The sequence below is a fragment of the Catharus ustulatus genome (assembly GCF_009819885.2).
Source record: "Catharus ustulatus isolate bCatUst1 chromosome Z unlocalized genomic scaffold, bCatUst1.pri.v2 scaffold_29_arrow_ctg1, whole genome shotgun sequence".
Lineage (NCBI taxonomy): Eukaryota > Metazoa > Chordata > Aves > Passeriformes > Turdidae > Catharus > Catharus ustulatus.
This window is the reverse complement of record NW_024879446.1, coordinates 3,005,375-3,076,599: the sequence shown is the minus strand read 5'-3', so window position 1 is coordinate 3,076,599 and position 71,225 is coordinate 3,005,375. Positions and strand designations below refer to the sequence as shown.

Here is a 71,225-nt window from a genome sequence, read left to right as displayed (position 1 = left end):
GACAGTGCTGCTCCACCCCCGCAGGACCCTCTCTTCTGATTGCAGCCTTCCTGCCAAAGCTGTCAGAATGCCTAAGGCACAGCATGCTTTGGCCTGGTCCTGCACATTCACATCACAGCTTTTACACCTTTAGTAGAAGACTAAACCTTAATACACAATAGAGAATATTAAAAATGCACCAAATACCTGAGCAGGTATTTGGTATACCCTGCAGCACCTCTCTCAGAAGGCCCCGGAAATGCTGCTTGGCTGGTGCTGGTGGAGTTCTGAGAGGGATCTGATTTACTGTAAGGCTTGTCAAACATTTCTGGTTACCAGGCCTAAATATCAACTGTCATAGCTCTTTTGTTACAGGTTAAACAGATCTTCAGTGTCAGGACTCAAGGAAACAGCATGAAGCAGATTTGAGAGAACTTTAGGCTAGATATCAGGAAAGTGTCCTTGATCCAGAGGGTACTGGATCACTGGAACAGGCTCTCCTGGCCAGTGGTCACTGCAGCAAGGCTTCAAGAAGCATTTGCACAACACTCTTGGGCACAAGGTGTCATTTTTGTGGTGGCCAGTGCAGGGCCAGGGAGTTGGACTCCATGAGCCTGATGGGTTGCTGCTGATCCAGCATATTCTAAATAGCTAGGCTTCATGTCCCAGGGTGTTTTTATGAAAAGTCTCTTTTCTTTCCTTTCCAGACTGAACTTACCTAGCAAGTATTAGCTTCCAATTCTCTCTATCAATTTCACTGTAGCCAGGCCAATTGATCTGAAGGGCTTGAAACAGATGTTCCTTCAGACTGAAGGAATTATCCTTTACATTCAGGTTGGCTACCTACAGGTACTCATTTAAGCAAACAAAAGTTCATTATGGTTGCTATATGCAAACTACAGAAATCTGATTGGTCTCGAACAGCTGTTTGTAAGCACCCAGCTGGAACTGAACAATGTCCTTCGGTACAGAGATACATTATTCCTCTATCACATGAGTTTTCAGCTGAATCAAAGTTTCACCAATCAGAAACAACCAAGTATCTCTATTCATATCTAACAAGAGTTCCTTTCAAAATAACATTTAGTGCTACAATGTGTAAGCAGAGGTTGTCAGCCTCAAAGTCCCTCTTCATATAGCACAGCCAGGGTTCATTCCAGCAAAGTCCTGCCATGAGAAGGCTGTGCACATGCCTTGCTGTGTTCCTTTGACAAGATAAGAGGTTCATAACTTCCTCAAGATAAATACAAAGTCTACTCAAAAAGATGAAATGGGGTAGTAAAACCTCAGGGCCATTGATATCAAAGTGCTGGTTTAGACTTCATCACCTGACACCTGCTCAGAGTTCTATAGAAAAGCCCACAGGAAAAGCCCACAGCCCATCAATCTCACCCCTTCAACATACTGAATAAGTCATGAACACACCACCACCATCTGTCAAAACTTTGACTTTTATGTTCTCCTTGAAAACATGATAAACACTGCTAATTCAGGTCTCTCTTGATGTTTGTTTTGGTTGTGGGTTGGGGGAGTTTTAGAAATTTTCCCCATTATTATGTTAAGCTGGCTGGAGCAGCTCCCCTTTTAACTGTTAAGTACTCAAGACAAAAGGATGGCTGGGCTAGCCCGATGGCTCGATTATGGAAGGTGGAGTGCTGCTTTGTCCTTCGGCGGGTGGGGGGACACTGGCAGCTCGCTGGCTGAACTCGGGGAGAGAGGTTGCTTGTCTCCGTGGTGGCATCAGGCCCCTGGACTCTGACTGCTAAAGCTTCCTACTACTGAGAACAGCACTGAGAACTGGGATGCCCACGGTGAGCAAGTTCTTCCCTCACCCTTCCCCCACCTGGGACGGTGCTGCTGCCTCACCCCCCTGCTTCTGCAGCAGCCGCGACTGAGAGGCTGCCCTGCCCTGCTCCATCGGGACTGTGTGCGGAGAAGGGCATCTGTGACTGGAAAAAGGGACTGAGACTGAGTTTCGTTCTGTTCTGTCACTGGTTTTTTTTTTTTTTCCTCATAGCTGATGCTGTTTTTGTTTGTCTTGTAAACATATCAGTAAAGAACTGTTATTCCAAACCCATACCTTTTGCCTGAGAGTTCCTGAATTTCCAAATTATAGTAAACTGGGAGGGAGGGATTTTCATTATCCATTGTTTTTTGAAAAAAACTCTCACCTTTTCCTTTTCCTGGCAATACTGTCCCTTTAAACCAGGACAGTTTTTCCAGTTAAAAAAAAAAAAAAAAGGCAAATAACAAAGTTACCCAAAATTAGGAATTCACTTCTGACAGCAGAACTAAGGTTGTGTCGGAAGGGAAGCAAGTACCTTTGTATCAGATCTCAGCAAACTCAGGCTGCCCATTCTAGATTTAAGCAAAAAAAACCCCCTCACATAGCCCTTTCAGAATGTAAACCAGTACTTTGAAGAAGTTCACACCTCATACAGGAAATTGCCTCCAAGGAAATCTCCTTAAAGTTTGCAATGGAACAGGAGAAAGTGTTTTCATCCTTTACCTTCTAAGGAGGTGATCTCTTAAATTTTATAATCAAAATGAAATCTAAATTTATTACTTTAGTTGGGATGGCAGAATATGGCTCATTAAATTGTGAATTTGTTTCTTCAGGGAGAAAAAGCCTTTCACTGCTCTAGGCAAGCAAACAACACAGGTCCGGGGAATGAGTTCCTAAATGTCAATGTGAGATGAACTGAACCTGTATCCATATTGCATTTGACTCTCTTGACTAGGTTCCAAAACACTTTTTTCCTATCTGAAGAGGAAATATTCCTACTTGATGTATTAATGCTTGCATAATTCAGCAACAGTCTATGCAGATGGCGAATATTTAAAAAGCAAAAAAGGAGGAGCTACTGCTTCATTCAATGGGTGTGCATCTTATGAATGGTTGTGAGAAAGAAATTCCAGTGGAACTGAACTCAAAGGAGTATTGGAAAAGCCTCTAATTTAAACAGCTGAGGAAGTAGTAAAGTTATGAATGTCCAGCAGAATAGAATGCTGGAAGACTTCCTGGCAAAGCTCCCCAATCTCACCTGCTCAAGGACTTTTCCAAGGCAATCCTTTTCCTTTTGCCTGACTCTCTGCAGGTGGGCAAGTAACTCTGGCTCGTTGTAATCCCTCAGAGAAAATAAATGAATCACCCTGTCCTTGTAGGGTTGGCCATAAACAACCACTCCAGTCAATGTCTGCAAGTCTCACAGACATCATCCCCTTCTTCTCAGGCACAGAACCTCAGTTGTTTCCTTGGACTCATCAGAACTCTGCTTTTTCTCCTAAAGTGAAGGAAAAACAGAATGAAATGTTCAAATTGGAGATTTGGGAAGGCATGAAAGTTGACTCAAAAGTATGTACCGGGAGTCTTGAACCTCTATTTCTTTGGCATTTACAGATCTGTAAGAATCCAGACAGCAAAGAATTGAAAAGAAATAGTCATTAAAAGCTGGTAAAGGAGGTTTTTGTGAAAAATTCTTTATATGCATGGTGATTTTATATGATTTGCCCTGTTTGCAAGCTCAAGCTTGAGCTATGTCAAGAATGACACAGACAGTGGGATTAAGTGCACCCTCAGCAAGTTTGCCAGTGCCAGAGGCATGGGATGCCATCCAGAGGGACCAGGACAAGCTCGGGAAGTGGGGGCCTGGAAACCTCATCAGATTCAACAAGGACAAATGCAAAGTTCTGAATCTTTGGGTTTGGGACAGCCCCCGGAACGAGCCGAGGCTGGAGCATGAAGGTGGGGAGGACTTGAGGGTGTTGATGGTTGGATATGAGGTTGGATATGAGTAAAAAACCATACAGATATCCAGTAAAAAATGAAATGGAAGCATGTCTAAAAGTGGTCCATCAGTTTAGTACCCTTTGCACTTTGATTGTGTGACTCCTTTTCTGCCTGGGTCCTGAGCTCTTCTGCTCATCTCTTTGGCTTTGCTCATGGCAAGTCTTTTATCAGAATTCAAAGGATGGGATTTTTTCACCCAACCTAATTCTGTTTTCTCACCTTTGGACTTGGGAGTCTTCCCCTGCAGCCTGGCAGGCACTGTGATTCCAGAAGGAGTCTGAATTGTATCTTTTTGGTACCTCAGGGGTGGAGGTGGAAATGGAGCTGACTCTTGGAGGCAGGTTCAAAGTTGAATGGGATGTGGAAGGCAGGACCAAGGATGCGTGGCCACCAGCTGCTGGCTGGACTGGTCACTGGTCTGTTGGTCAATCCTCTGCTTCTTGCTCATCCCAGGACTGATAAAATCAGAAGCCAGAGGCCGTTTCTGCAAAGATGATCAGAATTAGTTTTGCTCTCTTTGTGAAAAAGCTGCATTTCTGAACAGGCAGTGGTTGGTAACACACCTTTCTTCTGTAAAACAACCTATCAAACAAGGAGGTGCTGCAGCTAAATATGTTCCCTATTTCATTCCTACTTTCTCATCTGACTATTCAGCAGGTCCTACTCTAACTCTGTAGCTAAAAGGCTTTGGGAGAAACACACTGCCTTCAGCAACTCAGTCAGAGGCTTGCCCAAAATGGGGAGCTGAGGTTAGCTTTATCTGGCTCCCTGTTTCTGCTTAGGCACACCAGGAGGACACTCAGCTCTTGCTGTTACACACCCACTCCATTCACCAGAGCAGCCCCAGAAGCTGCCGGTGCTGATCACAGCATGTCCAGAGCAGGGATGAGAACAGCAGAGAGTAGCCCCAGCCTGGCTGCAGGTGTCATTGCTGCTGTTCTCCAGAGCAAACCCTGGATCCCCCTGAGCCTCTTCCCCATGGAGCACCCACTGCTCCCATCCATGCACATCAGCAGCTCAGATCAGGAGAGCCAGACCCGGCTCTGTGCCAGCCTGCTGACAGAAATCCTGTGGGCAGGGAGGCAGGTGGAAAGAGGTTGTTGGGGCCTGCAGCATTTCCTGCTCTGGCTGGAACAGAGCCAGGGAAAAACAGAGCTCTGTCCACCCTGCTCTATTTAAAGAGACTTCTTTAAAGAGTATAAAAGATACCTTTTCTGCAGTGTTTGCCAAGTTTCTTTCTAGAGGTTTGCCTTGCTCTCTCGTAGTGGTAAGAAAACAGGCCCCGTCTTGATTTTAACCCTGACAAGTCAGGGGTATTCCCTGGTGATTCAGAGTCCCCTCCTCACACATGGGATACCCTGGATCAAAAGGGGCCTAAATGCTGCCTAAGGCAGAGAAACAAGATTCCTACAAATGCATCACTACTGTAATTTATCTTTCTTGTAGACTTGCCTAAGATTTCTATTCAAACAGTAGCACTGGGATGTCCCTGCATGTTTTAGCTACTAAAGCTGCCAGATCATCAAGAGCCCTGCAGAGCCACAGCCAGGTACCAAAACCATGTACACATCTTGTCCTTAGCAGAGCTTCCTATGCACCATGAGAAACAAGTCATGTGTGCAAGCTCGTTGCAGGCTTTGAAAAGCATACAGTGTGTTACAGAAGTACCTTGAAAAGCAAGCAGGAATACCATTAGAAGGACACGCTTCAGGTTTTTATGATATAAAGACAACACTACCACTTCATATCACAGCTTTGACACCAAAAGCAAGTGGGATAAAACATAATACATGCTAGGGAATGTTTTAAAAATTCACAAAATACCAGAGTAATTCTCAGTGGATTATCTCTTTCAGAAGGTCCCAGAGATGATGCTTGGCTGGTGTTGGTGGCATTCTGAGATGGAGCTGTTTTTCTCTAAGGAGGGTCCAACATTTCAGGTTGCAAGGCAAAAATATCAACAGTCATAGTTCTTTCCTCACAGGAAAAGCAGACTGTCGTTTCACAGAGGGTTTTCTAAAATGGCGGTTGTCCTGACTGAACTTATTGGAAAAGGATCACCTCCAACATCTGCATTTCACTTTCACTGTAGCCAGGCCAATCTTCCTGGATGTCTTTAAAGAAATGCTCCTTCAGACTGAAAGATTCTCACTTGCATCCAGGTTGGCTACCTACGGGCAGACATTTAAAACAGAAATGTTCATTACACCTAAATGCAGATTACAGATGTAAAACTGGTAGTACAAAGCTAAAACAAAGCTGAAGAGAAAATCATGCACCAGTTTTCCAGGACTTTTGTTTGATGTGAAGAACAAAGCAGTTGTCATATAAGAGGCAACAATATTAAACAAGTGTAGTCCATCTGGACTGTAGAAATTTGGATGCAAGCATGGAGGCAACGTGGACTCTCCCTGCACTAGGTTTCCGGGTTGTTTGGTCTTTATGGCAGCTCTGAGAGTCAAGGTACGCTATGCTAGAAATCTCAGCCTGCACCATTTGAAATACATGGAGAGGCCAGGATTTTCCTTTCTGTTTCCTTTTCTTTTGAGCAAGACCTGAAGAACACCCTCTCCATGGGCAAATCCATATTTTTCCCCCATCAGGAGGACACATGCTGCCCTCTTGCTTCCCCCAGCTACATTGCCATGGCAGAGCACAGCCTGGCCTGGAACAGGGCATGTTTTCATCATCCCATGAAGCACCACAGGATGTTGGCATTTGTGTCCTCAAACAGAACTGCTTCTCTTTCTCAAATGCCTTCTAGAGGAAACTACAGCTTCCTATGGTACAGTTGTAGGTGATAACCTACCTAGAGCTACGCTTCAAGAGCTTAAAAGTAACAAAGATACCCAGAATCAGGAATTCACTTCTTAGAACTAAGGTTATGTTGGGAAAGAAGGAAAGCTGCGCATATAAGAGCTCTGCAAGTTTACATTACCAGTTTTTCATGTATAGCAAAAAAAGACACCACCTCCCTATAAAGTTAAGAAAAATGTAAATAATAATAGTTTTCAGGATGCAGTGCTGTTCACACAGCCCTTTCAGAATGCAAACCAGTACCTTGAGGCAGTTCACACTGCAAACAAGAAACTATACCTTCAAAATCTCCTTAAACATTGACAAGAATAAAGGGAAAGGAGAAAATTTTTCACCTTTTGAACTCTAAGGATCTGAGTATTGGAATCTTATAAACAGCTTGAAGTAAAAATGGGCTGCATGCATTGGGATGGCAGACCATTGCTTTCATTAAATTGTGAATGTCTTCAGGGTGAAAAAACCCTGCCACAGCTCTGGGCAAACACAACAACAAACCTCACAGGTTCAAGGAATGAGTTCTTAAAAGTCACTGTGGGATCAACTGAAACTGTATCCATGTTGAATTTTTCCTCCTGGACTAGGTTCCAAAACACTTTTTCCTAGCTAAAGAGGAAGTATTCCTATTTGAAATGTTAACCCTTGCATAACTCAGCAACAGCTTATGTGCACAGGGAATATTTAAAAAGGAAGGAAAGAGTCACTGCATCCTTCAATCAATGTGAATTGTATGATAAAGAAATACCAGTGGACCTAAAGGAAAACTGGAAAAGTTACTGAATAATAAGAAGTGCCAAAGAAGGTGATGACTTAATCCACACAACAGCAAAGAAACCCTGTGCTCAAAGTTGGCTACCATCTCTATCATGTAGCATTTGCATGGAACATCCTTCCCTGGAAGGCAATCTCCACAGATCCCAGCAGAAGTCAATTGCCTTTGAGAGGTCACCTACTCCATTCTAATGAAATACTGGCCTATGCAGTTACCAAAATTGTCTCCTCAGATATTTTTCTTAGGAAATCTTAAGTACCACAACAAACTGTTTCACTCAATTGAGAGTTTCACCCTCTGAAGTTACTCCATGAAGCAGTTAAAGAGTGCAAGGAAAAGAGACAGGTTGAAATAAGGCATGAGAAGCTACAACATTACAAAGGGTTTATCTTTGCCAGCTAGTCTAGCAAAACAACAACGTCCCAAAACTTTTGAAGGTCTTTTTTCTGTCCTCACATGGACTTGCACCTAGGGGGAAACTGGGTAAAATTTATGGAAAAACTTAAGCAAGGAGCATCTCTTAAGCCTCTCATTAGTTTCTAATTGAAACCCTTAAGTAAGACAGCTATGAGTTACACTGCCAGCACCAACTCCGGGATCTCACCCCCTGAAGAATCTTTCCAAGGGATTCCTTGTCCTTTTCCACAACTCCCTCTCTCTGCAAGTGGGCAAGGAGCTCTGGCTTCTTGTAATTCTTCAGAGCCAGTGAATGAATCACCCTGTCCCTGATTGGGTGTTGAGAAAAAGTGGTGCAAAGTCTTGGGAAGAATTTTACAGGGCATTGTTTACTTCCTCTCAGGCACAAGATCTGGAGCGCTCTGTGGGGCTTTCCTGAGCACTGGGATTTTAACTTTGGGAAAGGAAAACTGAAAAAGAATTGTCAAATGGAGACCTGGGACAAAGCAAGAAAGTTGATTCAAAAGGATATTGCAAGACTGTTAAATTCTATCTGTTCAGCATTTATAGATCAGTAAGGATCCAAACAGAAAAACAGGAAGAAACAGTCATTAAAAAAATTGGTAATGGAGTGATACTGGAGGGGAAGTTTTTGTGAAAATTCTTTATATGCATGGTGATTTTATATGATTTCCCCAGTTTGTAAGTTCAAGCAGTGAGCTATGTCAAGAATGACATGGACAGTGGGATTAAGTGCACCCTCAGCATGTTTGCCAGCACCAGAGGCATGAGATGCCATCCAGAGGTGTAAGAGCCAGATAGAGAGATGGAGGCTTCAGACGGCTTTCACGATGCTGCTTGCTGCAGAGACGAAGTTTACAATAGTTGAGGGTCGTGGGTGAGCCTAAGCTGATGGCTATAAGCAAGCTGTGTGTCCTGAAGCTCTGTCCCATTCACTTTACAAAGCATTATATTTCTTTCTTTGCTATGCATGTTATTACGCAACAACCAATCAATACCTTTACTATTACCTACAGCCTGTCCTACCTACTAACATTACCATATTCAAATTACTATTTTCCAATCACAAAAGGTTAATATGTTACAGTTTAAGTTAGAAGTTGTTTTTCAATTTTCTTGCAGTGGAAAATTCTGAGATCTTTCCTCTGCTTGCAACCTTGGTTTTCTTGTTTGCCTGTGAAAATCTTTTTGCTTGGTAAAAACATCTTTTGTTTGAGATGGATTTATCCTTTGTTCAGAGTCATAAAAGCCCCTTCCAACTCACTTGCCCTTTGCCTTCTGTCATGGGTTACAATACAGAGTGTGATAAAAGGTATCTATTCTATCACCATCTGTTGAGGGTGAGGGCAATGATCCTTATCTCCATGGGAGATATTCTGCTAATGTGCCATCCATTGAAACCAGGTAGGGCGTTGTTTTTTATCTTTTCTCAACCCATCCTTCCTCCACAGAGTCATTTTCTGCTAATGGCCCATTGAGTCCCACTGTGTGACTGATAAAATTATTTCATCCCATTGGAAGTTGCTCCAGCCAGGGGGAAGAGCCCAACATTTCTTACCAAGATAAAAACAGAGGTTTTGGGACACTAAGGGAGCCCCTTTCTCCACTGGACTCCAGAGAGAAATGGGATTTCTCCACATCACCACTGGACCTCCGGAGGGAAACTGCACCTTCTGCAGGAGCACTGCTTCAACTGAATCACATCTGTCACTACAAGGGGACTGCAGCCACCATTGAATGGGACTGCTACCAACACCCTGCCTGACGGGGTGTCAGGTTGTACTCTGACTTTGTCAGGGCTTGGGGTTTGTTTCTTTGTAGTACTGTATTTTTATTTTAATTTCCCTAGTAAATAACTGTTATTCCTAATTCCCATATCTTTGCCTGAGTGCCCCTTGAGTTAAAAATTATGATAATTTGGAGGGAGGGGGTTTACATTCTCCATTTCAAAGAGAAGCTCCTGCCTTTCTTAGCAGACACCTGTCCTCCAAATTAGGACACCTGCTTAGTTACCCAGTGAGATTGGCTCAGCAATTCTCTTCTATATCAAGACTTGCTATCATTTCTATACTTTCTTCAGATTCTACATTCAAAGATCTTTCTGTTATATATGCATATCTGTAAGACCTTTCTGTCAAATCCTTATCCTTCCCAACACAGAGGGACTTGAAGAACCTTGGGAAGTAGGGTCTTGTAACCTCATCAGATTTAACAAGGACAAATGCAAAGTGCTGCATCTTTGGGGCTGGGAAGTGCCAAGGCAGGCTGGGGGATGAAGGCAGGAAGGACTTGGGGGTTCTGGTGGATGAGAGGCTGGGCATGAGCTGGCAACGTGTGCTGGTAGAAAGGCAACCGTGTCCTGGGCTGCATCAGGAGAAGTGTGGCCAACAGGTTGAGGGAGGGGATATGACACACCAGGAACTCATGCTTGGTAGCTGATGGAGATCACATGAATATTGGTGAGAAATCTGGGAACTTTGAATCCTCCACCATATACACAGAGACTGACCTTTCTTGACACACTCCTTCAACCTTTCAAAGTAGGTCAAATTTTTAAGGCCTTTCTCTACTTCCTGCTCCGTGGGCCATACCTCTCTGATATTTACCTGCAATCCTAATTCACAAACATCACACAGTTAAATTATTTAGAACACTTAAGGCTTGCCAGTTGTTGAGTGAAGGCACTAATGTTTTGAGAAGTTAAATCCAATGTAGATACAGAACATCCCACAGCATTCAAGCAAAACACCTTCTAAAGGCATACCCCTGCATGACTTCTAAAATATATCACCTGAAACCATAACCAAGCATTAACATGAAAATTAGGAAAGAGTTCTTCACCCAGAGGGTGGCCAGGCATTGGGACAGGCTGCCCACAAGTCTTCTCATGGCACCAAGTCCACCAGAGCTCACAAAGCATTTGGGCAAGGCCCCAGGAACATGGTGGGATTCTTGGGGAGAGAGGTAGCCTTGCATATCCTTGTGGATCCCTTCCAACTCAGCATATTCTCTGATTCTGTGACAAAGCCCAATCCCTAACTGGTACTGCATGGAACATGTTTCAAGGGCATCTTCTACCCTACCAGCAACCAGACCTGTCTCACCTGAGTTTCTCAGTGCCAGCCCAAAGCAAAAGTGGCCCCAGCTTCCATAATTGTCTCACTACTGCCAGTCCTCAGACCCCAGTCACTGGATGTTAAATATTCCCTTACGATCTATGTCCGAGAATCAAACAAATCATCATTTTCATGTGAAACAGAATAATCTCAGTGAGAAATTCCAAAGGTTAGTGTTGTCTCCCCAAATAGCCACTATGCTGCTGCCTTAAAATGCTCTGCATTCAGCTAAGGCAGAGAAAGAGCTGCATTTGCAGTGGCAGGGATGTCCCTGCAGGCAGTGACTGCAGCACAGCCAGCTGAGAGCCCCTTTTTCTCAGCTGTGCCTGGTTCAGCTCACGGCTGCAGACAGCACCACTGACTGCCTGTGAGGGGAATATCCATCTCATGTCTGCCTGGAGCCAGGCCTTGGGGAAACACTACTCAGAACAGATTAATGACAAATGGCACCACCTAAGCACATTGTGCTTTGTGGGAAATGATGGAACCCATGGGGAAGATGACATCATTACTTTCCTTTCACTTTCCTTAGAAGAACCCGAAACAATATTGTGGCAAACAGTTACTTATTAATGACCAAGACACAAGGAGGCAAAGTTTTCCATCCTGACCTTAGGAAATTCTACATGGGACTTCCTCAAGGTCATGTTTTTGCCTATTTCCAATTACAGTAATTTCACGATTACCAGCTGCACCTGATTATAAGCCGCAGCTCCGGGTGTCAGCAACCTTTAGGTCTTTGTCCATATATAAGCCGCACCAGATTATAAACCGCACTTTCATTTGCAGCAAGGATCTGCGTGCAATTTTCACAAAGTTGCCAATTAGTAACAGAATCGTGTGATCACAGGATTTACTGGCTTGGACCCGCTCAGGGTGACCACCAGGGAGTGGCCCCGGCCCCACTTGCCGCTGCCACTGGGAAGTAGGGGTGCAGTGTCCCTGGCTGGTGCTGCTGGAAAGCGGGGGTGCAGCAAGCCCAGCCACTGACGCTGGAAAGCCGGGGTAAGACATGCCCAGCCGCTGCCACCGCCGCACTTCCCGGGGCCAGGCAGTGCTACTGCGCCCCCCGGGGCCGTGGAACGCTCCCACTGCCGCCGTGCTCCCCAGGGCCGGGCAGCGCCGCCACACCCCCCGGGGCTGAGCAGCACTGCTGCTGTGCCGTCACTGCCCCACCGCCCGGGGCCAGGAGGGCTCTGGCTCGGCTCAGGGCTGCTGCAGGTTTGGACTTCTGGGTTGGGAAATTTCCAAAATTTGTTCATATATTGGCTGCTCCTGAGTGTAAGCTGCACTTCCGGGTTAGGAGCAAAATTTTAGTCAAAATAGCGTGGCTTATAATCGTGAAATTACTGTAAGTTTAAAGGATAAGCACAGTGCCTAAGTACTCCAATGTCCAGTTGCAAAACCAACACATTAGTTACCAAGGCAGCAAACTTGAGTCCATTGGAAGGTCCAAACCTGGACCTCAGTGTTAAAATTCCAACCCATCAAGCAGTAAGGGAACAAGGACTAGCAGGCTTTCCCTTTCTAAGAGGAAAACAGACCAATGGCTGAATGCAGCAATGAGGGATTGCAGGGTGGACCTGAGGGCAAACCACCTACAGCTGAGATCTCTGAACACACCCCTTGTCCCAAGAATATGCTGCAAGAATGAATTACCAAGTTGAAAATCATACAGATGTTGAACAGAATATGAAAAGCAACCATACCTCCAAGTGGGTTATACAATCTGGCAATGTGCAACGCCTCGCTGGCATTTGGCTAAAAGGAAAAAAGCAATGTTCTGTAAAACCTTCATCCAATACTCCATTCCTGGTGATTCACCAGGCCTTTAATTTTAAACAAGAGCTCTATTTGAAAAGTTTCCCCATCCCAGCACTAAAAACAGCTATTCTGACACAATTCTCCCTCTGAAGGCAGCCGGCTACAAAAGTGTCCTGAGACAGCGACAGCCACTTGGCCTTGAAGTAGCAAGTCATCCTTTCCCAATTGCTGGAATTTATAGGCACAGACTTCCCTTGAAATCAAGTGCCTGAGTACAATTGAACTGGCCAGAGCTTGGCTGACAAACCAGGAGAGAGTGGTTCCCAAAAAGATCACAAAGCTGGGGCAGCACCCAAGGCAGGGATTTATTTGGTACTAAGGAAGCACATGCTGGAGTGAGCTCCAAGAAGAATTTGAACTGCAAAAGGTGAATTTTGACTTTAGCAGGAGCCAAAACCTTTTCTCTTTTCCTCAGCTCTACAAACAATTATTTTCACAGATGTGAGGTAGAAAGAATTTATCCCAGGATAGTCAGATGTGACAAAATTAGGGTTCCTTGGCTGAGCTCCTCATTTAGTAGAGAATGAGCCACTTTCCACTGGAGCTCAAAAATCACTACAATGTCTATCAGCATAAACCTATTTTTAAAGAAAAACAACCTACTGCCATCCAACTGCTTCATTCTGAAGGTAAAATTGGCTGACAGTGAAGCTAAAAATCTGTTCATCTTAAATCTGCCTGAACTTTTATTGAAATAGGATTATCACTTGCAAAGATTTTTAAAACAATATTCAACAGTCTTTTAGAAATCCATAAATATTTTGCTTGAAAGACTGTTCACCCTTCATCCATGTCACTGTCATTTGCACTAAGTGCTGCCTCAGCACAATTCCACTAATATTTCTGTTTCAATCATTAGTACTGGCACAGCTTAGGACAAGGACTGGACATGAAGGGGAACAGGGAGTCACCTGAACTTCACAACCTTTTACTTCAGCTCAACGAATGAGTTTGCTCTAAGAGCATCCGTGCATTTCATAGAAGAATAGGAACAAATCACATAAGGTACCAAACACATCAGCTTGGACTACTTATGCAGCTTTTCATTGCTTGTTTAGCCTACATTTTCTCCTGGTTAATTAATTTAATTAACTTTCTAATTAATTGTTTAATTAATCATAAACAGTATATTAATCATAAGCAGTGTATTCATCTGTCCTGGTTTAGGGCAAATTTAGGAGGAAACTTCTGAATAGGATCCCTTCCCCCAACTGGTTTGGGAAAGAATATTTCCTCAGAGAGAAGTGGAAAAAATCCTGTTTATCAAACGGCAAAGCACTCCTCAGCACAAAAAATGAACAATACTAAACAACAAAACCTCTTGCGGCTCCCATGAGATGACAAGTTCAGAAGGGTCTCTTTTGTGGGTTGCAGTCAGCTCACTCAGGCTGTTCTCAGCCCCTCCGGAGCTGGGAAATGCCGCGGCCCAGGCCAGGCACGGTGTACCACAGATGCCAGCACCTGCTGCTCTTCTGGGTTTTTCAGTCCAGAGCAGGTTTGAACAACTTCAAGAAAAAGGGGAAAAACACAGTCCAGGGGACTCCTTTGCCTCAACTAGCCAGAAAATCTAGTTAAAAGCAAAGGCGAGCTCTCTCCTGCTATCCACTGCAGACAACACAGTCTGTGACAAGGATGCAGGGCAGCAGGTGACATCTCTAATAACAAGCTCTGCACCTCTTTCTCTTCCGGCTTCACTCCTGGAACCAGTCTTAAAGCCGCAGAACTCAATATTCAACACCAACAGATGATTTGGGGATATAAGCATTATAAAGCCACCCCAAGACATCGTCTTAAGCGCTGTAATTTTCCATCTTAGAAAGTAGGTAGCTAGGTGTCTTTTGGCAATCCATTGTCAGAGTTGGATTGTTAGATCTCTAAAAGTTTTCATTTTTCTAAACTAACCCTGGTAACCTTCAATTAACAAAGCCTGAGGGTTTAAAAAGTTGGACATCTGGAATCTAGACTTCATAGCCCTCCAAGAACATGTTGGAGTGACAGTAAGACAAAGAAGAAATTAACAAAGACATTCAGCCTCAGAGCTCAAAACAACTTGTCTGGGAAAAAGATAATAAAGAGACTGAAAAATGTGAACTTATTAGCATGAGAAAGAAGACATCAATATCCTATAAAAGTGGAATACTAATTAATTGATCAAGAGAATTATGTCATTTAGAACCAATGGACAGGAATCTCTTTGTTTACTAAAAATACATCAGTAAGTGGAAAAGCTTTGAAACTGGCATGTATGTGGCTGGAGTTCTCCATTATGCACCAGAGTTGGGAATAAAGTAATGCCTACTCTCAACACTAAAAAAAATTACTGTTTGGGGGTTTCATTTATCCTTGCATTTCTGATGACCCTGGTATAAACAAGGAACAATGAGAAGTCCACTCATTGTGACCAAGAACCATTTCCCAGACCATGACTTGACTGAATATCACAGACTGGGGAAGCTCCCACTTCCACTGGCAGCTCCTCAGAGTCATCCCTGGGAGTCGCTTCCCCCGGGGCGGCCGCCTCAGAGGGGCCGTGGGGCACCAGTGGGGCCCAGCCCTGCCCAGCTGGTCCCGCAGGGTCAGCAGCACCTGGCACCAACACCATGGCCAAGCCCCCGGCCAGTGCCAGCCCACAGAGCCCGACAGCCGCCCCTCACCTGCTGCTCCTGGCACCTCTGGGTCACCCTGAGGGGCATCGCAGCGGCCGTGGGGGCCCTGCGGGATGCAGTGCGGTTTGGGGCCCTGCGGAACACAGTGGATCGTGCCCAGGCCCGCAGCTCCGCCATCCCGCTCTGCCTCGGCTGCTCCCACTGCCACTGATCCTGCAGCAAAGTCTGGAAAATGAACAGTATTTGTTAGGAAAATACGCTGTTTTTTGTTTGAGACTTTCAAGGCTCATTAACAAAATCCGAGATTTTTCTATGCAACAAGAAGCAGCCAACAAGCTCTAAGTGATGGCCAGGCCCTGGAAAGGCAGGTTCCTTGTTGGCTCAATTGCCTTATTAATGTGGAGGGCTTGATAGACTTCAGGGGCCTCAGACCTAGGGGAGGTTAGCAAGGCTTGGGAAGACAAATGCACCTCGGATGGTGGACACAAAGAATTCAGAATGTCCAAGGACATTCAGCAGAACCTTCAAGACAAGGCACAAACTAATAAAGACAATGCAGCAACTGTGCTGAATCAGCTCTGGCTGTCTCCAAGGCAAAGGTGCAGCTTAACACCTCTCACCAGGGCAGCAAGATGCAGCCTCCCAATTCTGGTCAATCCTGCCATGGGCCGTGCAGTCTGTGAGGCTTTGAGCATGTACATGCTCACCCAAATATCATCTCTTTGAAAAAACCTCCCCAGACATTTCCTCATTGCAGTCTCCAAAAAGAATACAAGCCAGCAGCATGTCCAGGCCTCCACGGACTCTGCAGGAGGAGTTGAAATGGAAGAGTCAGCACTGCCCCTGAACACAATTACAGGCTGATAGTTGTGCTGACTGCAGGTAGCCATTGAAGTTGTTGACATATCTGGAAAAATATTTTATAGTCAGCTTATGATAGTTTTATTTCCATTTTCTCCATACCCAAACTTACTCCTGATTTCAGTCAGCTGGTACCAAAAAACTCTTGTCCAGTCATTACAGGGAGAGGGAATAAAAGCATGTCATTGAAAATGTGTTGAATATGGCCATCCAAAGCTCCTTTTCCATATTGCAAAATCTTGTCTTTGTCTTCAAGACCACGTCCATATCTGCTCATGTCTGGTCTCCTGGCTGCCACGCTCACAAAGGCAGTGTAGTCTGGGGAACAGAAAGGAAGGAAGCAATTTGTCGAACATCAGAGCTCAGATCTGTAAGATAATTATGTCCATTGTAGGGAATGGTTGGATGGTATTGATTATGGACCCCCAATTACGGAGTATTGGAAAAGCCTTTGTATGAACCATCAAAGGAAGGCTAGGGGAAGCCTTTGTGTTGCAAGTCATATAAACGGGGCAAAGGTATTGTTTCTTTGGACAGCCTTGGTGAATAAATACATGCTGGGTCTCAATATTGGCCGGTGTCATTATTAGGGGAGTTACTAAAAAAACTTCTTCAGTTGTTGAAATTGTTGAAGAACTTTTGGTTCTTTTTTTTGGTTCAGAGCCCAGTGGAAAACAACTAAACAAGGAAAGTGAGGGATGGCCAGCATGCCTCAGAACAGGAGCTACTCCTGTCTTGATTGATAGAATAGGCTTGAAAATTGACAGTGAGAGGATGTCCCCCCTCTAGCACAGAAAGTTTCTCTGCTGTGTCCATCAGCCGGTGCATCACTCCAGACATTGTCCCCCGCCCTGGGAATAAATGAGATAGCCCAGGCTGGACAGATGTGAGTTACCTCTGGAGCCAAGGAGGTGACACTCCCATCAGCTGACAACAATCATCCCTTGCCTAGAGAGAGATATAGAGCGATTAACCATGCAGCCCTGACTGAAAAGACACTACTTTACAACTATTTAAGCTACACAAATTTTCACAGAGGTAGAAGTCTCCTATAGTCTCACTGGAAATGTGTCAAGGTCCTCCCTGAAGCTTGGATGCATCTTCATGGTTACTTTTCTGGAAACTGAGAGCAAAGATTTTATGTATGTCCCATCAGAAATTGGATGGTAAGATAGCTTGAATCCTAAGCTATAGTATTTCTTCACTAGCTGTGTTAAAGATAACTTATTATAGTGCACTAAACTGTTTATCTACTAGTAGTGTTTCTTTTTCTTATTCTGTGTAGTAAGTAATCTGTTAGGACTCATGTCTGCTAAATTTGTGTCTTTTAAACAAATAATTCATTCTGTAATAAACCTAATTGGCCTAATTATTAAGAATTCACAAGTGATAGGGTTTTGAGTTGCTGGCCACCTCAATAAAGCTACTCTCTACTTCCAGAGGCTTGGACGGAGGCAGAGATTTGTCCAAGCTCTCCCCTCTCCATTCATAGCACCTGCACATTGTTATGTCTTGTTGAGAGCAAAAAGGAGGTCACTGGTTATCCCTGAGCAGAATGTCAAAATACCAGGTAGAGCAAGAAGACATGGTACTGCTCCTTGAGCCCTGCTATGCTCCTCAATTCTATCTACAAGGATCTCCAATCAAATATTGACAGCTTTAGGAACCCCCTGTTCCCCACTAAAGTAGCAGTAACGCACTGCAAAGCTCACCAGTACAGACAAACACCCAGCAACATCAGAAACTGAGCAGCAGACAAAACTGCTGGAGGGGCAGGACAAAGCATCTTCTTGTCAATTCTATCCGAAGCTGAAAACTTTCCCAATCAGTCACAGAATACCCTGATGCAGACAATCAATTAGCTAAATCCTTAAATGTCTGATTTAATCCTGAAGAATGGTGAATAGCAACAAATCAACAAGTTGGAGTGCCTCAAGCAACAATGAGATAAATTGTAGAAGATAAACATAAAGAAACTCGTTCAGGTATTGAAGATAGGATAGACAATTTGAGAAGGCAGATACTTAGCGTTAGGTTGACAGGGCTTGCGATGAGGGTAGTCAGCAAATGTAAACTCTGCTTAGAGAACAATGCACAGTTTTACAAAAGACTGCCCTTAGGGATCACAAAAAAGCGAAATAGTGCAGGAGATCAATGCAAAGAGAATTTTCTGAGTTACCTCAACAAGAAGGATACAGGTATTTATTAGGTTTAGTAGACACAGTTTCTACATGACCAGAGGCTTTTCCTTTTTCCTTTTCACATCAACAAAGCTAAAGAAGTACCTCAAATAATAATAAAAGAAAAAATACTCAGGTTTGGGATCCCATTTGGAATGTCATCAGATAGAGATTCTCACTTCATAGTTGAAACTGTACAAAATCTATGCCAAACACAGTAAAATGGGACCTACTTAGCCCATAGGCATTTTACCCCAGCAGCAAAGGTGAGAGAACAAATCAGAGTCTAAAACCAGAAATGAGTAAAATTTGCCAGGAAAGCACATGGAAGCAGCCACAAGCACTTCCCCTTGCACTATTGAGGATCAGAATTCAAGTGGCTTCTAAAGAAAAAGTGAGTCCATAGGACATTCCCAAGTGACAATCCTTTCTAGAGAAAATCATGTGATAGGAAATGATAATTTAAGTCCGTGTGTATAATTTCTGGGAAAAGCGCTCTCATCTTTGGGAAAAGTGCTCTCATCTTTGTACAGCTTTCTGGTGTGAGCATCCCTGGTAACTTTGGATACTCAAGTGCATCGTCATCAGCCTGGGGACTGTGTCTAAGTCAGAAAGCAGAGCAAAAAGGCACGTAAAGAAAAATGGAAAGGACCATTTCAAGTACTCCTAATCATTCCTGCAGCTAGAAATGGGGATGTGATCAGTGCATTGATACAACTTCCCCAAGGGAAGCCAGCCCAGATAGCTGAGGAACTAGAGCAGAAAATAGAGTCAACTGAGAATTTGAGCCTTAAACTTGTTAAAGCATGAAAATATTACCTTGTTTATGCTGTGTAGAATTATTTAGAAGAAATACCATAAAATAAAAATAAACCATGAAGGATAAACTGTGAAATAACTTATCAAATTTGAAAATCAAGCTTGTGGAAAACATGAAGGTTATAAATTGCTGGATTTGTTAGAAGCATGCTGATGGATCTGATACCCAGCAATCTAGAATATCATCAATCCAAAAAAGCAATTAAGAATGGGAGAAGACTAGTCCCACTCTTGCTGGGACTGGCTTTCCTCATGGCTACCAGACCTTTAAAGGCTTAAAAAATAATTTATAACCTGTGTTGGAATTGTTGAGGTTTGCTTTTTTTTGTGTAATAGTTCAATGTATTCCAACTTCCATGAGATATTTTGCAAATATTTATAATAAAAAACATTATTATCATAGATAAGAAAATGAGTTTTAGAAGTGAGACTTGCAAGATAAATCTTGAAAGTCTCTGCGTGGCGGATTGTTGCATATAGCTTAGGAAGAATCAGTGGTCAGTGGAACACCAAGAGCTCTGAAACCACCTCTGTCCCAAGTCAAGCCAGAGCAACGCAGTTTGTTCAAGAACATACTGTGCAGCTCAGATAACCAAGATGAAAATGACTACTATATGGAAGACCACAATGATATGTCAACCAAAGTCCAAAAGCTCAACGACCACCCAGGGTCTCTAAAGATCCCAAACTAGACCCTCAGAGACCAACTGTGCAGCCTCAAGCAATTTACGCATATTTAAGGATTTCTGAGAAATAGAATGCACACTCCACTGTGACCCCACAGCTGTGGTGGCTCTGTCGCAATGTGCTCCGCCCCAGCCCCGGTATAAAAAGCAGGGCAGGCAGGCACCCAGCGCTCCCCAAAAGCACCATGCCCTGTCCCGGTGGGAGAGGACACCACAGCAGGATCCAAGCCGGAGCAGGAGCCGCAGGCGCTCCCCGCTTGAGGCCGTGCGGAGGAGCCGCTGGGCCCGGTCCTGCCGCCACAGGTATCGCCGGCACCACGGCCGCTGCCACCACTGCTGAGCCGGGCCTGGGCCCGCCCCTCACAGCTAGAGCCTGGAGAGTGTGGCCATGGCACAGCCGGGCTCTACCAGTAAAGTACAGCGATCTCACCTGAGTGTGCCTGTCCCCGCCGTGCCCTGCGCCAGCAGCTGCTGCTGCTCCGTGTCCGCTGCTGTCCAGGTCTCTCTGCTCCCCCAGGCATTCCCTGCTCGGGACGTGACCCTGCTCTCCACGCTGACTGCTCCACTGTGGGTCAGGCCTCTCAGAAACAGGGCCCTACTGCAGGAGAGAGCGCCTGGAGACCAGGCCCCTCCAAAACTCTCTTTGTCTTTGCTGCACTCATGCCAAGAGTGACACGCGGGTCACCTTCCTGCCACTCCAGTATGTCCGGAACTGTACTTAAGTGCTACTTCTGTTCAAAGTTTTCAGGACATAAAAAAGGGAGCTGGGGCAGAGGGGAGAACGTCAATACGCGAGAGGTTGTCTGAAGTTCCTTTTGCCAGTGTTATAAATTTTACGTGAATCAGCATAAGTCAATTAAAGGTAATTTATTATAATTAGAGCAAGCAATAACAAGTGAGCATCAGCAGTGGGTGTAACTGGAAAAAGTCTGCTTTTCGCGCCAACCAACAACCCCCAACCCCCCCCTCCAGTCCTTTTATCCGCGTTTCAGTTCCTGGATACGCAGTCACCACCAACGCTTTGTACGCATGTGTATTCTGTTGCTAGGTAATGTTCCTCCTGGTGGTTGGGGGGGTCATATTCCTCCGTCTTGTTGTCTTGGTAGTCCTACAATGACTTTACCATATTTGGTTAGGGATGTTTACTTTGCATTTCTCTACTCCCTGTTTGATAAGCCTGGGGCCCCACTTGTCCTTGACGAAGTCTCTTCTCAGGCGAAATATGATAACATTGTTTCAAGTTAACAATATGTTGATGAACAAACCAAGTTTCTAAGGCTATATGGTTAAGCTGCTTAAAGCTTATACTATGTTGATGAACAAAGCTTTTACTCTTACTACACCAGGGCAGATGCCATGGGGGTCTCTCATCCAGAGCAAGAGCTAGGACCCCCAGGGCAGATCCTCTGCCCTGGATCCGACCAGGACGGGGATAATTTCTGCAGTAGCTAGGAGGAGCATGACCAGGACCTTGGGGTAATTCTATACCACCCCCACATGGCAGGGAAAGCGGAAGGGATTTGTTTTACCTTGGCTGGTGTGTTGTTAAGCCATGGAGCATGCCAAGTTCTGTGTGGTGAACGATCATGTGGGACTCGTTTGTCTTGCACACTCTGCTTTTAGTGGTGTTATTACCGTTTGTGTCCTTACTTCACTGCTGTTTCTAGTAAACTGTTCTCATCTCAACCCATGATCTTTATTTATTTGTGCTTTCCTCTCCAACCTGCCACAGGGAAAATGGTGGGGAAGTCAGTGAATGGCACCTGGTCTGAGGTGTTTCAGTGTGAGCACTAAACTGGGGAATACCATTCCTACACCACAACAATGTGGGAAACTCAATGTGATTACAGTAATTTCACGATTATAAGCCGCACTGAATATAAGCCGCACTGAATATAAGCCGCATTTCCGGGTGTCAGCAACTTTTCATTCTTTGTCCATTTATAAGCCACACCTGATTATAAGCTGCACGTTACAATACAGAGTGTGATAAAAGGTATCTATTGTGATCCTTACCTCCGTGGCAGATATTCTGCTAATGGACCATCCATTGAAGCCAGGCGGGGCATTGTTCTTTATCTTTTCACAACCCATCCTTCCTCCACAGAGTCATTTTCTGCTTATGGCCATTGAGTCCCACTGTGTGACTGATAAAATTACTTCATCCCGTTGGAAGTTGCTCCAGTCAGGGGGAAGAGCCCAACATTTCTTACCAAGATAAAAACAGAGGTTTTGGGACACTAAGGGAACCCCTTTCTCCACTGGACTCCAGAGGAAAACCAGATTTCTCCACATCACCACTGGACCTCTGGAGGGAAACTGCACCTTCTACAGGACCACTGTTCCAACTGAATCACGACTGTCACTGCAGGATGACTGCAGCCACCATTTAATGGGACTGCTACCAACACCCTGCTTGACGGGGTGTCAGGTTGCACTCTGACTTTGTCAGGGTTTGGAGTTTGTTTCTTTGTAGTACTGCATTTCTATTTTAATTTCTCTAGTAAAGAACTGTTATTCCTAATTCCCATATTTTTGCCTGAAATTCCCTTGATTTCAAAATTATAATAATTTGGAGGGGGTTTACATTCTCGATTTCAAAGAGAAGTTCCTGCCTTTGTCAGCAGACACCTGTCCTCCAAACTAAAACAGCAACTTTTCATTCTTTGTCCATATATAAGCTACATCTGATTATAAGCCGCACTTTGGGTTCAGACCAAAATTTTAGTCAAAATGGTGCGGCTTATAATTGTGAAATTACTGTACTTTCCTTCTCTAACCCTACAGGAAAATTAGCCTGCTGAAAAGCAACTCCTGTAATTGAATTGAAAGCCTGCCAGGTAACACTTCTTTTAAAGTACAGACTTTAAATAAATTTACACAGAAAACAAAAATTAAATATTGCTAAAGTCTTTATAATAATATTTTTGAATACTTAAAAATGTGTGGTATGAGAAATTCCTGTGGTCTTTTTCCAGTCCCACAGTGACAAAGTATTCTATAGAAAAAATTACAACTGAATATTTTCAGCTCATAAAAAAATTTAAGTAAAATAGTAGAAACAGTTACATTTGAGCTGCATTTCCAAAGCAGATGATTGACTTTAAGGCTTAAGGCTTAAGAAGGGGAAATGAGAGGATCTATGTGTTGAAAAATAAAACCATAATAGGACTTTGCAAATGTATTTTGTTCCTCCCCCAAATGGACATTCTTATATTCCTAATATCATTGAAAGTTGAAGCCAAAATTTCAAGTGATCACAGTCAACCAACTGTGTTAAATCATTAAATCATTTATTGGTCTGGTTCACAGGTGTTTGAATGGTGAACAGAAAATCTGCACATTTCAAATTACACTTTCTTAAATAACTCAGATTTTCCAGATGATTCAGAAGACAGGTTTGGGTTTGGTTTTTTTCTCCCTCTAAAAAAAGCCAGAAGAATTCATGCTTTTGCTTAGTCAGTTCAAGGTTCTGAAGAGTCACAGACAGTGGATTCTGAGCACTTCCAAAAAGATGTCCTTGATTTTCAGAGTTTTTGCAGACAAGAAGTCATGAAAGAAAAGACTGAAATCAATTGAATTTGGACACTGCTTTGCTCTCCATTAAGCCATAAACTTACACTCTACCCTTCTCATTAATCCAAACACAGAAACTGACAGCCTTGGTTGGCAGGAAAAGGAAAATTGTCACTTCAGACAACTCATGGAGAGCAGTCAATGTCAAACCCCCTGTCTGGGCCTTGCAGACACTCCCCACCTGTGCCCATCCCTGCAGGGCAGGACCAGCATCAGGAGGAGCTGTGACAAGAGGTGGTGACAGTGGCAGGTCCCTCTGCCCAAGGCAGAAGGCGCAGCACCTCTGCTCCTGGTAGGAACAGGAGTCACTTGCCTGGGTACACCTGGTTCCCCAAAAGGAGGAGGGACCCCAGCCCCAGGACTCTCCCCAGCCCTGCAAGAAGCCAATCCACCAGCAGCTCTAGCAGGGCTCCTGGAACTCTTTATTCAAGGAAAAGGAAATGAGTTCTTATTTCCCTCAGACAGTCTCTTCACACTCGCTTCTCTCCCTTCTAATGTCCTTCCCATTCCCCTTGTGCCCCACCGTGGGTGACACCTCTGTGCTGGGGGGCACAACCATGGGCACCTGGAGTGTCAGGGCCATGTCACCAGTGGTACCTCTTCCCACAGGAAATCCTGCTGCAGTTGCACACCCACACCAGAGCAGATGCCAGAGGCAGAGTGGGCAGCAGGAACAGCTGCTCTGTCACAGGACCATGCCTCAACCTTTCTATCCAAATACCTGGATACACAGGGACTCCACAACCTGAGGTAATCCAGTCGGGGGCACTCCCCTCTCGTGTTTCTGCCCAGAAAGTAGAACTCATTTCAGTCACTCAAGCTTTGGAATTGACTAGAGGAAAATGACTTAACATTTGAACTGATTCAAGATACGCCTTTGAAGTGGTACATGCACACAGGACTTCTGCAAAGAAAGGGACCTTTTGACATCTCAAGGCACATTGATCAAAACCAGAAAACATATGCAAGTTGGAAACAAGAAATTATTTATAATTTTTTTTTCTCCAACACCATGTGCCTAAAGGGATGGAAGGTCTGCTGTGACAACACCGGGTGGAGGACGCTGGTGTTGCCAACCTGTGGACTGTGACATCCATGAGCAATGAGTTGTGACTTTATTTCCCTCAGTGCTTGTCTTGGGATGACCAGACGGTGAAATGAAAAGATGCCTGTTTTGCTGTCACTGGTGAGCAGAGGTTGATGTCACCAAGCAGTGGACTGTGACATGACAGAAGGATGGATGATGACATTGTGTCCCTCACTGCTTCTATTCAGTTGGCAGAGTCAGTTCCAGCTCCAGAACTCCATCCAAGCAATGTAGAGAGGATTGGAGGATCAAGCCAGGCTTCTCTAGTGCTGGATGGTGCTTGTCACTGGCAGATCTTGGTGCCAGTCTCAGAGCCATCACTCCAGTTTCCCTGCCCTGCCTGCTTCAGGCAGCCGAGTACTGCCGATGCAGCACTGAGGGTGAGCTGTGCAGGAAATGTCCTGCTGGGGTGGCTGTGGGTGTGTGACAGGACCCAGGGAGATGGGGAGGTGGTCTTCTCCAGGGGCCTGGCCACTTCTTCCTCCCTGCCCCAGGACAACCAATGACCATGGCCTCTCTCTCCTGCAGGAGGTGACAGCAGTGAGGGCAAACAGTCCCTGATCCTTATCTCTCCACAACGTGCTGCAGAGCCCAAAAATGTCCACAGAGACCGACAGCAGCTGCCCCATCTGCCAGGATGCCTATGAGGATGTGGCTTCTACTCTACCCCTGTCACCACCAGTTTTGCCTGGGCTGTATTCTGCGGTGGACACAGAGAAATCCAGTGTGCCCCACTCTGCAGAAGAACAGTAGTGACTGTCCGATTTTCTGATCATGGAGAAGACGACTATCTGGAGACATCCATCACAGTCCCTGAGGAGCTACCAGATGGTAGCAGCCAGGCAGAGAGAGATCCAGGCAGCCTGGATGAGAACAGCTCTCATCCTCCTGTGGTGTCCCTTTCATCTTCTCCACAGGGAACAGTGTCTCCAGTAGAGCAGGAAGGTTCAGGGCTGGAGTTTGTGAGCAGTGTCCTGCCTGAAGTCTGGGCAGAAATTTTCCGGCAACGACAGCATCTCCTGGACCCTCTGCGGCCCTGGCTGCATGAGAGGCTGGAGGGAATATACCGGGGCTGGTGGTGGGTTGTGGATGCCATAGAGAGCAGCATCTTGCATGGCCTTTGCATCTACGGGCCAAATGCTGAGATTCTGGTTGAGGTGTTGCAGCCTCTCCTCGAGGAGCACACGGCACCCCTGGTCCATGATGTCATCAGCATTGTTATGGGCCAGTGCCGGGAGGAGGCTCAGAGGCTGCTGCGCTCTGGTGTTGTCAGGGATGAGAACAATGGCCCTGTGGCCAGTGCCAGCTCCAGCTCCACCAGCTCCAGCTACTCCAGCTCCAGCTCTAGCAATTCCAGGATCTCCAGCTCCAGCAACTCCAGGAGCTTCAGCTTCAGCAGTAATAACTCCAGCTGCAGCTGCAGCTGCAGTTCCAACAGCTGCAGTTCCAACAGCTGCAGCTCTGACAGCTGCTGCTCCAACAGCTGCAGCTCTGACAGCTGCTGCTCCAACAGCTGCTACTCCTACAGCTCCAGCTCCAGCTCCATCCTCCAGAAGTTCCCAGCAAGGGACTCCCGACAGCAGCACCACAGGCTCTGATGAGGAGGAAGAAGCTGGTACAATCAGAGGCTTCCCCCTGCCCAGGGCAGCAGTCACAGCCCCTCTGCTCCCAGGCTAGGGACTGATTGTCCACTGGGCCCCAGCATGTCTGACAGAAGAGGGAGCCCTGGCCCTAGAGCTCTTCCCAGGCCTACCACAGGCTGCCCCACCAGCAGCTCTAGCAGGATTCTGCAACTCTTTATTTGAGGAAAAAGGAAATAAATTGTTATTTCCCTCACAAAATCTCTGGGTGCTGCTTTCTCTCCCTTCTAATGCCCTTCCCATTCAGCCCCGCTGTAGGTGGCACTCAGGTGGTGGGGGGCACAACCTTGGGGTCCCAGATCCATTGGACCATGGCAACAGGACCTCTTCCCACAGCTTCCTGCTGCAGCTGCACACCCACAGAGCAGTAGATGCCATAGGCAGACTGGGCATCAGGGGCAGCTGGTCCTGTCACAAGACTGTGCCCTCAGCCTGCCTCCATATTTTGTCTTACCTGCCCACTTGGGAGGGGGAGTGATACAGTGGCTTTGGTGGGTGCCTGGCCAGGGTCCATGCAGGGTCCTTTCCTGACTGCCCCAAGGGCTGCTGCATAAACAGTTTCATTTGTTCAGGACCCCACTTAAAATTATTCCTCCATGTCACATCTGACTCTACTCTGGAATATGTATCCTCCCAAAATCCATGGGGCCTAGGAAAGTTTGTGGTTCCTTCTTGCTGGATGGTGGGGACAGATCTGTTATTTTGTTGACTGAATTCATTGGAATTGGATGATATCTATCTTGACCTTTTATTCCTAAAAGATGAATTTCCTGGAAAGCTCCCTTGACCTTACTTTGTTTTATGACAATACCAGCTTTCAGGAGGATCTGGATTATCTCCTCTCCTTTCCAAAAACTTCCTTTGCTATGCTGCCCCATACAGCAGTGTGATGGATGTACTGCAGTTGTTCTGGATCCTTACCCTTTTCCAGTACCATGGTAAATATTGGGCTGTAGTGGAGCTCACTTCGTTCCAGCCCTGGGGCTATACTGGATTCCTCTGTAGGTGAAAGTAAACTGTGCTTGCACTCCTCCTGATGAAGGAATGATGAGGGAATAACTTCCAGCCAAGCTCTACAAGTAAATGGGTAGGTACATTTCCACCAAAAAGAATAACTCAAAAGCAAAGGACAGTCCATTTTTCTTAATCTAGATCAGGATATGAATGTTAATTCTTAAGATTAATTCAGTTATCAGACATGAACTTAACACTGCCACCACCTAACAAAACAAAACAAAAGAAAACAAAAACCCAAAAAAACTGTATTCAGAAAGGAAAATGTAACCGTTTAGAAGCACATCCTGTAAACACTGAACATCATACACTAACATTCCTACGTATTTCTCACTCAGCATAAAGGTGTTGGCTTGTTGGGTTTAACCTGTAATCCAATGAATGACTGTGTACCTTAGAAGAGCCAGAAATACGATGTTCAGATATATATGAACTGAGAACTGTAGTGGTTTTCTTCTTCTTGCTGACTTTGCTGACAGTAGGGCAGAATATTCAGGGTCTACAGTGCAGATCCTACTGCATAAGGGGCAGTGCCGTGGAAAAGGAATTGTTTACAGTCACACTGGTTAGATGTGGAGGCACTGGGGACTGCCAAGGAAACAACAATCTCCATGCCCAGGAAGGAAAGACCCTGAGTCAAGGAAGAGGCATTAAGGGCATGGAGACAGAAGGCTTCTCCACAGTCCATTGTTCTTTTATGTTAATGTACCCCAGTTCCCTTTTCCCCATTGGCCCGTTGGCCCAGACCACCCCTTCTACTCTTTCATGGCCTTCCCCTAAAATGTTCTCTCTTTCCCTGATCCCCATTGGCCCCAGTTTACTGCATTTTTCAGCCCCTGTTACCCCATTGGTTTCCCCTTACCCAGCCTTGGCACCACTTTCCCCTGTTCCCACTGGTCCCTGATTCCATGCTCCGACCCTCTTTCCCCGTATTTAAACCCAAACCCTTCCATGCTCCTGGTCTTTTGTCCCAGGGCCCCTTTGGTGTGTGGCTGCAATAAACCCCAGGGGAACTCCGCACAAAAGACACTTCCCTTCCTCCTTTCATTCGCGGCCTTCTCCTGGCATCTGTAGTGTGCTTGTGTGCGTGAGTGCGCTTCCGTGTGCCGGTCTGCCCGCCTGGATCGCTGCCTGCTGGAGACACTTCGGGAAGGCGGCAGAAACTCGGCATCACCACATGCCGCTACAGTTAGAGGTTGTTTCTTAAAAAGTTTGTTTCAAATACAACAGAACCAAGTTCTGACTTAGAACAGAAAGTGAAACGCTGCAAAGATTCTGGGCCAAATCCCCTTCTCCCAAGCCCCAACCTCAATGCAGAACCTTGTCCTTGGGGACATTTTCATGTGACATAGGGAAAACTGCTGCAAAATGCCAAAAATCAAAAGACCATTGGATCTGAGGCAGGTGTTGATCCAGCAAACTCATGCCATACTGATGGTCTGTGAAGGATGCCTGTGATTCACCAGCAGAACACCATTTACCCACTTCTCAAAAATCTCTACAGATCTTGTCAAAATACACACTACAAATCTCTTGCTTATGAGCATCTCTTGAAACACATCTCAACTTTGCTTTTTGCAGAATTCATCTGTAAACCAGCACTACATTATACCAGGATTGTTAGGAGATGGCACTTGCACAGTCCCACATCAACTATTTAAGGATGGGACTTAGAACAGCAAACAATGCAGCTCTTTGTGTCAGAGACCACCCTTAAGCATTTTCACCCCCTTCACAAGAAAAATTCAGTCCTGATGGCAGTGACTCAGATCTACTTCAGCCTAGAAAATAAAGACAAGATCACTGCAGACAGATTTTACTTAAGATGTTGAGATTCAAATAAAACAATAAAAAAAAGTAACTCCAAATTGGAAACAGTAAAAATTAGAAGCAAGCAATAGAGATACTCAGTGTACCAACTTCAGGACACAGAAAATCTTTCTAATAATAGATTGCCTATACACCTACAATAATCCTTTTTAAATGCTATATTAATTGAGTATTTGTATAAAGAAGTGACTGACTACATCACTAAATACATTTTTACAATACAAGAAAAATTCCAGTTTCCATTATTGCATGTAAACTTTCTATTTTGAAGTACCACAGTGGGCAGTCTCCTATCCAAAACTTTATGCTAGCTATTCATAAACCATTGGGAAAGAAAGCCCCAAAAGAAAACAAAATGAAACCCCAAAGCATAGAATTAACCGAAACAACATTTTGGAAAGCCAATATTATTTGTAAACAAAAGATGCTGAATGTCTCAGTATTATTTTCTTGTAGCACGTTACTCATATTCAGCAACTACTGTGATTGGCTCCAACACTGAGCTAAGAGTCACCTCAGAGACAGACTCAGTGAGCTGGGTATTTGCTTTGTTCGGTGGGGATCACTCCTCCTAACATACATGCTCAGCACTTTACACAGCACAATTCATGGTTCAATTTCATACATATCCATTACATTCCTTGGGACAGGAGTGGTTATACAAATTACTTCTCGGAAGTCATTAATGTCATTAGCATATGTGATGAGCAAATGCAGTGTACTCTGGTGGTCGCACTGAGGAAGGTTGTGAATCTTCCTCAGGGGTTGTTCCGAGGAAGGCCGGCAGTCTATCTGACTTTGCACTTGTTATAGGTAATAACCAAATCAAGCCAAATTAAATAGTAAAACAGCAGTTTTTATTTTTGCGACTGAAAATACGGTCTTGGGAAGTCACAAGCGAAATCGAACAGTACCGAGCCCGGGGTCGGTGCTGGGTGGACACACATGCTGATCTGACCTCTATCGCATCAGATCCCCCTGTGTTCACACTCTGCCATCCCGAGGAGCCCAGTTTTTATACAGTTTTTCAGGCCTGAGGCGAGAGTTTCCTTTGTTTCTGCTGCAGATTCTCATATTTAGATTAAATCCTTTTTCTGGTGTTGCCCTGGACAAAGGTCCTTCCTGCATGCTGATGAAGGCTGTGTCTGCTCTGCATTGATGTGCAATTTTCCTTGGGAGGGCTGTTTCTTGCTTACAGGAATCGGTGGAGGTGATCGGTTGTCTGATATGTGGTACTTGACGAGTTGTTTATCGATGATCTTTTCCCGTCCGTTGTCGAGATCGCCGGGCTAGGTCTGTTGATATGTTAATTACTGTTGTCTATGCCCCGGGTGCTTGGCGGTGTCTAAGAGGTTATTTTATTTTATTTATTTATTTTATACAACCTTCTTATATTATATAAACACGAATTATAACAACATATATTACACACTTTTCTCCTTTCTTTCTGAAGTATGGGCAGTCCTTCATCAGCAGTTTCTGTGCCAGTTTCCAACAGGTTCTGTTCCTTTTATCTTAACAAGATGCATTTTTGTTCCTCTTATCTTGATTGGGTTAAGGCATGTCCTGCTTCTTAGGCTGGTGATTAATATTTGCTGACTATTAATAGCTAGCTCATGCTTACATGAGTTAACTATTGATCAACTCCTTTCAATCCCAGGGAGGCCCTGGGAAAGGTGCCAGCCAGGGAGATGGGGGAGGCTGGGAGTAGGGGGAGTCTGAGAGAAGGCAGATCCTGGCAATGGGGAGAGCCCTGGAGAAGGGAAGAGTCTGGGGCAGAGGGAGGAGAGCCTGGAGAGAAGGCATTCCGGGACAGGGAGACAGTCCTTAGAGGGAGAACCTGGGGCGGGGCGAGCCTTGGAGAGAAGGGAAATCCCTGGACCAGGGAGTTCTGCAGCTGGGCCGAGAACGGGCATGGGTCAGTGCTTTCGGGAGAGCGTGTCTGTGGGGTGGGCCCAGAGCCGGAGGACTCGTGGAAAGCGACTACTTGGCATGCTCAGTATGCATGACTTTGCCTTCAGTCAGAAGTGGCTTCCATCTCTTCCAAAAATTGCCTACTGATACTCTTCTACTCCCCTCCAAGTCAGTTCACCACTCAAGCCTACCCCTCAGGCACATCCCTATTTCACTCTCTCCCAGCAGCTCAGTGTGGGAATACAACTAGAGAGCAGAACTGCTAGTACTGCTCAGCTTGTCACTACCGATGTGGATCTGTTAGCCATAGTAGGTCGCAAGCCTTGGCAGAAGAAAGTGGGATTTTGGAGAAGGAATGTAAAAGATAAGAAGGTGCTTGGTACAGAGTGCTTAGCCGGCAGTTTCTATGGGGATTTACAGGAAATATTGTATCTACCTGGCTAGCTTAGATGAGGCCTAGATTGAGCAATGTTATCTAGTTACAAGTAAGCAATATACCTAAGTTATACGAATATTATTGGCGCGCTATTTTTAGTAACAATAGAAAAAGTATATAAACTTTGCTTTGGGGATCAATAAACAGCTTCATGGCTCCTTACAAATCATGCAAACCCCGTCCCTTCTTTTACACCGCCATCAAATGGTGCCCCGTGTGAGGACTGCAACTACCGAACGGCGGAGTCCCCAGTAGGACGAGACTGCGCTCGGAGGAGCAGGAGGGAGGATACGCTTGGAGAAGCAGGATGCTCAGAGAAGCGGGAGACGCTCGGGAGAAGCAGGAGACGCTGGCCAGCGACAAGTCTTCAACCCCTCTGGAGAAGAGGTGAGCCACAGGGGCTGGTTCCCCTGAATTCTAATTTGCTATGGGAAAACATGGGACAGGCAATGTCCAGAGATGAAGGGACGTTTTTGAACTTATGCCAAACTGTTACAGCAGCATGGCAGATATCTGCCTTCAAATCAGTTAAAACTTTATTAAAATGGACATCATTATAGCTGCCGGGGGTTTCCCAAACCACAATCTTTACAACAGATCTGTGGGACAAAGTGGGAGTGAAACTTGGAATGTTGTAACTAAGGGAGACAAAGTGGCTGCAAATATGATTCCCTCTTGGGGGTCGTCTTTGAAACTTTAAAAGTCCAAGAAAAATCACAGGCTCAAAATAAGGGGGATGCTCCCACCCCCTCTGCCGCAAACACTCAGAGCTCTTCACAATCCAAAGAGGTAGGAGAGACTGTTCGATCTCTCTCTGCGCACACACGGCACCGCCTCTTGCAGCCCCCCTCGACCAGCCGTAAGGGTGAAAGGCTTTTCACAAGTCATTGGGGCTTTCACTGCTGGCTACGGCCCAGAGGACAGCGAAGAAGAAGGAGAGGAGGATCCCTTTGATCCTGGGACTGTTGATCCTGATGACGAGCCAAATTTATTTCCCCCCAACCCTCATGAAAACTGGGTTAGTTTGAAACAACAAGCATTATACAGGGGGATCTGGACATTGCTGAAAATATTGTCGCTCCGTTTGTTTATTCAGGAACGCGAAAATGGACAGCCCAATGGGAGCCACTTTCTTTCCAAGAAATTAAGGAGCCCCAATGGGCAAGTTACTGATCATGGCATTGGTTCTCCATTTTTTACAAGCATTCTGGAATCTGTGCTTGCTGCCCACACAATGACCCTGCATGATTTAAGGATGCTTACTCGATTGCTGCTAACACCTGCCCAATTTGCTTTACGGGAGAAAGAGTGGGAGAGAGGTGTGCAGAATTTGCTTGTTACTTATGTGGGTCATGTTAATATGGCTCTGGCAAACCTTACAATCAGATAGCTCATGGGGATGGGGCCACATACCGATCCTGCTGCCCAAGCCTGAGACTGCCCAAGGAAATCCTTAGATGGAACCGGGAGGCAGCTCGGCAGGCATTCTTTAAGGTCCCTGATACTAAAAGACCCCAGAAAGCTTTTACCTCCATCACTCAGGAGGCACAAGAGCCGTACATACATTTTGTGGACTGCCTTAAGCAAGCACTCGAATGCCAAACTGAAAATGCAGAAGCTCGTGAAATCTTACTTTTGAAACTTGCTGTTGAAAATGCTAACACAGACTGCAAAATCTCCTTAAGTCTTCGCCAAATCAAAACCCAACTTTAATAGAAATGATTGAGGCATGTAATCGTATTGGGACTTTAGAACATCAATATGAAACTATGGCCAAAGCTCTTGCTGTCATAAGAGGTCCCTCAGAGTCTGCAGAAGTCTGTTATGGGGTGGCAAGCCTGGCCACTTTAAGAAAGACTGCTTGGCTCTGAAAAAACACCAACTTTGTGTCCACGATGTCGAAAGGGATGGCACTTTGCTAAAAAATGATGTTCTAAGTATGATTCTGAAGGTCGCCTGATCCAGGGAAACTGGTCCCACAGCGCGGGACGGCGCCGCTGTGCTCCGACACAAATGATCCAGCCGCCTCCACAGATGCCATCGCAAGTGCCACCACTGCAGGTGTCCCACGTAGCTTCTTCTCAAGTCTTCGACCAGCAACCACAAGTAGAGCCAGAATGGACTTAACCACATCAGTCCACAGTAACGTTACTTGATTCTTCTATTAATTTACTCCCTACAGAAATCTTCATATCACCTGGACCGCAAAAAGGTGTTTTGTTGATAGGGAAAGCTTCAAGTCACCCTGCAAGACCTTTTGTTCTCCCTGAAGTAATAGACTCTAACTATCTGGAGAAATAAAAATCATGGCATTTACACCCTTTCCCCCCTGTACTATCCCTAATGGAATGTGCATTGCACAGTTAATCCCTTTCTCACATGATTCAGTGCTTGCTGCTGGGAAACAAAAAGGGGAGGTGGGGGGAGAGTCTGATCCTACGGGAACTTCACAAATATTATGGGTACAGACAATTTCTGATAAGTGCCCCACTTGCAAATGCCCCTATCACTACAGGGACAAGAAATAATAATCACTGGTATCATAGATACCGGGGCTGACGTAACTGTCATTTCTCAAGATAAATGGCCTTCTAATTGGCCCCTCACTGAAGTACCCCATGCCCTCACCAGAACTGGGGGGTCAGCAAAAGCTTTCAAAACCAAAATCTAATTCAAATCACAGGACCAGAATGTCTCATTGCTTCTGTTAAGCCATTTGTTTTGTCTATACCTATGGTGTTATGGGGACATGATGTGCTTTCTCAATGGGGTTTCAAAATTCAGTCTGGGCCATTGAGGTGTGCAACACTCTGAACCTAACCTGGAAAATCACAACACCCATCTGGGTGTGCTTCCACAAGGAATGAAAAACAGCCCTCCTATTTGCCAGTGGTTCATTGCAGAAGTCTCAGTCCTGTTTGCCAAAAATGTCTGCTGCTTTGTTGTATCAGTACATGGATGACATTCTAATTGCAGCAGAAAAAGGAGGTGATGGAGGAAACCCTAGCCCTTGTCATTGCTGCTGTGATGCAGGCAGGACTTAGTCTTGCCTCAGAAAATACACTACCTCCTTGGAAGTACCTCGGCTGGCGCATTAGGACCCAATCTATTTCTCCTCAGCCTTTGCAAATTCACACAAACATTCGCACTTTGCATGATGCTCGAAAACTTTTGGGAACAATTAATTGGGTTCACTGCCTATTGGGAATTTCAAATGCAGACCTAAGCCCTTTGTTTAATCTGTTAAAGGGAGACTCAATCTCCAGTCCCCTCGTCAGCTCACTCCAGAGGCTTGCCAAGTGCTGCAAAAGATAGCTGATGCTATCTCAAGCAGGCAAGCTGCCCGATGGGCCCCTGAGCTGCCTTTCTCTTAATCATTCTAAATCCAGGTAAGCACCACATGCTTTAATTTTTCAATGGGATCCTAAAGCACCAGACCAACTGTTAATTATTGAGTGGCTTTTTCTGTCACATCAGATGTCCAAAACAACCAGTACTCAACATGAAATGATGGCATTACTTATTATCAAAGCTTGAGACAGGCTCACCACGCTTGCAGGTGTGGATTTCAATCTAATCTGTCTACCTGTTACTAATGTTTATTTGCAGTGGCTACTGCAGCAGTCGGATACTTTTCAAATGGCTCTTGCAAATTTTTCCGGACAGCTTTCTTCACATTCACCAAAGCACAAGCTCGTGACAGCAAGCTTCAATCTCCTGATGCAGTCCAAAAGGAGCGAGGTTCCGTTGCAAGCATTAACTGTCTTCACAGACGGATCTGGCCGCACCCACAAATCAGTGCTACTTTGGTGGGATGATGACCTCAAGCGATGGAACTCAGATGTTACTACTGTTTCAGGTTCTCCCCAAATAGCTGAATTAGCAGCTTTTGTGCGGGCTTTTCAAAAATTTGCTATCCCTTTCAATTTAGTAACTGACTCTGCTTATGTTGCAGGAATTGCGAAGCGAGCTGAAGCTGCTGTACTCAAGGAAGTACCTAATGCAGAATTGTTTCAATGGTTGCAACAGCTTGTTTTTCTTTTAGATACTAGACAACACCCATATTTTGTAATGCACGTTCATTCTCACACAACGTTACCTGGTTTTATTACAGAAGGGAATCGGCAAGCAGATTTACTTACTATGCCAGTTCAAACAACTCAGCCTGTATTACCAGACTGCTTTGCTCAAGCAAAACTCAGTCATTCGTTTTTCCACCAAAATGCTGCTGCACTTGCACGCACCTTTGATTTGAGCACTCGCCAAGCTTCCAGTATTGTGGCTGTGTGCCCAGACTGTCAAAGACATTCATTTCCCTCCCTTGCAAGAAGTGTTAACCCGTTAACCCTAGAGGTCTCCAAAGCCTTCAAATTTGGCAAACAGATGTTACTCATTTTCCTGAATTTGGCCGACTTAAAATATTCATTCTTCCATTGACACATTTTTGGGTGCCTTGTTTGCATCTTGCCACACTGGAGAATCTGCAAAAGATATATGTCACCACTTTGCAAATGCATTTGCAGTCTTGGGGATTCCCTCTGAAATTAAAACTGATAACGACCCTGCATACGTTTCTCAAAGAGTTGCAAGTTTCCTTGCTCTCTGGGAAGTGTCACACAACACAGGGATTCTTCATTCCCCCACAGGCCAAGTTATCATCGAAAGAGCTCACGGTTCACTTAAGCGTCTTTTGTTACAACAGAAAGGGACAATGGGGAATGCCACCCCAGCTGAAAGGTTGCAAAAAGCATTGTATGTCTTTAACTTTTTAAATTGTTCTCTAAGGAATCCTAATCCTCCAATTGTTAGGCATTTTGGCAACAATCCTCAGTTAGAGGTCAAACAGAAGGCTTCAGTCCTTATAAAGGATCCAGAAACAGGTAAGATCAGGGGACCCTATCCCCTTGTCACCTGGGGAAAAGGGTACGCTTGTGTTTCCACAGAGAACGGCCCGAGGTGGATCCCAGCCAAGAACGTGAGACCATTCCAAGAATCCTTGGAACTTCCTCAGAAGAAGACCACCGTAGCCCTGGCATCTCACTGGAGATCCCTACCCAGCCATCCTCGGCTCCAGACCCAGATCCCGCCAGACCATTGTCTGGATCAGCTTCTCCTTGATACGAGAGGGCCCATCAACTTCACACCGCTCTTTGAATTCCGTGGTCACCTCACTCGAGACACAGTTGAAGACATCATTAAGATACAGATAACTTGTCGAGAACGACAACTGGAACAGCTAGAGCGGGAACTTGGACTTGAATGCAACCCTATACCTTGTTTCATTTGTAAGGAAAGCTGGCATCAGGTGTGGGTTTTGTGCAGGTGTCGTAAGTGCCAGATACAGTGCACTGTGTTGCCAGCCATCGCCATGGTCATTGTCCTAAGTGTGATCCTTTGCGGTATTCCTTTGGCAATTGTACTGTCTTGAAATTTATGTGTGGGCAAAACCATGGTTGGTTTACACATCAATATTTCTGGGAGCCATATTCGACTCCTAAGGCTAGTCCTTATATTAGGACTCGGCCTTCACGAAGGACAAGTGACAATACTGCCACCCCTTCCAGAACGTAATGTTTAGCTTACACTTGCTGATGCTCTAAATGAATCTACGCTGTGCCTTTCTATGACTTCTCCAGGTACAGTAAATTCATGAATGCAAGCCACACTGAGTATAAGCCGCATTGCCGGGTGTTGGCAAACATTTCGTTCTTTGTCCATAAATAAGCTGCACCTGAGTATAAGCCACTCTGTCATTCGCAGCGAGGACCCGCGTGCAACAAGTTGCCAATTAGTAACAGAACCGCGGCAGGCAGGGTTTACTGACTCGGCTCGGGCCATGAGGGCTCAGGGCTGCCGACAGGGCTGGGTGGCCCAGCTCGGCGCTGCCACTCGGCAGGGCCGCTCGGGGCCGGTCGCTGCCACCACTGGGCTTGGTCACAACGGCCCGGCACTGCCCCGCGGTGGCAGGGGGGGCACAGAGCCCGCCGGCACCTGCGGCGGCGATGGGAGGCAGGGATGTAGCCTGCCTGCTCCTGCAGCGGTGGCACGCAGGGACGGGAGCCCCCCGAGCCGTGGGGTCAAGTGGAGAGAACTGCCCCACCTTCTCCTGAGCCGCAGGGCCAAGCAGGAGAGAGCCCCTGTTTCCCCTGAGTTGCAGGGTCAAGCAGGAGAGAGTCCCTGCTTCCCCTGAGCTGCAGGGCTAAGCAGGAGAGAGCCGCCCTGCCTTCCCCACCGCTGTGCTGCCTGCACAGAGCAGCTCCACCCGCCGCACAACAGAGTAACCAATTTGTAACAACCGCATAAATGCAGGGTTTTACTGGCAGGAGCTCAACTTTGCAGTTTGCACTGACTTGTTTTGCACTCCTGGGGTTGAAAATGTCAGAAAATTATTCACATATTGGTTGCTCCTGAGTATTAGCCGCATTTCTGGTATGGGAGCAAAATTTTGTTTAAAATGGTGCGGCTTGTATTCGTGAAATTACTGTAATCCTTTTCAAAGTTGCTTAATAGCTGTGCCTTTAGAAAATATGAATAGGATGCTTTATATAATCTAACTATGCACAAAAATTGCAATGCTCCCGGTTGAATGGAACCCATATGGCGGTGTCAGGACAAACACAGAGAGAAAAAGGGTGAACCAGCTGGATGGTGTCTAGCAAATGAGAGCTATTTAGGTGTAAACAAAGTAGGAGACTTTTACCCTATACCCCTGCAGCCCCAAGAATTAGACATTTTTGGATCCATGCAATCTTTTGCATGTTTCTTTTTAAATTTTCCTGGCAGACCCTCTGCCCAACTAGGATTTGGCCTTGATGTCACAGGTACTGGAATTTACTCTAATGCCTCTGCTTGATGTAATCACATTCTACCTCAGCACATTTCACCTGGAAATGGTGCAATTGGATTAATTGATAACATCTTTTTAATATGTGGAAATAGAGCCTGGAAAAGAATTCCAGGAAAAACTGTAGGAGGGCCTTGTACATTTGGCCAACTGACCATGTTTCATACCCTGCAACATAATCTGACAGCTCTGCACAGTTTAGTGCGAGCAAAGCGCAGCACCCACACTTACAGTCCAGATTGTGATGATAGTGTAGAAGCTTGGAATGTTGGAGCTCGAATTTTTGCTTCAATTATCCCATCCATTGGAACTGCACATGCTTTGAAAACTTTAAATAATCTTGCTGTTGGCTTGCAAAACAAACTAATACTACTAGCTCTGCTTTAACCGTTTACTAACAGATGTTGATAGTGTAAGACATGCTACACTTCAGAATAGAGCTGCTATTGATTTTTTACTTTTAGCGCATGGGCATGGTTGTGAAGATTTTGAAGGTATGTGCTACATGAATCTTTCTGATAACTCTCTGTCCATTCATGCTAGCATACAAGCTCTCCAAGACAGTGTTAACAAAGAGTTGCAGATGGCAATGACTGGCTTGGCAATATACTCAGAGGGTGGGGACTTACTGGTTGGCTTAAGCACTTAGTAAAAACTGGACTTTATGCATTAGCTATGCTACTGCTTTTAGTAATATGTTTGCCCTGTATCTTGCAATGTGTGCAAAAACTGATTGATAAGTCAACAAAGAAAATCTTACTGGTAGAACAGAAAGGGGGAGATGTGGGAATACAACTAGAGAGCAGAACTGCTAGTACTGCTCAGCTTGTCACTACGGATGTGGATCTGCTAGCCATAGTAGGTCGCAAGCCTTGGCAGGAGTGAGTAGGCCCAAGCCTTGGCAGAAGAAAGTGGGATTTTGGAGAAGGAATGTAAAAGATAAGAAGGTGCTTGGTACAGAGTGCTTAGCCGGCAGTTTCTATGGGGATTTACGGGAAATATTGTATCTACCTGGCTAGCTTAGATGAGGCCTAGATTGAGCAATGTTATCTAGTTACAAGTAAGCAATATACCTAAGTTATACGAATATTATTGGCGCGCTATTTTTAGTAACAATAGAAAAAGTATATAAACTTTGCTTTGGGGATCAATAAACAGCTTCATGGCTCCTTACAAATCATGCAAACCCCGTCCCTTCTTTTACACCACCATCAGCTCAGAGCTGCATTGCACAGTGCTTGCTGTGCTCCAGAGAGCACAAAGCAGCCTGGCCTGGTGCCCCTGACTATTTCTGCAAAGCACTCTGCATTTCCCACCTTTGCTCTGGCTCAGTGCAGAGCTGCAGCATTGCAGGCGCCTCCTGCCAGAGCTGTGGGAGGCACTGTCTCCTGCAGATGTGCCCTGACAAGCTGTCAGTGCCTCCCGCTGGCCTCGGTTCCCCGGCAGAGCTGCCGTGCCTGAAGGATGCTGCCCTGTGCTGGAGTCTGTGGAGCAGCGCGGCTCCCTGCCCCTGTGCCCAGAGTGCTGCACACACTGCTGCCCTTTCCAGGAGTGCCAGGGCAGCCGCACAAGAGCAGCAATCCTCAGCCAGGCCACCAGCCCTGGGCTGCTCTTTGCCTTTCTCTCTGCTGGGCACATCCAGAGGGCCAATGCCAGCAGTGTGTGCCGTGCCCAGCACGGCTGCGCTTCCCCTCGGGACCAGCCAGCTGCCAGCTTGGCTCAGAGAGCAGAGGATTCGCCTGGGGCCAGGAGGAGGCACCCAGGGCTGGGCTGCTGCCTCTTGCATCTCCAAGGGCTCCTTCCAGCCGCCTCTGCCCAGGCTCAGGCTGCTCTGGGCTCTGCCAGGGCTCTGCTGGGGCTGCACCCTGGGCAGGGCAGGGCTCACTCTCACCTCACAGTCACTGACAGCTCTGCACCACATCCTGGAGACCTTTCAGAGCAGCCTCACTGATCTTTCTGCTTTCTCAGTTGAGCCAAACTCTCCTCCAGCCAGAGATTGCACTTCAGGATGCAAGGATGCAAATCCAAGTCACAGGAACCCATGCTCTTGAGTCATGACTGAAGGCTGTCACAGTGAGATATACAAGACATGACACTGTAGTTCACACAGCAAGAGCCAATTTTATCGAGTGCAGATCCTTTTCATACAGTTTTAAAAAGCCTGTGTGGTCTCCTAATTGACTGAATTTGGTTACCACCCAGCTCAGTGGCCAGTAGCTGCTTCTGTCTATGCTTGCCAGGGACTGGCTGCTGTTGTTTGCATTTAAATCTCCCAGCTTTCAAATGCTTTCCTCCTGGGGATGTTTACCTCTTTTCCTAATGCCATAGACTGGTGGAATTAAAATTAGGGTATCTATGACTGTGAAGCATCCAGGCCAGCTGTTAGCCATCATAGAGGGTCTGCACTCACATAGGATGGCTTGGCTGCCCTCCTCCCTTTGGTTTTATGCAGTGCCCTTTCTGCCTCAAATAGAAGCACCATGGCTGGGCAAAAATAGGTCAGTGGGCCATGTTAGAAAGGCAGGGTGGTGTGGAGAGGAGAAATGAAGAAGAGCCTTCCCCACTTAGAAACCATACCAGAGAAGCCATAAGTATAACTTAGCACCATTAAAAAACAAGTGGAAATCCAGAAGGAAATGTTAAATTTTCTGAAGAGTCAGACGGAGGAGAATTTTCCAAATGAATTGAGGTTTGCGAAACTTTATTTATTTAAAATCCTACTCTACAATCCGTTTCTGTGCTCGGGTGGAGATCACGCCTTGATATGATTGTTACATTCTTATCTCCTTCTTCTTCTTCATTGAAATGATGAGTGGTGCCAGGGTTGACGCTGGCTTGGCTGATTTTACAAATGGATGCTGTCCACGGGGAAAAAACAAACAAACAATGAATCATAACTTTCAAGCTCAGAGCTTCACAGGCTCAATCAGGATTCCTCTGGCCCTAGAAAGATGCAGAAAGAGGACCAACGGAACCATCTGCACCTCAACCTCCATGTGCAGGACCTTGCCATTACAGGCAAACCTGGTCCAGAGTCCCACTCATCTGTTTGTTCTGGTATTTTCATCTTGTTGGGATTTTTGCCCTGCCAGGGCTTTAGAAATGGTGCCTGGGGTGTCTTCCTTTCAGGAAACTCCAAAGGCTCACAAGAGGTCCTTCTCTTTGAAAGACAGGCACTATGCTAATTTCCACAGGGGGACAGAGCAGTGTCTACCTTTGCATGCCCTGCCCCTCCTGGGCTGGATGGCACCTTCCTTCCTTCCTTCCTTCCTTCCTTCCTTCCTTCCTTCCTTCCTTCCTTCCTTCCTGGAATCCTTCCTTCCTGGAATCCTTCCTTCCTTCCTTCCTTCCTTCCTTGAATCCTTCCTGGAATCCTTCCTGGAATCCTTCCTGGAATCCTTCCTTCCTGGAATCCTTCCTTCCTTCCTTCCTTCCTTCCTGGAGTCCTTCCTTCTTTCCTTCCTTCCTTCCTTCCTTCCTTCCTTCCTTCCTTCCTTCCTTCCTTCCTTCCTTCCTTCCTTCCTGGAATCCTTCCTTCCTTCCTTCCTTCCTGGAATCCTTCCTTCCTTCCTGGAATCCTTCCTTCCTGAAGTCCTTCCTTCCTTCCTCCTTTCCTTCCTTCCTTCCTTCCTTCCTTCCTGGAATCCATCCTTCCTTCCTTCCTTCCTTCCTTCCTGGAGTCCTTCCTTCCTTCCTGGAGTCCTTCCTTCCTTCCTTCCTTCCTTCCTTCCTTCCTTCCTTCCTTCCTTCCTTCCTTCCTTCCTTCCTTCCTTCCTTCCTTCCTTCCTTCCTTCCTTCCTTCCTTCCTTCCTGGAATCCTTCCTTCCTTCCTTCCTTCCTTCCTTCCTGGAATCCTTCCTTCCTGGAATCCTTCCTTCCTTCCTTCCTTCCTTCCTTCCTTCCTTCCTTCCTTCCTTCCTTCCTTCCTTCCTCCTTCCTTCTGGATGGAGTCCTTCCTGGAGTCCTCCTGGTGTCCTTCCTGGAGTCCTTCTTTTCTTCCTTCCCTCCTTCCTTCCTTCCTTCCTTCCTTCCTTCCTTCCTTCCTTCCTTCCTGGAGTCCTTCCTTCCTTCCTGGAGTCTTTCCTTCCTGGAGTCCTTCCTTCCTTCCTTCCTTCCTTCCTGGAGTCCTTCCTTCCTTCCTTCCTTCCTGGAGTCCTTCCTTCCTTCCTTCCTTCCTTCCTGGAGTCCTTCCTTCCTTCCTTCCTTCCTTCCTGGAGTCCTTCCTTCCTTCCTTCCTTCCTTCCTTCCTGGAGTCCTTCCTTCCTTCCTTCCTTCCTTCCTGGAGTCCTTCCTTCCTTCCTGGAGTCCTTCCTTCCTTCCTTCCTTCCTTCCTTCCTGGAGTCCTTCCTTCCTTCCTTCCTTCCTGGAGTCCTTCCTTCCTGGAGTCCGTCCTTCCTGGAGTCCTTCCTTCCTGGAGTCCGTCCTTCCTGGAGTCCTTCCTTCCTGGTCCTTCCTTCCTGGAGTCCTTCCTGGAGTCCTTCCTGGAGTCCTTCCTTCCTGGAGTCCTTCCTTCCTTCCTTCCTTCCTTCCTTCCTTCCTTCCTTCCTTCCTTCCTGGAGTCCTTCCTTCCTTCCTTCCTGGAGTCCTTCCTTCCTTCCTTCCTTCCTTCCTTCCTTCCTTCCTTCCTTCCTTCCTTCCTTCCTTCCTGGAGTCCTTCCTTCCTTCCTGGAGTCCTTCCTGGAGTCCTTCCTTCCTGGAGTCCTTCCTTCCTGGAGTCCTTCCTTCCTGGAGTCCTTCCTTCCTTCCTTCCTGGAGTCCTTCCTTCCTGGAGTCCTTCCTTCCTTCCTTCCTTCCTTCCTTCCTGGAGTCCTTCCTTCCTGGAGTCCTTCCTTCCTGGAGTCCTTCCTGGAGTCCTTCCTTCCTGGAGTCCTTCCTTCCTGGAGTCCTTCCTTCCTTCCTTCCTTCCTGGAGTCCTTCCTTCCTTCCTTCCTTCCTTCCTTCCTTCCTTCCTTCCTTCCTTCCTGGAATCCTTCCTTCCTGGAATCCTTCCTTCCTGGAATCCTTCCTTCCTTCCTGGAATCCTTCCTTCCTTCCTTCCTTCCTTCCTTCCTGGAATCCTTCCTTCCTGGAATCCTTCCTTCCTTCCTTCCTTCCTTCCTTCCTGGAGTCCTTCCTTCCTTCCTTCCTTCCTTCCTTCCTGGATGGAGTCCTTCCTGGAGTCCATCCTGGTGTCCTTCCTGGAGTCCTTCTTTTCTTCCTTCCCTCCTTCCTTCCTTCCTTCCTTCCTGGAGTCCTTCCTTCCTTCCTTCCTTCCTTCCTGGAGTCCTTCCTTCCTTCCTTCCTTCCCAGCAGGGACAGCCCAGTGCCTCTGGGTCCTGCAGTTCCCTCTCTGCCAAACAACCTGGCAGTAACCCTGGGGCAGTTCCTGTCTGCTTGACCATGCCAGGCAGCAGAGGCGGCTGGGACAAGTCCCTCTCAGCTGTCCCTGTTTGCATGGCAGAAACCTCTAAGAGTGGGGTGGGGGGCACAAACCAGGGCCCCTCAGAGGCTCACAGTGATCCCGCCACAGCCCCTCCTTCCCACAGCCAAATTGCTGACTGCTCAGCAGGGACTGGCTTCCTTGGGTTCTTCCACCACCATTTCACATCTCTGGACCCTGCATTGCTCTACTTCAATTCTTTTGCCATTAGATAAAACTGAACACACCACCAAATTACAAAACAGAAATATCAGAGGACAGAGTGCCTCTCCTCTGAGGACAGACTGAGAGACCTGGAGTTATTCAGCCTAGAAAAGAATAGGCCCCAGGTTACTTTACTGACACTTTCCACAACTTCAATGTGGCTTATGAGACAGTGTGGGACACCCTTATTAATTTGTCCAGTTTACAATAGGATGTGGGCTAACATTTTTAATCAAAAGGGGATTGAGTCACAGTAGGTCTAAAAAATAATTTGTTTACTAGGAGCATAGTGCAACATTGGCACAAGTTGCCCCAGGAGCTGGTAAGGTGCCCCATCCCTGGAACCATCCCAGATTAGGTGGGGCAGGGCTGTGAGCAACCTCATCTCCTTAAAGATGTCCCTGTTCATTGCAGGCTATTTGGACCAGATGACCTTTACACCTCCCTGCCAGCTCAGCCCAGTCTAAGATTTCTCACTTTTCATTTGAACAGCACCAGGATTGAAGTTGAGGAGAAGGGGGGCTCATCTGATGCCTTGGACTTCAGTGCAGGAGGAGCCCATCCCTGAGACACTGTTTCACCTGCAGTCCCTTTGCATTTTACCTGCAGGAGCTGCTTGGCAGACCAGCGCTGCGCCTCGTCTGTCTGCAGGCAGCAGCTCAGGAACTCCCGCAGCAAAGGCGAGTAGAGCTTGGGCTGCTGCAGCTGTGGGGTCTGTCCTTTGGCTGTCAGGTGTTGAGCCTGGAGAAAAAAGAAGCATGAGGCTTGGCCCACTTCTTTCACATCTGTAACTGCTCTCCCAGATCCCATTGTTTAACTTCCATTCTGCAGTGGCAGTTTCTGCCCTGGCAGAGAGGCAGAGATGACTTTCCTATACCAACAAAACACCCAAACCCCAAAGCAACCACAGCTCTTCCAACATCCAGAGGATCTCACCTTGGCAGCTGATTTTATCGACTGACCTAGTTAGTGGGAACTACATCACCAAACATGTTTCCTTCTTTGACGATTCACACCAGCTTGACAAGCTATTTGGAAGAGGGACTTTGCTACATTAACTAACTCTATTTCCAAGCATTATTACATGAAAGGCATCTCTGCATTGTTTGTTGGTCCCGGAAGCACAGCTGCCATAAACCAAAAGTCATCAAGCTTTTTCTCCTGTTGTAGAAAATAATGGTAATTGGAAGAAAAGAAAGGAAACCCACAAGGTATTCCTCAGGTTAAGGAAACAAACATTTGGAATCTCATATTCAACACAGACACATTAAGATGCATGCACAAATGTATTGGGATGAAAATGCCTGTTTGGGCACACAAACAGGAAACACCTGCAGCCCTGTTTCTCAGCAGTCTGCAAGTTTCAACTTCTTTATGAGGCAAAAGGCAAACTTTTCATGGGCAAATTGGAAGAAGGAGAGGTGCTATCCCTGTGGTAACCCCTGCTCATTTGGATACTCTAGTCAATGCATAATGGTGTGCCATCGCAGAAAGTGCCCGGCAAGAAATGGGAGGTTTTGGAAGGCTCTCCATGACACCAGACTCCGGCCTGGTCTCCATGAAAGTGTCCATCACAATACTAACAGCTCAGTGCTGGTGATACTGAAATAGGTGGTGACCAAAGAGACTTTGCTATTATCCGCTTCAACCCAGTGGAAAATTTCCAAGCCTAAAACAGCAAACACACTTCCCTTGAGTAAAAATAATTATGGCAGCTTTCTTTCCTTTTCCCACACCATCAGAGTCACAAAAAGGATTCGATCCTGTCTCTCTGCACTGAGCTCAGCCACTGGACATGGTGGGGAGTTGATGTCCCCATTGTCATTAGAACTGGGTAAGCCAAGGATGGCTCAGCTGGATCCCAGCCACAAGCACCTGACTGCAGCTCATCAATGTGATAAAGGACCAAGAAACAGGCAAGGGTTGGGTGTGCAATTCAAACTGCAGAGAAAAACACATCCTAAACTTGTCCAGGCCATCCAGAGACATGACAGAACAATGCAGAGATTTTTAGAAAGTCTGAAGGTTTCAGAGACACACAGGATTTGGAAAACATGCTACAGTATGAAGAAAAATTGATGTGCTGTGGTTAGAAAGGAAAAAGCAAGCAGAACTGCTTGGGCACTGTTTTGGTGGTTGTTTTTATCTATTTTTCTTTTTTTTCCTTTTTCTTTTTTCTTACTTTTTCTATAAAATTGAAACTAGGAAGGTTCAACCTCCGTTTTGAAGGATATTTATCACACATCTAACCATTTCACTAAAAAATACCTTTCCTTCACAAACAGAGCTCCAACAGTGTTCAAAAGCAAGTGAAAAATGTCAGGCATGGCTGCAGGCAAAAATGGCAGGTTGCTGAACTGGTTACCTGCCACTTCCCTTCTGATGCAACCAAAATTACAGCATATGCTGATGTGCTGAAATGCAGGGACATTTTTAGGAGGGGACCTTGGTGGAAATGGTGCCAGCAGATGGCACTGGGATTTTTTTCCAGTGGCACACAGAAGATAGACAGGTGAGAAGACAATGGGATCAGTAAGTATTTGCTCCTTACCCAGACAGGAGTTTGGGTCTTGCGAGGAACTTCTCGTTCCACCATTTCGATGCCCACGATTCCAAAAGACCATATGTCCACTTTGGGGCCATATGGTTGCCCTGCCCTGACTTCAGGTGCCATCCACTCAGAAGTGCTGGCCACTGAGCTCCGTCTACTCTGCTCAGGGGAGCTGAGCAAAGAGGACAAAATCAGCTGTGGAGAAAACAACACACCATGGAAGCCAGCTCATGGAATTCAAATTAGAAACCAAGCAAAAGAATTCCCCACCCTCACTCAAAGGATATGCTGTTGATGAATCTCCTGAAGAACTGCTGCTCACAGCACTGACCTTTATTCCCCTGAAGGTTTAGATTGTATTTCCCTCCCTCTGGAAGGGACACAGACAGACCAACGCCACTCTTGACTGCTCGTGGTTCCTTATCAAACATCTGTCCACGTTGCAACTGAGCCTTCAGCTCAAAGCAGGCACCCCTGCACTTCCACCAGCACCATTTCTGGGAATCAGGCACTCACTCAAAGCAGCCCCACAACCCACATCCCTGGAACGCTGCCCCTGACCAAGGGTTTACTCACCCAGCTTGACAGAGCCATCAGTTCTGAGAAGGATGTTGGTGCTCTTCACATTTTGATGGATCACATGGTTGAAGTGAAGAAAATCCAGTCCTTGTAGGCACTGGGAAGGAAAACAGAAATAGAAGGGCAAATTAATGATGTGAGTTCATCACACAAGAAAGGAAACAGCTCTAAATGATTCCCTTTCCAGGGGAATGGAGAGTAATGGCAGAACACAGTCCCACTGAGAGGAAGAGCTTGCTGCTCTTCACCAGGAGAGCAGGAACGTTCTAAGCAAATGCATGTCAGCTTTTGAAAGAGCAACAGCAACTGCTATTGTAGACTGTCCCCTGCAAACCAGCCAGAATGACTGCTGCTGCAGTGGATGTGCTCTCCATGCAGAGGACAAACAAGGGTTTGCCAAGAAAGAAAACATCCCTCCCTTTGCTGTGGACTACTTTAGGGTGGTTGCATGACAAAGGTTTTATTGCTGACCTCAGCACAGACTTAGAAGCATCACATCAGTCACATTTCAGAAGAAAACATCATTTTGGGTACACTACTATTCTTTTTGGGACTTGTGGGAAATGAGTTTTTCTTCTTTGTTTGCTATTCATTTCAAATCCTGCCACAAGCACCTTTGCTTTTACAGGCAAGGGATGCAGTGCAGACAGGCTCAAGGTAAACATTTCAAGAAGAAGGGAGGAGAACAGCAATACAAGAGACAGAGAATTTAACAGCAGATCAGAGTATAAGAACAGAGTATGGTGAATGCAGGCAGACTGCAATGCAATTCACTTGAAATGCTCTTGCTTGCCCATAGCATTCTAGTAACAGAAACAAAGCTCGGCAGATTAAATCACTCCAGTTCTGAGCCGCAGTTTCCCAGACAACCCTGCCCAAGCCCTTGGAAGCACAGGTGGGATCCCTGACCTCCCGACTGACAGCTGCAATCTCTCCTTCAGACATGCGAGTCTTGCTGATGACATCGCTCAGAGTGCCTCCGTCCATGTACTCCATCACCAGCCAGAATTGCTTATCCACAAGGTAGCTGAAACAAGGAAACACGTGTGTGGATATGAACATGCCTGGCTACGTTGCTGTTTGGAAAAGGCAAGGGTCCCTTTGTGACAAGGACAGAATAAAAGAAATAGACATCCCCTCTAGGCTGTGCAGTGTCTGCAGTCTGTGTTGTGTCAAGGACAATGACACATCTGTGAAAATAGATGTGTAAGATGGCCAGCAAGAGAAAAGTGCAGTTTAGTAACAGATCAGAAACCTGTCCTACTGTGTTTTTCTGTAAAAAAAGTACCTAGTCTTCCTGGCATGTAAAGCAATAGAAAAGAGGGAACAAAATCCAAGGGAAATCCTTGTTAGTTTATCCACATGTAAGAAGACCCTTGAAAAAATCAATCCCCAAAACAATGTGGTGGCAATGAACTTACAAGTTATTGATATAATAAGATACGGTTGATCCAGGTTTTTGAAGAATTTTCAAAATACATGTGCCAGGGAAAATTCACGCAAACAAGATGCACATGCTTTCCATGCATTGGACATGAGCAGAACAATAATACTTTACTGAAAATTAATAATTATAATTATAATTATAATTAACGGCTCTATTTTCTGCCAGGGACCAAGGTGGGTTTTTACCTTGCATGTTTGCAGTATGTAAACAAACAGTCATAGGACAAAAGCACAACAACTCACCAGTCTAAATAGCTGACCAAGTTGGGATTCCTAAACTTCCTCATGACCATGAGTTCATTGACTTTTAGTTCCTTCTCCCTCAGTCCATGGAGATTTATTTTCTTTATGGCAACCTAAAATGACATTGAAAATCAGTAACTTGACATGTTGGAGACAGGAGACCACAGCGCACATGGAGTGAGTGATTTTGCAATGACACAGCAAACTGAGCCAAAGTGTCTTATGATTAGACATTGGAGTAATTAGAAACTGACATTCCAACAGCTCATTGCTCCTTTGGAGGCCAGTTACAAGACACGTGGCCACTGATGTTTTTACTTGTTCACTTGGTAACAAAGATGTCTTAACTATCACCCACAAAGCTCTGACCACACTCTCAGTTGCTCTGTCTGCAATTCAAAAGAAGTAATCCGTGTCTTGGTACTCTGTGGATACATCCTGGGCTATAAGGAGGGTTCAGGACTTCTAGGGACATCTTACAGATCTCTCCCTATGTGCAGCTCCCAAGTGCAGCACTGCAAGGGGCTAATGAAGTACCAGTAACATTCAGATGTATTTGCTGGCAGCCACAATGAGAATACAGCTCTGAAGCTGTAGCCCCAAAGAGCAGTGAGATTCTCCAAGGCACCACCTTTGTTTTAGCAATTGAGAGTGAGTGAGCTCTGAAAGGAACCGTTGCCCTCCTCGCCTTCCTTCTGGTAGTTGAGAAGGACAAAGACTGTCCCAAATGCAATTTGCTGGCTGGTACCAGTCTGTGCCTCTTGTGCCTTTACTGCACAGCTCTACCCAACACTCCAGGCACAGCTCACACCAGAGGGGAAAGCCCTCAAGAGCTGCAGAGTCTGTAGGGGCTGTTGACATTTACCTCTCTTCCTCTGGCCTTGTCGATGGCCCTACAAACCTTTCCAAAAGTCCTAGAAACAAAACAAAGCAAGGAAGGAGAAGCCATTTAGATCTGGGAGTGAAAGCCAGCCCAGACAGTGATCTCTGCTGTAAGTGCCTAAAACCCTGCAGGATGCAGGAGGGGCCTGCCAGAAGGCAGCTGATGCATTTTCCTCTCAAGTGCATGAGCATTGGGCCTGCTCCTGAAGTGTTAGGATTTACTGCCTCAGCTCCAAAAGAGAGCTTATTCTTTCATCTTGGTTTCAGTTTCTAAACTGTGCAGTTCTTATCCTGACCATGGAGTATTTCCTTCAGCAAACACTTAGAAAGAAATGTTCCTGAGAACTGTTATCTCACAGCTATCATAGAGGGTAGGTTGCTCTTTCAGGCAAGTAAGATTCTTCTTCTTTCCTTAGTGTGGCTGTAGGATTTGGAGCTATTCCAAAATGCTAAGGAAATTAACACAGAGCTATCCCACACTTGAGAGACAAGGAGATCTTGCAGGTCCTGTTCCTTGCTGCAGGCAAGAACTTTGGCAGCATGGAGATGGTCTTTGACAATGCCTTCTGACCATGCTCACAAATTCTGTCCAGCATTGAGAGATGGGACATTTTAACCCCTATGTCTGAATATTTGGAGTTTTCCTGACTTCACACTTCACAGACATTCAGCAAATCCCCTGGCCCATAGTTGTATAGAAGTAACTGTGGTTGGACTCACCCGCTGCCAATATTTTCCAGTTCAGTGTATTTTTGTCACAGGATTTTCCATGTTCGCTATTTTCCCTGAGGAATCAAAATGCAAAATGCTCACTTTAAAGCAGAGATCTCAGCTTCCAGAAGATACCAAGGGCAGCCCAACCGCGTTGCTCTCTGAACCCTTTGTGGTTGGCTGCGTAACTAAAACAACTAGGCAGACAGCTCTGTAGAACACACGGCCACACAGCAGTTCCTGTGGGAGTCCTAAATGTCCCTGTGACACCAAACTGAGGAAGAACATTTGGTACAGCTATGCTGTCACATGCACACCACACACTGCCCCTCAGACAAGAGATACACAAGACGTACTCAGTAGCTGAAAGTACTTCTCCTCAGTCTCCTGTTGCTGAGCAGCAGCTGTGTCACTGCTGGGATGAACAAACGGCCCAGGCTCCACTTCTCAGGCTGTGGAACAAAGGTTCCTTTGGACAGCGCTGCTGCTGCAGCAGGTTTAGTAACAGAGCCTGTGTAGATCTGGGAGTAGAAATGAGTTTTGTGTCAGAAAGGTGGATGGCAGAGATTACTTTGAGATCCCTTTTCAAATGCAAGCCCTTAGGAAGGTGCTGTAAGCCCATGCAGGGCACTTTAAATGGATTATTAGGATGTCCACTTCTCAAACTGGATGGGTCAAACCAAAGACTTGTTTTACTCAAGTTCATAGCCAGATTCATGTTCCGTTTTCATGGATTTTCTGAAGGATGACTGCCACAATGACCATTCCACTTCCTCCCCAAGGATTCCTTTCCCCCTCCAAGGGCTGCAGACACACTTGCTCAAATGTTCTACCTCCTCCCTCTGAGTTCTCTTGTCCTGCACCATCTTCGGGACATGCCCAATCTGCAGCACCTCCGGTTGGGAAGCCTCCTTTGCCTCGCACCGACACCAGGGCGTTTTCTTTGGATTAATTTGCTGGAAACATTTGCATGCTGGCCGGTGAGATGTCAACATTTCCACCTCAAGTCAAACAGAACAAATCAGTCAGAGACTACAGCTTGTCCCTGTCAGACAAGAGTCATCAACTGTCAGGAAAGGCAGAGAACAGATTTATAAGAGCTACAGACAGCTTGTTTCAATCCTCCATCTGGGTCACCATGTCCCACTGTAAAAATACCTCAGGAAACAGGAGTGCAGTAACAGGCCAGCAGGAATCAATTGGAACGACTGCTAGCCAAAAAGCCACAGAACTAGCCTCGCTGTCCAGAACAGACATTGAGATTCAGCACACCAGGAAATGTCCTTCAGCACAGCTGTGACAGACCCTACAGCAGGATGGCACTCAGAGGCATCATCCCACCCTGCTACTCCACAGTGGAAAGGCAAGAAGGGCAGAAAGCAGCAGTTTGGTGACTGCACTGGCTATTGCTGTTTCACTCACTTGCTTTTGAACAGACTGAAACAGGGGATTATGTTTCTCTCTGATAATCTTTAATTCTTCATCCAGCTTCTTCTGCTTTGCCTTCATCCTAGTCTCAGTTTCCTGCAGATCTGCATTCAGCTGGTCCTTGAGGTTCTGTAAAAGGAAGTGAAATATTCAATGAATGGAGTGTCTGACACTCTTGCACTCACCTGGTTTTGTTGATCGCCTCTCTGCTCATGGAGATTCATCTCCTCTTGGACGTTTCTCATGGCCTCCTTGTGCCTTCTCTTCACGGCCGTGATGGCAATCTCAGCTTCAGGTAGTTCTGCTTGTGATTCTGCCTTGATGTTCTGTATACACAAAGACAGAGCAAGTCACAGGGAGCTGCCACCAGCTCAGCTTTTTCTTTTTCAGCCTCAAATTCAAATTAATTCAGCCACTTCCTTCTGCTTCCTGACACACCTCTGTTTCCATTGTAACCCTCCCATCCCAGTGCTGATCTCTGCAGATTACAAGGCTCTGTGCTTGCAGTGCCTGTGGTACTCCTGGCCTCCTCAGTCCCAAGAGCTCTGTTTTATGCTCTTGTTCCTGCCCTTCACTCTGTCACCTGGTGAGCCAGGCTTACCTGGTCATTCTCCTGTAGCTCTTCCACCTGGTGCCTCAGCTGCTCTTCCTGCTCCTGGCCTCGGAACAGCTCTCCCTGAGTCTGGGATTGTATCTCTGATAAAGCAATCTGCTCACGCTCTTTCTCTACAAGGGCCTACACAGAAAGCAAGAGAAGATGGGGTTCAACTTCCCATACAACATTTGTGGGCCAAGTCTCTAAGACTCATGGCTCACACGTTCCCAAAGCACTGTGAACTCAGCCCAGTCCCACAGCTCCATCCTGGCTCTGCAGGTGGCTTCTGATGTGGGCTTACTCCATGTGACAGACACTTCTGGAATTCATGTTCCCTTCAGGCCTGCACCATGATTCCTGCCTTTCTGACATCTACACTCTTGTTAGATATCCTGCTCATTCAGGAGATAAGGACGCATGTAAAGATTCTCTGATGGAGTTCAGAGAGCCTCTACAGCCACCTCAGTAGATGGAGGAGGACCAAGCTGGTTATTCTTTCTCTTTTGTCAGCTGAGAATTCAGCCCAGTGGTAACAGAGACCCTCCTAAGGCCCATCCACAAATGAACTTACACACTCGTAGGGGTGCCAATGAAGAAAATCATGTGTCATGTAATGCATGTATGACCAGAGTCACCAAATACCACCTAAAACACAGAATTTTTCCAAGTCACTAGGACAGGGAGAAATGTAAAGACTAAACTGAGGGTTTCAAGGCAGAAGAGGCTGGAGGAGGAAAACCTTTCCCCTTCCTCTGAGGGGAAAAACAATCATTTCTGGAGGGGAAGCATCTCTGCCTGCTTGGGCTCAGTTAACAGAACATGTCTCTCCCCTTCTCCTGAAGGGATGCAAGTATTGGGATGAGTTTTGCACCTCCAACTGCCTCTGACCAGAGCCAGGAAGAATCAGTTATGTAAATGTTAGATAGACAGATAGATAGATAGATAGATAGATAGATAGATAGATAGATAGATAGATAGATAGATCTCACATATAATTTTGGATATTATAATTTCTGTTACTACACACATCGAAGCTTGACAGCCAGTGCCCCAATCAGCAGCAATCCTGAACTTGGTCTCCTGTTGCATCAATAAACCACACTCTTGGGGAATCTAGAGCATGTAGATCCTCATGGAATGAGACCAGATTTAGCACTGCACTGGGAATTGCACTTTTTGTGCATCTGTGCAGGGGAAAGTTATTTGATTGGTCACAACCACTGGCTGTATTCAGAATAATGCCCAGACCCTCCAAGCATCTCTGACCTCTGAGGACGACCTGGAATACAAGGATGTTGAGATCCTGCTCAATTACCAAATACAATCCTTATTGCATTATTTAACAAGTGCTGATCCACAAGGCTGCCAAGAGGCAAGAGAGCTATTAAATAGAAAGTGAAGTATAGGGTCCTACTGGCTGGCCTGGTATCAAAACAGTTACTCCTGCATCAATGTCCCTACAACAAACTACGTCATCTCGTGCAGGAAAATGTTGAGAAAAGCATTAGTGCTTGGAAGAGAAAGAAAAACACAAGATGTCTCCATGTAGCAAAACAAGAACCCAAGAAACCAAACAAATTGTCACCTACTCCAATGTCTAAGGAATCTGGATACAGCCAGGACATGTTTGGCACAGAAACAGCACTTGTGAAGAGCACTTTCTGGAAGCGTACGGTTACAGTCTCACATAAGCCGCAATTTACAGTAATTTCAAGATTACAAGTTGCACCGATTATAAGCCACATATCCGGGTGTCGGCAACATTTTGTTTTTCCTCCACATAAAAGCCACACCAGATTGTAAGCCACACTTTTGTTCGCAGCGAGGACCTGTGTGCAACTTTCAAAAAGCTGCCAAATAGTAACAGAATTGCAGGAATGCGGGCTTTACTGGCTCAGGGCTGTGTAGGCTCGGCCAGCCCCCTCATTGCCGCCGTGGAACTGCCCCGGCCTGGCTTGGCTCCCCGTCCCCCGCCGGGGAACAGTCCCAGCCTGGCACGGCTCCCCCTCCCCGCCAGAGAGCTGCCCCAGCCCAGCAAGTCTCCCCCTCTCCTGCAGCCACCAGAGGTGGTCCTGGCCCTGTCTGGGGCCGCGAAGGCAAAGCTTAGAATGGGGTTGCTGCGTGCTTGAATTTCTGGTTAGAAAATTTCTGAACATTTTTTTCATATATTAGCCACTCCAGAAATTAAGCCTCACTTCCGTGTACAGAGCAAAACTTTAGTCAAAATGGTGTGGCTTATAATCGTGAAATTACTGTACTCATGTTATAGATCCATAAGCACCAAATCCTTCAGCTGTGCTCCCACCCCTCCTCAGCCCAATTGCACTTCTGAAGACATGCAGCAGACGTTCAATATCTTCCTGCCTCAGAGACGCCCACAACTGGACACATCACTTGAAGTGCAGCCGGAGAAGTGCCAAGACAGTACACTGCTAGTACTCATCTGAATGAAGAGACAAAAAGAACCACCTGACAATAAAAACCCCCATCTCTCACTTCAAGCTGCAACTCCACAATGTGTCTCTGAAATAGTCCCAGCTAAACACGCTCAAGAAGTTCATGGGGTCAAAGCACCCAAAGACCCTGGGTGCTCAGATCAACCACTTTTGTGCCTCTAGCTCCTTGGCCACTCTGTGCACTGCGACAGGTCTCTCCAGACCACAAAGTCCCCAACGCATCCAACAAAGCTGAGCTCAGTGTCCTTGAAATGCCCCCTCACGACAGATCATAGCCCATTTTCCAGCTCTCACTGGCTCGGCCCAATTGCTTGCTCCTGGTAGGACTCCAGCTCTCAGCATCCACCAACACCAACAGCAATTCTGCCTGCTCAGAAACTTGCAGCTCTCTCCTGCAGGAATGACAGCAACAGCAAGAACGGGCACTTACGGGCTCAGAATATACAGATTTTGGTGTGACCACATCTGAAGACTTGCGCTCAAGTTCCTCATCTTTGGCCTCTTCTCCAGGAGTTGAGACACTCAGTGGATAGTCTTCTATGGGTTCAGGGCTCTGTGGACAGAGAAAAGCAGGAGGTCACGTCATTACCTGCAATTTATAAACCTAATTTCTCTTCAGCTCTACACCTGCTTTACAAAGGCAAAATCATAAACTGTCATAGCAATGGGATTCTAAGGCATTCCGGCTACATGAAAAGGAGCTGCTTCCAAAGAACTGCATATGGCTCCAAATTCAATATTCCACCCTGGCTACTATCAGCAAGCAACATTCTCTCTGAAAACTGAGCTCTCATGTCTTTCAAGCTCTGAAACGGAAAATGAAGAAATAGCCAGCTGCTGCTGTTGCAGACATAGAAAACTAAAACACTATCAGAATCTCACCATGTACTGCAAAAGGAAATCATGAGCAAAAGCATCTTTGCTAGCTGCAAAAGACAAAGTGAACAGGGATTCTCCTCCTGGCGAACCAATAACCCAAAAATCCACATGATCAAAATGGCACCTACTCCAGTGTCTTAAGCATCTGGATGCCGTGAGGAGATGCTTGGCATGCAAAGAGCCCTTGTGGGGAGCTGTCATCTAGGCATTTCTGGAAGTGTGCCTGCAAGCTCCATCATGATCTTCCCTTTCCCAGGCTAAAGCTCCCTCAGCATACACTCATTCAGCTTGTGCTTCCACCCTCCCCAATGTCCGTACTCCTCTCTGCACATGCTGCAGATCCTCAATGCCTTTCTCCTTCACAGGGGCCCTCAACTGCACACAGCACTCCAGCTGCGGCCACAGTGCTGTCCAGCACAGGCCACAGGGCACTGCCCTGCTCCTGCTGCCCCACTCTTGCTGACACAGGTCAGCATGTCCTTGGCTTTCTTGGCCTCCTGGCCACACGCTGCCTCATGTTCAGCTGCTCTTCCGTGGCGTCCCTGGCTCCTTTTTGTCCCAGGGAGCAGCCAGGCTCAAAGTTGCACGTTTGCCTTAAAACAGAGCATCGGGAATTCCAATATGTCTTTCCTGTTCTTACCAACACAAGACAGCACTCCAAGAATTTCAGCTTTTCCACCTCTCCAGGCTCCATTGGCATTTTCAAATGGAGTTAGAGAGGCACACCACACAAGAGAAAGTATCCAGACACACATGTAGCCTCTGCGTTTTGTCCCAGAAATGGGGCCACAACTAAGCAGTTTTTGTCCTTTGCCACACAGGATAGCAGAAGACGCACAGGGATTCTCAGACAACACAATCAGCTCTTTGCTGCTTATTAAAAGTCAAGTGGACTCAGTCTGCACTCTGCTACTTGACCCCTTGCCTGAAGAGGCAAAAGAACCACCTGGCAAAAAGCACCACATCTCTCACTTCAAGCTGCAACTCCACAATGTGTCTCTGAAATAGTCCCAGCTAAACACACTCAAGAAGCTTGTGGGTCAAAGCACCCAAAGAGCCTGGGTGCTCAGATCAACCACTTTTGTGCCTCTAGCTCCTTGGCCACTCTGTGCACTGCGACAGGTCTCTCCAGACCACAAAGTCCCCTACGCATCCAACAAGGCTGAGCTCAGCGTCCTTGAAATTCTCCCTCTCCTGGGCCAGGCAGCCCCCATGCTCCAGCCTGGCCCCTCACATCCCAGCAACATGCGGCCCAAACAGGACAGATCATAGCCCATTTTCCAGCTCTCGCTGCCTCGGCCCAATTGCTTGCTCCTGTAGGACTCCAGCTCTCAGCATCCACCAACACCAACAGCAATTCTGCCTGCTCAGAAACTTGCAGCTCTCTCTCCTGCAGGAATGACAGCAACAGCAAGAACGGGCACTTACGGGCTCAGAATATACAGATTTTGGTGTGACCACATCTGAAGACTTGCGCTCAAGTTCCTCATCTTTGGCCTCTTCTCCAGGAGTTGAGACACTCAGTGGATAGTCTTCTATGGGTTCAGGGCTCTGTGGACAGAGAGAAGCAGGAGGGTCACGTCATTACCTGTCATTTATAACCTAATTTCTCTTCAGCTCTACACCTGCTTTACAAAGGCAAAATCATAAACTATCATAGCAATGGGATTCTAAGGCATTCCGGCTACATGAAAAGGACTGCTTCCAAAGAACTGCATATGGCTCCGAATTCAATATTCCACCCTGGCTACTATCAGCAAGCAACGTTCTCTCTGAAAACTGAGCTCTCACGTCTTTCAAGCTCTGAAATGGAAAATGAAGAAATAGCCAGCTGCTGCTGCTGCAGACATAGAAAACTAAAACACTATCAGAATTTCACCATGTACTGCAAAGGAAATCATGAGCAAAGCACCTTTGCTTGCTGCATAAAGACAAAATGAACAGGGATTCTCCTCCTGGCGAACCAATAACCCAAAAATCCACATGATCAAATGGCACCTACTCCAGTTTCTTAAGCATCTGGATGCCGTGAGGAGATGCTTGGCATGCAAAGAGCCCTTGTTGGGAGCACTGTCATCTAGGCATTTCTGGAAGTGTGCCTGCAAGCTCCATCATGATCTTCCCTTTCCCCAGGCTAAAGCTCCCTCAGCATACCCTCATTCAGCTTTGCTTCAACGCCTGCCCAATGTCCGTACTCCTCTCTGCACATGCTGCAGATCCTCAATGCCTTTCTCCTTCACAGGGGCCCTCAACTGCACACAGCACTCCAGCTGCGGCCACGTGCTGCCCAGCACAGGCCACAGGGCACTGCCCTGTTCCTGCTGCCCCACTCTTGCTGACACAGGTCAGCATGTCCTTGGCTTTCTTGGCCTCCTGGCCACACGCTGCCTCATGTTCAGCTGCTCTTCCGTGGCGTCCCTGGCTCCTTTTTGTCCCAGGGAGCAGCCCAGGCTCAAAGTTGCACATTTGCCTTAAAACAGAGCATCGGGAATTCCAAGATGTCTTTCCTGTTCTTACCAACACAAGACAGCACTCCAAGAATTTCAGCTTTTCCACCTCTCCAGGCTCCATTGGCATTTTCAAATGGAGTTAGAGAGGCACACCACACAAGAAAGTATCCAGACACACATGTAGCCTCGGCGTTTTGTCCCAGAAATGGGGCCACAACTAAGCAGTTTTTGTCCTTTGCCACACAGGATAGCAGAAGACGCACAGGGATTCTCAGACAACACAATCAGCTCTTTGCTGCTTATTAAAAGTCAAGTGGACTCAGTCTGCACTCTGCTACTTGACCCCTTGCCTGAAGAGGCAAAAGAACCACCTGGCAATAAAAGCACCACATCTCTCACTTCAAGCTGCAACTCCACAATGTGTCTCTATAATAGTCCCAGCTAAACACACTCAAGAAGCTTGTGGGTCAAAGCACCCAAAGAGCCTGGGTGCTCAGATCAACCACTTTTGTGCCTCTAGCTCCTTGGCCACTCTGTGCACTGCGACAGGTCTCTCCAGACCACAAAGTCCCCTACGCATCCAACAAGGCTGAGCTCAGCGTCCTTGAAATTCTCCCTCTCCTGGGCCAGGCAGCCCTCATGCTCCAGCCTGGCCCCTCTCACAATCCCAGCAACATGGGGCCCAAACAGGACAGATCATAGCCCATTTTCCAGCTCTCACTGCCTCGGCCCAATTGCTTGCTCCTGGTAGGACTCCAGCTCTCAGCATCCACCAACACCAACAGCAATTCTGCCTGCTCAGAAACTTGCAGCTCTCTCCTGCAGGAATGACAGCAACAGCAAGAACGGCACTTACGGGCTCAGAATATACAGATTTTGGTGTGACCACATCTGAAGACTTGCGCTCAAGTTCCTCATCTTTGGCCTCTTCTCCAGGAGTTGAGACACTCAGTGGATAGTCTTCTATGGGTTCAGGGCTCTGTGGACAGAGAAAGCAGGAGGGTCACGTCATTACCTGTCATTTATAACCTAATTTCTCTTCAGCTCTACACCTGCTTTACAAAGGCAAAATCATAAACTATCATAGCAATGGGATTCTAAGGCATTCCGGCTACATGAAAAGGAGCTGCTTCCAAAGAACTGCATATGGCTCCGAATTCAATATTCCACCCTGGCTACTATCAGCAAGCAACGTTCTCTGAAAACTGAGCTCTCACGTCTTTCAAGCTCTGAACGGAAAATGAAGAAATAGCCAGCTGCTGCTGCTGCAGACATGGAAAACTAAAACACTATCAGAATCTCACCATGTACTGCAAAAGGAAATCATGAGCAAAAGCACCTTTGCTTGCTGCATAAAGACAAAATGAACAGGGACTCTCCTCCTGGCGAACCTATAACCCAAAAATCCACATGATCAAAATGGCACCTACTCCAGTTTCTTAAGCATCTGGATGCCGTGAGAGATGCTTGGCATGCAAAGAGCCCTTGTTGGGAGCACCGTCATCTAGGCATTTCTGGAAGTGTGCCTGCAAGCTCCATCATGATCTTCCTTTCCCCAGGCTAAAGCTCCCTCAGCATACCCTCATTCAGCTTTGCTTCAACGCCTCCCCAATGCCCTTACTCCTCTCTGCACATGTTGCAGATCCTCAATGCCTTTCTGCTTCACAGGGCCCTCAACTGCACACAGCACTCCAGCTGCGGCCGCAGTGCTGCCCAGCCACAGGCCACAGGGCACTGCCCTGCTCCTGCTGCCCCACTCTTGCTGACACAGGCCAGCATGCCCTTGGCTTTCTTGGCCTCCTGGCCACACGCTGCCTCATGTTCAGCTGCTCTTCCGTGGCGTCCCTGGCTCCTTTTTGTCCCAGGGAGCAGCCCAGGCTCAAAGTTGCACATTTGCCTTAAAATACAGCATTGGGAATTCCAAGATGTCTTTCCTGTTCTTACCACACAAGACAGCACTCCAAGCATTTCAGCTTTTCCACCTCTCCAGGCTCCATTGGCATTTTCAAATGGAGTTAGAGAGGCACACCACACAAGAGAAAGTATCCAGACACACATGTACCACATGGTTTTGTCCCAAAAATGGGGCCAAAACTAAGCAGTTTTTTCCTTTGCCACACAGGATAGCAGAGACGCACAGGGATTCTCAGACAACACAATCAGCTCTTTGCTGCTTATTAAAAGTCAATGGACTCAGTCTGCACTCTGCTACTTGACCCCTTGCCTGAAGAGGCAAAGAACCACCTGGCAATAAGCACCACATCTCTCACTTCAAGCTGCAACTCCACAATGTGTCTCTGAAATAGTCCCAGCTAAACACACTCAAGAAGCTTGTGGGGTCAAGCACCCAAAGAGTCTGGGTGCTCAGATCAACCACTTTTGTGCCTCTAGCTCCTTGGCCACTCTGTGCACTGCGACAGGTTCTCCAGACCACAAAGTCCCAAACGCATCCAACAAGGCTGAGCTCAGCGTCCTTGAAATGCCCCCTCCCCTGGGTCAGGCAGCCCTCATGCTCCAGCCTGGCCCCTCTCACAATCCCAGCAACATGTGGCCCAACAGGACAGATCATAGCCCATTTTCCAGCTCTCGCTGCCTCGGCCCAATTGCTTGCTCCTGGTAGGACTCCAGCTCTCAGCATCCACCAACACCACAGCAATTCTGCTGCTCAGAAACTTGCAGCTCTCTCCTGCAGGAATGACAGCAACAGCAAGAACGGGCACTTACGGGCTCAGAATATACAGATTTTGGTGTGACCACATCTGAAGACTTGCGCTCAAGTTCCTCATCTTTGGCCTCTCTCCAGAGTTGAACACTCAGTGGATAGTCTTCTATGGGTTCAGGGCTCTGTGGACAGAGAGAAGCAGGAGGGTCACGTCATTACCTGTCATTTATAACCTAATTTCTCTTCAGCTCTACACCTGCTTTACAAAGGCAAAATCATAAACTATCATAGCAATGGGATTCTAAGGCATTCCGGCTACATGAAAAGGAGCTGCTTCCAAAGAACTGCATATGGCTCCGAATTCATATTCCACCCTGGCTACTATCAGCAAGCAACATTCTCTCTGAAAACTGAGCTCTCACATCTTTCAAGCTCTGAAATGGAAAATGAAGAAATAGCCAGCTGCTGCTGCTGCAGACATGGAAAACTAAAACACTATCAGAATCTCACCATGTACTGCAAAAGGAAATCATGAGCAAAAGCACCTTTGCGTGCTGCATAAAGACAAAATGAACAGGGATTCTCCTCATGGCGAACCAATAACCCAAAAATCCACATGATCAAATGGCACCTACTCCAGTGCCTTAAGCATCTGGATGCCGTGAGGAGATGCTTGGCATGCAAAGAGCCCTTGTTGGGAGCACTGTCATCTAGGCATTTCTGGAAGTGTGCCTGCAAGCTCCATCATGATCTTCCCTTTCCCCCAGGCTAACGTTCGCTCATCACCCCCTCATTCAGCTTGTGCTTCCACCACTCCCCAACTCCCTTGCCCTTCTCCACACATACTGCAGCCCCTCAATGCCTTTCTGCTTCACAGGGGCCCTCAACTGCACACAGCACTCCAACTGCGGCCGCACCGCTGCCCAGTACAGGCCACAGGGCACTGCCCTGCTCCTGCTGCCCCACTCGTGCTGACACAGGCCAGCATGCCCTCAGCCTTCTTGGCCACCTGGCCACACGCTGCCTCATGTTCAGCTGCTCTTCCATGGTGCCCCTGGTTCCTTTTTGTCCCAGGGAGCAGCCCAGGCTCAAAGTTGCACATTTGCCTTAAAATAGAGCATTGGGAATTCCAAGGTGTCTTTCCTGTTCTACCAACACAAGAGAGCACTCCAAGAATTTCAGCTTTTCACCTCTCCAGGCTCCATTGGCATTTTCAAATGGAGTTAGAGAGCACACCACACAAGAGAAAGTATCCAGACACATGTAGCCTCTGCGTTTTGTCCCAGAAATGGGGCCACAACTAAGCAGTTTTTGTCCTTTGCCACACAGGATAGCAGAAGACGCACAGGGATTCTCAGCAACACAATCAGCTCTTTGCTGCTTATTAAAAGTCAAGTGGACTCAGTCTGCACCTGCTACTTGACCCCTTGCCTGAAGAGGCAAAAGAACCACCTGGCAATAAAAGCACCACATCTCTCACTTCAAGCTGCAACTCCACAATGTGTCTCTGAAATAGTCCCAGCTAAACACACTCAAGAAGCTTGTGGGGTCAAGCAACCCAAAGAGCCTGGGTGCTCATCAACCACTTTTGTGCCTCTAGCTCCTTGGCCACTCTGTGCACTGCGACAGGTCTCTCCAGACCACAAAGTCCCCCTACGCATCCAACAAGGCTGAGCTCAGCGTCCTTGAAATTCTCCCTCTCCTGGGCCAGGCAGCCCTCATGCTCCAGCCTGGCCCCTCTCACAATCCCAGCAACATGGGGCCCAACAGGACAGATCATAGCCCATTTTCAGCTCTCACTGCCTCGGCCCAATTGCTTGCTCCTGGTAGGACTCCAGCTCTCACATCCACCAACACCAACAGCATTCTGCCTGCTCAGAAACTTGCAGCTCTCTCCTGCAGGAATGACAGCAACAGCAAGAACGGGCACTTACGGCTCAGAATATACAGATTTTGGTGTGACACATCTGAAGACTTGCGCTCAAGTTCCCCATCTTTGGCCTCTTCTCCAGGAGTTGAGACACTCAGTGGATAGTCTTCTATGGGTTCAGGGCTCTGTGACAGAGAGAAGCAGAGGGTCACGTCATTACCTGTCATTTATAACCTATTTCCTTCAGCTCTACACCTGCTTTACAAAGGCAAATCATAAACTATCATAGCAATGGGATTCTAAGGCATTCCGGCTACATGAAAGGAGCTGCTTCAAAGAACTGCATATGGCTCCGAATTCAATATTCCACCCTGGCTACTATCAGCAAGCAACATTCTCTCTGAAAACTGAGCTCTCACATCTTTCAAGCTCTGAAATGGAAAATGAAGAAATAGCCAGCTGCTGCTGCTGCAGACATGGAAAACTAAAACACTATCAGAATCTCACCATGTACTGCAAAAGGAAATCATGAGCAAAAGCACCTTTGCTTGCTGCATAAAGACAAAATGAACAGGGACTCTCCTCCTGGCGAACCAATAACCCAAAATCCACATGATCAAAATGGCACCTACTCCAGTGCCTTAAGCATCTGGATGCCGTGAGGAGATGCTTGGCATGCAAAGAGCCCTTGTTGGGAGCACTGTCATCTAGGCATTTCTGGAAGTGTGCCTGCAAGCTCCATCATGATCTTCCCTTTCCCCAGGCTAAAGCTCCCTCAGCATACCCTCATTCAGCTTTGCTTCAACGCCTCCCCAATGCCCTTACTCCTCTCTGCACATGTTGCAGATCCTCAATGCCTTTCTGCTTCACAGGGGCCCTCGACTGCACACAGCACTCCAGCTGTGGTCGCAGCGCTGCCCAGCACAGGCCACAGGGCACTGCCCTGCTCCTGCTGCCCCACTCTGCTGACACAGGCCAGCATGCACTTGACCTTCTTGGCCACCTGGCCACACGCTGCCTCATGTTCAGTTGCTCTTCCGTGGCGTCCCTGCTCCTTTTTGTCCCAGGGAGCAGCCCAGCTCAAAGTTGCACATTTGCCTTAAAACAGAGCATCGGGAATTCCAAGATGTCTTTCCTGTTCTTACCACACAAGACAGCACTCCAAGCATTTCAGCTTTCCACCTCTCCAGGCTCCATTGGCATTTCAAATGGAGCTAGAGAGGCACACCACACAAGAGAAGTATCCAGACACACATGTAGCCTCTGCGTTTTGTCCCAGAAATGGGGCCACAACTATGCTGTTTATGTCCTTTGCCACACAGGATAGCAGAAGACGCCAGGGATTCTCAGACAACACAATCAGCTCTTTGCTGCTTATTAAAAGTCAAGTGGACTCAGTCTGCACTCTGCTACTTGACCCCTTGCCTGAAGAGGCAAAAGACCACCTGGCAACAAAAGCACCACATCTCTCACTTCAAGCTGTAACTCCACAATGTGTCTCTGAAATAGTCCCAGCTAAACACACTCAGAAACTCGTGGGGTCAAAGCACCCAAAGAGCCTGGGTGCTCAGATCACCACTTTTGTGCCTCTAGCTCCTTGGCCACTCTGTGCACTGCGACAGGTCTCTCCAGACCACAAAGTCCCAAACGCATCCAACAAGGCTGACTCAGCGTCCTTGAAATGCCCCCTCCCCTGGGTCAGGCAGCCCTCATGCTCCAGCCTGGCCCCTCTCACAATCCCAGCAACATGCGGCCCAAACAGGACAGATCATAGCCCATTTTCCAGCTCTCGCTGCTCGCCCAATTGCTTGCTCCTGGTAGGACTCCAGCTCTCAGCATCCACCAACACCAACAGCAATTCTGCCTGCTCAAAACTTCAGCTCTCTCCTGCAGGAATGACAGCAACAGCAAGAACGGCACTTACGGGCTCAGAATATACAGATTTTGGTGTGACCACATCTGAAGACTTGCGCTCAAGTTCCTCATCTTTGGCCTCTTCTCCAGGAGTTGAGACACTGAGTGGATAGTCTTCTATGGGTTCAGGGCTCTGTGACAGAGAGAAGCAGGAGGGTCACGTCATTACCTTCATTTATAACCTAATTTCTCTTCAGCTCTACACCTGCTTTACAAAGGCAAATCATAAACTATCATAGCAATGGGATTCTAAGGCATTCCGGCTACATGAAAAGGAGCTGCTTCCAAGAACTGCATATGGCTCCGAATTCAATATTCCACCCTGGCTACTATCAGCAAGCAACATTCTCTCTGAAAACTGAGCTCTCACATCTTTCAAGCTCTGAAATGGAAATGAAGAAATAGCCAGCTGCTGCTGCTGCAGACATGGAAAACTAAAACACTATCAGAATCTCACCATGTACTGCAAAGGAAATCATGAGCAAAAGCACCTTTGCTTGCTGCATAAAGACAAAATGAACAGGGACTCTCCTCCGGCGAACCAATAACCCAAAAATCCACATGATCAAAATGGCACCTACTCCAGTGCCTTAAGCATCTGGATGCCGTGAGGAGATGCTTGGCATGCAAAGAGCCCTTGTTGGGAGCACTGTCATCTAGGCATTTCTGGAAGTGTGCCTGCAAGCTCCATCATGATCTTCCCTTTCCCCAGGCTAAAGCTCCCTCAGCATACCCTCATTCAGCTTTGCTTCAACGCCTCCCCAATGCCCTTACTCCTCTCTGCACATGTTGCAGATCCTCAATGCCTTTCTGCTTCACAGGGGCCCTCGACTGCACACAGCACTCCAGCTGTGGTCGCAGCGCTGCCCAGCACAGGCCACAGGGCACTGCCCTGCTCCTGCTGCCCCACTCTTGCTGACACAGGCCAGCATGCACTTGACCTTCTTGGGCCACCTGGCCACACGCTGCCTCATGTTCAGCTGCTCTTCCGTGGCGTCCCTGGCTCCTTTTTGTCCCAGGGAGCAGCCCAGGCTCAAAGTTGCACATTTGCCTTAAAACAGAGCATCGGAATTCCAAGATGTCTTTCCTGTTCTTACCAACACAAGACAGCACTCCAAGCATTTCAGCTTTTCCACCTCTCCAGGCTCCATTGGCATTTTCAATGGAGCTAGAGAGGCACACCACACAAGAGAAAGTATCCAGACACACTGTAGCCTCTGCGTTTTGTCCCAGAAATGGGGCCACAACTATGCTGTTTATGTCCTTTGCCACACAGGATAGCAGAAGACGCACAGGGATTCTCAGACACACAATCAGCTCTTTGCTGCTTATTAAAGTCAAGTGGACTCAGTCTGCACTCTGCTACTTGACCCCTTGCCTGAAGAGGCAAAAGAACCACCTGGCAACAAAAAGCACCACATCTCTCACTTCAAGCTGTAACTCCACAATGTGTCTCTGAAATAGTCCCAGCTAAACACACTCAAGAAACTCGTGGGGTCAAAGCACCCAAAGAGCCTGGGTGCTCAGATCAACCACTTTTGTGCCTCTAGCTCCTTGCCACTCTGTGCACTGCGACAGGTCTCTCCAGACCACAAAGTCCCAAACGCATCCAACAAGGCTGAGCTCAGCGTCCTTGAAATGCCCCTCCCTGGGTCGGCAGCCCTCATGCTCCAGCCTGGCCCCTCTCACAATCCCAGCAACATGCGGCCCAAACAGGACAGATCATATCCCATTTTCCAGCTCTCGCTGCCTCGGCCCAATTGCTTGCTCCTGGTGGACTCCAGCTCTCAGCATCCACCAACACCAACAGCAATTCTGCCTGCTCAGAAACTTGCAGCTCTCTCCTGCAGGAATGACAGCAACAGCAAGAACGGGCACTTACGGGCTCAGAATATACAGATTTTGTGTGACCACATCTGAAGACTTGCGCTCAAGTTCCTCATCTTTGGCCTCTTCTCCAGGAGTTGAGACACTGAGTGGATAGTCTTCTATGGGTTCAGGGCTCTGTGGACAGAGAGAAGCAGAGGGTCACGTCATTACCTGTCATTTATAACTAATTTCTCTTCAGCTCTACACCTGCTTTACAAAGGCAAAATCATAAACTATCATAGCAATGGGATTCTAAGGCATTCCGGCTACATGAAAAGGAGCTGCTTCAATAGAACTGCATATGGCTCCGAATTCAATATTCCACCCTGGCTACTATCAGCAAGCAATGTTCTCTCTGAAAACTGAGCTCTCACTCTTTCAAGCTCTGAAATGGAAAATGAAGAAATGCCAGCTGCTGCTGCTGCAGACATGGAAAACTAAAACACTATCAGAATCTCACCATGTACTGCAAAAGGAAATCATGAGCAAAAGCACCTTTGCGTGCTGCATAAAGACAAAATGAACAGGGATTCTCCTCCTGGCGAACCAATAACCCAAAAATCCACATGATCAAAATGGCACCTACTCAGTGCCTTAAGCATCTGGATGCCGTGAGGAGATGCTTGGCATGCAAAGAGCCCTTGTTGGGAGCACTGTCATCTAGGCATTTCTGGAAGTGTGCCTGCAAGCTCCATCATGATCTTCCCTTTCCCCAGGCTAACGTTCGCTCATCACCCCCTCATTCAGCTTGTGCTTCCCCCCTCCCCACTCCCTTGCCCTTCTCCACACATACTGCAGCCCCTCAATGCCTTTCTGCTTCACAGGGGCCCTCAACTGCACACAGCACTCCAGCTGCGGCTGCAGTGCTGCCCAGCACAGGCCACAGGGCACTGCCCTGTTCCTGCTGCCCCACTCTTGCTGACACAGGCCAGCATGCCCTCGTCTTTTCTTGGCCACCTGGCCACACGCTGCCTCATGTTCAGCTGCTCTTCCATGGCGCCCCTGGTTTCCTTTTTGTCCAGGGAGCAGCCCAGGCTCAAAGTTGCACATTTGCCTTAAAATAGAGCATTGGGAATTCCAAGGTGTCTTTCCTGTTCTTACAACACAAGACAGCACTCCAAGAATTTCAGCTTTTCCACCTCTCCAGGCTCCATTGGCATTTTCAAATGGAGTTATACGAGCACACCACACAAGAAAAGTATCCAGACACACATGTAGCCTCTGCGTTTTGTCCCAGAAATGGGGCACAACTAAGCAGTTTTTGTCCCTTTGCCACACGGATAGCAGAAGACGCACAGGGATTCTCAGACAACACATCAGCTCTTTGCTGCTTATTAAAAGTCAAGTGGACTCAGTCTGCACTCTGCTACTTGACCCCTTGCCTGAAGAGGCAAAAGAACCACCTGGCAATAAAAGCACCACATCTCTCACTTCAAGCTGCAACTCACAATGTGTCTCTGAAATAGTCCAGCTAAAACACAACTCAAGAAGCTTGTGGGGTCAAAGCACCAAAGATCCTGGGTGCTCAGATCAACCACTTTTGTGCCTCTAGCTCCTTGGCCACTCTGTGCACTGCGACAGGTCTCTCCGACCACAAAGTCCCCTCGCATCCAACAAGGCTGAGCTCAGCGTCCTTGAAATGCTCCCTCTCCTGGGCCAGTCAGCCCTCATGCTCCCAGCCTGGCCCTCTCACAATCCCAGCAACATGGGCCCCAACAGGACAGATCATAGCCCATTTTCCAGCTCTCACTGCCGGCCCAATTGCTTGCTCCTGGTAGGACTCCAGCTCTCAGCATCCACAACACCAACAGCATTCTGCCTGCTCAGAAACTTGCAGCTCTCTCCTGCAGGAATGACAGCAACAGCAAGAACGGGCACTTACGGGCTCAGAATATACAGATTTTGGTGTGACCACATCTGAAGACTTGCGCTCAAGTTCCTCATCTTTGGCCTCTTCTCCAGGAGTTGAGACACTCAGGGATGTCTTCTATGGGTTCAGGGCTCTGTGGACAGAGAGAAGCAGGAGGGTCATTCATTACCTTCATTATAACCTAATTTCTCTTCAGCTCTACACCTGCTTTACAAAGGCAAAATCATAAACTATCATAGCAATGGGATTCTAAGGCATTCCGGCTACATGAAAGGAGCTGCTTCCAAGAACTGCATATGGCTCCGAATTCAATATTCCACCCTGGCTACTATCAGCAAGCAACGTTCTCCTCTGAAAACTGAGCTCTCAGTCTTTCAAGCTCTGAAATGGAAAATGAAGAATAGCCAGCTGCTGCTGCTGCAGACATGGAAACTAAAACACTATCAGAATCTCACCATGTACTGCAAAGGAAATCATGAGCAAAAGCACCTTTTGCTTGCTGCATAAAGACAAAATGAACAGGGATTCTCCTCCTGGCGAACCAATAACCCAAAAATCCACATGATCAAAATGGCACCTACTCCAGGTCCTTAAGCATCTGGATGCCGTGAGGAGATGCTTGGCATGCAAAGAGCCCTTGTTGGGAGCACTGTCATCTAGGCATTTCTGGAAGTGTGCTGCAAGCTCCATCATGATCTTCCCTTTCCCCAGGCTAACGCGCTCATCACCCTCATTCAGCTTGTGCTTCCACCCTCCCAATCCCTTGCCCTTCTCCACATGCTGCAGATCCCCTCAATGCCTTTCTGCTTCACAGGGGCCCTCGACTGCACACAGCACTCCAGCTGCGGTCCGCAGCGCTGCCCAGCACAGGCCACAGGGCATGCCCTGCTCCTGCTGCCCCACTCTTGCTGACACAGGCCAGCATGCCTTGGCCTTCTGGCCCCTGGCCACACGCTGCCTCATGTTCAGCTGCTCTTCCGTGGTGCCCTGCTCTTTTTGTCCCAGGGAGCAGCCCAGGCTCAAAGTTGCACTTTGCCTTAAACAGAGCATCGGGAATTCCAAGATGTCTTTCCTGTTCTTACCACACAAGACAGCACTCCAAGCATTTCAGCTTTTCCACCTCTCCAGGCTCCATTGGCATTTTCAAATGGAGCTAGAGAGCACACCACACAAGAGAAAGTATCCAGACACACATGTAGCCTCTGCGTTTTGTCCCAGAAATGGGGCCACAACTATGCTGTTTATGTCCTTGCCACACAGGATAGCAGAAGACGCACAGGGATTCTCAGACAACACAATCAGCTCTTTGCTGCTTATTAAAAGTCAAGTGGACTCAGTCTGCACTTGCTACTTGACCCCTTGCCTGAAGAGCAAAAGAACCACCTGGCAACAAAGCACCACATCTCTCACTTCAAGCTGCAACTCCACAATGTGTCTCTGAAATAGTCCAGCTAAACACACTCAAGAAGCTCGTGGGGTCAAAGCACCCAAAGAGCCTGGGTGCTCAGATCAACCACTTTTGTGCCTCTAGCTCCTTGGCCACTCTGTGCACTGCGACAGGTCTCTCTCAGACCCACAAGTCCCAAACGCATCCAACAAGGCTGAGCTCAGCGTCCTTGAAATTGCCCCTCCTCTGGGTCAGGCAGCCCTCATGCTCCAGCCTGGCCCCTCTCACAATCCCAGCAAACATGGGGCCCAAACAGGACAGATCATAGCCCATTTTCCAGCTCTCGCTGCCTCGGCCCAATTGCTTGCTCCTGGTAGGACTCCAGCTCTCAGCATCCACCAACACCAACAGCAATCTGCCTGCTCAGAAACTTGCAGCTCTCTCCTGCAGGAATGACAGCAACAGCAAGAACGGGCACTTACGGGCTCAGAATATACAGATTTTGGTGTGACCACATCTGAAGACTTGCGCTCAAGTTCCTCATCTTTGGCCTCTTCTCCAGAGTTGAGACACTCAGTGGATAGTCTTCTATGGGTTCAGGGCTCTGTGGACAGAGAGAGCAGGAGGGTCACGTCATTAACCTGTCATTTATAACCTAATTTCTCTTCAGCTCTACACCGCTTTAACAAAGGCAAAATCATAAACTATCATAGCAATGGGATTCTAAGGCATTCCGGCTACATGAAAAGGAGCTGCTTCCAAAGAACTGCATATGGCTCCGAATTCAATATTCCACCCTGGCTACTATCAGCAAGCAACGTTCTCTCTGAAAACTGAGCTCTCACGTCTTTCAAGCTCTGAAATGGAAAATGAAGAAATAGCCATCTGCTGCTGCTGCAGACATGGAAACTAAAACACTATCAGAATCTCACCATGTACTGCAAAGGAAATCATGAGCAAAAGCACCTTTGCTTGCTGCATAAAGACAAAATGAACAGGGACTTCTCCTCCTTGGCGAACCAATAACCCAAAAAATCCACATGATCAAAATGGCACCTACTCCAGTGCCTTAAGCATCTGGATGCCGTGAGGAGATGCTTGGCATGCAAAGAGCCCTTGTTGGGAGCCTGTCATCTAGGCATTTCTGGAAGTGTGCCTGCAAGCTCCATCATGATCTTCCCTTTCCCCAGGCTAACTCGCTCATCACCCCTCATTCAGCTTGTGCTTCAACGCCCTCCCCAATCCCTTGCCCTTCTCCACACATGCTGCAGCCTCAATGCCTTTCTGCTTCACAGGGGCCCTCGACTGCACACAGCACTCCAGCTGTGGTCGCAGCGCTGCCCACACAGGCCACAGGGCACTGCCCTGCTCCTGCTGCCCCACTCTTGCTGACACAGGCCAGCATGCCTGGCCTTCTTGGCCACTGGCCACACGCTGCCTCATGTTCAGCTGCTCTTCCGTGGTCCCCTGGCTCCTTTTGTCCCAGGGAGCAGCCCAGGCTCAAGTTGCATTTGCCTTAAAACAGAGCATCGGGAATTCCAAGATTCTTTCCTGTTCTTACCAACACAAGACACAGCACTCCAAGCATTTCAGCTTTTCCACCTC

The 71,225-nt window shown here is 47.1% G+C and overlaps 2 protein-coding genes across 2 annotated transcripts; both read right to left on the bottom strand.

Annotated features, from left to right (window-relative positions):
* Positions 1-25,185: 25,185 nt before the first annotated feature.
* Positions 25,186-47,907, bottom strand: LOC117011211 (serine/threonine-protein kinase pak-1-like). The gene is made up of 7 exons (XM_033086538.1): positions 47,868-47,907; positions 46,956-47,055; positions 46,380-46,574; positions 44,432-44,569; positions 27,134-27,240; positions 25,595-25,787; positions 25,186-25,227 (listed from the first exon to the last, which is right to left on the bottom strand). The coding sequence occupies exons 2-7, from the start codon at positions 46,971-46,973 to the stop codon at positions 25,186-25,188; spliced, it is 693 nt and encodes a 230-aa protein (XP_032942429.1). The 5' UTR covers positions 46,974-47,055; positions 47,868-47,907.
* Positions 47,908-51,728: 3,821 nt separating this feature from the next.
* On the bottom strand, positions 51,729-62,490 carry LOC117011210. The gene is made up of 7 exons (XM_033086537.1): positions 62,368-62,490; positions 60,773-60,892; positions 58,905-59,027; positions 57,027-57,149; positions 55,150-55,272; positions 52,270-52,404; positions 51,729-51,994 (listed from the first exon to the last, which is right to left on the bottom strand). Exons 1-7 carry the CDS (start codon positions 62,488-62,490, stop codon positions 51,779-51,781), a joined length of 963 nt encoding a protein of 320 aa, XP_032942428.1. The 3' UTR covers positions 51,729-51,778.
* Positions 62,491-71,225: the final 8,735 nt, after the last annotated feature.

Excerpts from the sequence above, each read along its gene's own strand:
- LOC117011210 (XM_033086537.1), bottom strand. The coding sequence starts at position 62,490 with ATGATCTGTCCTGTTGGGCCCCATGTTGCTGGGATTGTGAGAGGGGCC. Across the intron at positions 60,893-62,367 it reads AGCTCAGCCTTGTTGGATGC|AGCCCTGAACCCATAGAAGA; the intron begins GTAGGGGGACTT and ends CTCTGTCCACAG. Across the intron at positions 51,995-52,269 it reads AGCTACAGGAGAATGACCAG|AACATCAAGGCAGAATCACA; the intron begins GTAAGCCTGGCT and ends TTGTGTATACAG.
- LOC117011211 (XM_033086538.1), bottom strand. Across the intron at positions 25,788-27,133 it reads AGCCCCAGGGCTGGAACGAA|AGCGCAGCAGCCTCTGAGCC; the intron begins GTGAGCTCCACT and ends TGACAACACCAG. Across the intron at positions 25,228-25,594 it reads ACAACCCACCACCAGCCCCG|AATACAGCCCAGGCAAAACT; the intron begins GTATATTCCCTC and ends TGTCCACCGCAG.